Here is a 72,089-nt window from a genome sequence, read left to right as displayed (position 1 = left end):
AGATAATTGAGTTTATATGAGACCTTCCAGGGGAGTCTCCAGCTCTGGACGATGTATGGTCTGAGCCTCCTATTTCCCCTGTTGTGTGGCTTAATTTCCAGACTCATAAATTGGGCAAGTGGGCAAGTTGTTTTAAACTAACATGGACTTCTTCACCTCAGGCTGCCCTGCCTTCTACTTTCTTGCTCAAATATACACTGATATACGCCTGGTGAGACAGAGCGGTAAAGTTTTGACTTTTAGGGGAAAACTTCAGTGAGTGGATGGCTGCTGGGCAAATCAGATTTGGGACTCTTTTACAAAAAGTGCTGTGCGACTCCAATGAAGCAGTTATCTCTGGTGGCTATTGATGGAAAAGTGCTGGAAAAAATGCTGGCGGGGGCGCCTCTAATGTCCACCACTACCCTCTGTTGCCCCAGTGTCCCCAGTGTCCCCAGTGTCGAGAGCCACGGGGTCAGGAGCCGTGCACAATGGGGTGCCGCAGCTGTACCCAGCTTGGCCGCTTTTCCGTAGTGCTCCATGGTGCTGCTGGGCTCCTGAGCACAACACTCCCCGGGCTCTGATTATGCTCTGTTGCGCTCGCCCCCCATCTCCTCCTTAATCCTTACCACAAGCTGGCCGGTTGGTTGGCGCTGATGTCAGGGCTCGAAGTTCCGCGTTTGAGTGCCCCTACAGTCTGGGAGCACAACTTGCGGCCATTAGGAAACCAGCAGCGGGAAAGTCCGGGACTAAGTAGCTGGGCTGGGTGCTGGGGCTGGGGCAATTCAGGCGGTTCAACCGCTCCGAGCGTTTTCGTTTTTCAGAGCAGAGCGGAGCGGTTTTCCTCGGTGCTCCCGCACTGCTGCTGCTGTTTCTGCTTCGATTCGTCTGGCTCGTACAAAACTGAGTTTGAGTGGAAACCCCATGCAACCATGCTGGCTATCCCTGAATTGGTGTGTTTGCAAACAAGAGCACAGAGAAAAACGAAGGGTTAACAATTAGGTGTAGAGCCTGAAAGTACGGCCCAACCAACCAAGCGAAAAACCAAGAAGACTGGGGAACCAGCTTCTACACAGTAAACCTCTCAGGACCCCTCTCCTCAGGGAGAGGACTTAGAAACCGTAGAGGGAACAGAGCCCATGGAGCTTGAGCCTTACCAGGTTGAACTCTTGGGCACAGGGGGACCCACTAAGGAAAAGCTGTGCCAGAGTCAGCAAGACTGTCCCACTCTTAAAAGCCTGAGGCAGCATGCTGTTTCAGAAGCATAGGGAGATGTCAGTGGTACCCATAGAGCTTAGTGCGAAGAGGGATTACTGTATGTTGAGGCAGGAAACCCCACTCCTGGAGCCACCAGGAAAGTGGGAGTGCAGCAGAAGTAAGGGGAGTTCCTCCTAACTTTGGCTCATGACATCCCCCTAGCTGGACATCTGGGGCAAACAAAAAGTTGGGAAAGGCTAGTTAGTCACTTCTACTGGCCCCAGATGCACCAAAGGATGAAGGAGTGTGTTAGCTCCTGTGTTACCTGTCAGGTCAGTGGCAAGATAGATGGCCACCCAAAGGCCCCCCTGATTCCACTGCCAGTGGTGGGGGTACCCTTTGAAAGGGTAGGTGTGGACATTATGGGTCCACTTGAACCTCCCACAGCCCCAAGGACCAAATTCATTCTAGTAGTAGTGGATCTTGCTACTCTGTACCCTGAAGTAATTCCACGTAGGTCTACTAGAACTCCTGCAGTAGCCAAGGCCCTCCTGGGTGTTTTCACCAGGGTAAGGTTTCCTAGGGAGGTGGTTTCAGACAGAGGTTTTAACTTCATGTCTGAATACCTAAAGCACATTTGGAAGGAGTGTGGAGTGCAGTACAAGTTCACTACCCCATACCATTCACAAAAGGTTCAACAAGACTTTGAAAGGCGTGATCATGGGACTCCCTGAAAAACTCTAAAGGAGATGGGATGTCCTGTTGCAATGCCTGCTTTTCGCTTATAGGGAAGTGCCACAGAAGGGAGTAGGGTTTTCCCCCTTTAACCTTCTGCTTGGTCATCCTGTAAGGGGACCACTTTGCCGTGTGAAAGAGGGTTGGGAGAGGCCTCTCCAAGAACCCAAACAAGATATTGTGGACTATATACTTGGCCTACGGTCCAGAAAGGCTGAGTCCATGGAAAATGCATCTAAGAATCTTGAGGCCAGCTAGGAGCTTCAAAAGCACTGGTATGACCAAAAAGCTGCACTGGTGTGGGTTTTGAAGCCAGTGGCACCAAGGGCTCTCCAAGATAGATGGAGTGGCCCTTACCCTTTCCGAGAAAAGAAGAGTGAGGTCACTTACTTAGTTGACCTGGGCACAAGCAGGACACCCAAAAAGGTTATCCATGTGAACTGCCTAACGCTCTACAATGACAGTGCTGCAATCACTATGCTGATGGTGACTGATGAGGAACAAGAAGCAGAGAGTGAACCTCTCCCTGACCTCCTCTCAAACAGCCTAAAAGATGGGTCAGTACATGGGGTTGTCTTTTCAGACACCCTGATTGCCCAACAGCAGACAGACTGCAAGCAAGTCTTGCAACAGTATACTAGTCTCTTTTCCTTGACCCCTGGTCTGATAAACTGGTGTACCCATGATGTGGACACTGGTGACAGCTCACCTGTCAAGAACAAAATCTATCAACAATCAGACCAAGTCAAGGAAAGCATTAAATCTGAAGTCAGCAAGATGCTGGAGTTAGGGATTATTAAACCCTCTGAGAGCCCCTGGGCTAGCCCAGTGGTTCTGGTCCCCAAACCTCATCAACAGGGTAGAAAGAGAGAGATGAGGTTCAGTGTGGACTATAGAGGGTTCAACTCTGTCACCAAGACAAAAGCTCACCCTATTCCAAGAGCAGATGAACTGATAGACAATTTAGGGGCAGCCAAATTCCTCAGTGCCTTTGACTTAAATGAAGGGTACTGGCAGATTGGCATGGCCCCTGGAACAAAAGAGAAAACAGCATTCTCCACACCTGATGGGCACTATACGTTTTCTGTAATGCCTTTTGGGTTCAAGAATACCCCTTGTCTATGTAATTTTGTGATGTTTTTTCTTTTTAAATGAAATGTATAATGTATCGTACTTTTATGGATTGCAATATATCCGAAATAAAGTCTTTTGAATTGAATTGAATACCCCTTGTCTTTCAAAGAATTGAGGTCCTCATGCAAAATTTTAAAAAAATAACATTGGGCCTGCATCCAAACAAACAAGGGCTCCAGGAGCTCCTGCCTGAGTATGCTAAAGGCCACCCCTCTGAACATGGTGATGACCAGTCAGAAGGGGAAGAGGTGATAGAGGAGGAGGATAAATTCCCCCCTCCGATCATCTCTAGGGAGGAGGGGACCTGCCAAACCTCTGGGGACTGTGGACTCTGTGAACACTGTACCTTACTTTGGTCCATTATATACAGAGCTAATTTATTGCATACATGGCTTGGGGACAATGAAAGAGTCAGATGTTTGCAAAACGGTCTCCCACCTTACATGTTATGAATAAGAGAAAGTGCTTGAATGCTCTGTTGGCACATTTCAGCTCCTTCATACTCATGACATACCTATTTACAGTGAATAACAGATCAAAACATAAAGCCATGTTCAGGTACTCCTGAAATTCCGAATATAACACTAATATTTACTGCATGACATGTGAGCAAAATCCAAGGATTCCTCATCAACCCTTCAGTGTTGAAGGTGTACAAAAGATGATGCAACCACTGGCGTTTTGGCCTGACCATCACTTCCATCATGTTCACACATCCATGGCAGGCAGTCGTCCACTTCAACAAGAAGGCAGACTTGTATGTGGTATTGCAGCTCCTATACCTATGACACTCTATACCAGATCTGACATTCTAATAAAACACAGTGTCCTCTTACGCAGGATTGGGTACATACACCTACTACAGAAGAGACATAAAAAAGATATCTGAGATGTTTGTTGACCATCTGCATTAAGGAACTGCAACTCACATTTTGAAGATGCCGCTCACGCTTGTGCCAATCACATTGTTTCCATGGGCCTTGTGTTAAGATTTGTCCCCAAATATAAGTCTTCTTATGCAATGTGACCTAATGGTGTAATCTTTGTAAAATGTAATAACGGAAGTAATATGTGTACTTAAAATTTCCCATGGGCCAGATGCCATGTGCAAAGATGAAAGGCACACCACAGATAAGGAGCAGCTGATAATTAATGTCACATGTGAAGAATAGATGCATAGGCCCAGATCTACGAAAAATTCTTCAGTTTCTCCCCCCGGCAGCTAAGATTAAAGCAGTGCGTAGTATCATCCTCAGTAGGTTAGACTACTGTAACGCACTGCTTCTAGGGTCTCCTAACATCTTGATCCTGAAGCTGCAGCGGGTTAAGAACATGGCGGCTAAGCTCGCCCTCTCCCGCCCACGCACTGCCTCTTCATCTCTTGCACTTTTTGATCTTCATTGGTTGCCGGTGCAGCAACGGATCTGTTTTAAAACGTCCTGCCTTGCTTTTAGAGCTTTGCACGGTCAAGGGCCAGTGATGTTGCAGGATCTATTTTTTTGTTACTCCAATTCCAGAGCTCTTAGGTCTTCGTCGGCCTTCCTGGCGACTGTTCCAAGGTTTAAAAGGGTGAGGATGGGTGGCCGCTCGTTCAGCTTTGCGGCTGCCAAACTTTGGAATTCCTTACCGCTACCGTTAAGGAGTAGGCAAAATCTGTTGTCCTTTAAAAAGGACCTTAAAAGTAATCTTTTCCCAAGGGGGGCGTAGGGTGGATACATACTGGTAGTGTTGTTTTGGGTCACAGCGCCAGGATACCCTTTGGGTGACAGCCGTGCTTAATAAATATGCCAATACATTCATACATACATTTACAAAGGGTTTGCTTTGCACTTGCATCTCATTTCTAAACCACCCTCTTCTCTTCCACTATGACAGCTGTGTTTGTCTATTTTTAATAATGAGAAATTTTTGGTGATCAGCTGAAAAAGAAGAAGCACAGTGCAGGAGTCGGTTTTTTATACAACAAGGATGTTTACTCCCTGCATCAGCAACAATTAAATTATTTCTCTGCCTGGACTATGATGACTCACGTGGTGGTCTCTTGAGCTCCTTAACAATTACACTGACATTTTATGTTTTTTTTTGCCATGTGCATTTTGGCTTTTTTCTGTGAGAAATGGGTATCTCTAGTTGACAGTGCCTTGCATCCTGTCCAAGTAGGGTCACTTCATTCTACTCAGAGTAAGCAGATTACACAACCAAGATAGCACCCCTGCTCACCCCCTTGGTAGTTTGACAAAAGCAGTCAGACATATCTCAGAGACAGTGTGTAAAGCATTTGTACAAATCACACACAGTAACACAGTTAAACACTACAAATGTACATCCCACTAGTTTAGAAGAACAAAGTATTTTTATGTAAACCAAATAAGACCAAATGACAAAAATCCAACATATGTTTATCAAAATATCACTTTTTACAGGTAAATACAGTTCAGTCAAGGCAAAAGAACGTATGGGTCACTTTTTATACAAAGTGATATTTGTGATATTTGTGATATTTGTGGGGTATTTCTAGAGCGCGACGTTCGGTCCGGAGGGAGCATCTTGGCGCTGAGGATCCTAAATGAACCAGTCCAAGAGGATTAGATGGAAGCTTTGGAGTAATCGTCCGAGAGATTAAAGATCCATGTCTTTAGAAGCTTTCTAAAGGGTTTTTCCTGGGTTTGTTGTCTGAGGGTTTTGGCAGTTTGTTCCAAGCTTTAGTTGCAAGGAAACTGAGGGTCTTCTCGCCCTTCGTTTTCAGTTTGTATTTAGGGGGAAGGATGAGGTTGTCGTGGGTCAAACGAAGGTGACGCTGGGCACGTAGGGGGTAAAGCGCTTGGTGAGGTATTTAGGGCCTGTTTTGTTGTAGGCACGAAAGGCTATAATCAGGATTTTGAAGAGAATCCTTTGGTGAAGGGGGAGCCAGTGAAGTGAACGAAGCGCTGCAGAGATAGAGGATCTGCGGGGTAGGCCCAGGACAAGACGGGCAGCTGTGTGTAGTACGCTCTGCAGTTTAAGGATGGTGCTCTTTTTGGCTCCTGCGAGCAAACCGTTGCAGTAGTCCAGTCACGAGATTATGAGTGCAACTGTCACTGTTTTCCTGGCATCGATGGGGAGAAAGTCAAAGAACTTTCTCAGGGATCTGATCGTTCCGAAGCATTTGCCTGCGACGGTTCTGGCATGCTGAGCAAAGGAGAGTTCGGAGTCAAAGATTACGCCGAGATTCCTGGCCGACGACACTGTCTGGGGGGGGCTACAGAATTATCCGGCCACCAAAGTGCTGGACAGAAGGAGATATTTGTGCCGATCGGGAGGATCAACGTTTTACTCGAATTGCATTTCAAGTGGTTATTGTCCATCCATCGAAATACTTCGGTCAGGCAGTGTTTCAGGTTAAGTTCAGCTTTGGTGGAAAGTTTGTCCAGTGGTACAATAAGTTGTGTGTCATCGGCATACGAAGTACCTGGTACGAATCAAAATCTCTAAGTGAAAACAGGTGCAGGTGATGTGAGGCACCGGAAAGCACAGCGATGCATCGGTTCCTTACAAGAAGGGAAGGTGATGGGTCGGTTCCTTGCTGAGGTGATGCATTGGTTTCCTTTTGTGTGGGAAAATGATGTGTTGATTCTCCAGGCAAATGGCTTTGGTTCCTTACTGAAGCCCAATGCTGATCAAAACTTGGTACACATGTGCATTGTGTAAAAAATCCAGCTGCGGGGGCTTGGTGTGACCGTGAAACAGGTGCTGGATCAATTCCCACAGCTGCAGACACCTGTTGCCTAGATTCCTTTATTTGCACAGCCGGGCCTGCGTTGAAGTCAGGGCAGGGGTCTCGGACCTCTGAGACATGGCGCGTGCAAAGCTCTTCTGAACGGCGGTGCTGCCTCCGAAAAACAGGGCTGGAAGGACATGGACTTTCAGCAGTAGAAGCAGCAAACCATCAGACCAGCCCAGAACCAGCAAACCACGGCGGCAAAGATGGTGCTAAACAGACAACGCAGATCCTCCACAATGCTGGCTTTACGAGACCTTCATTGGTTGCCCATCAAGGGAAGGGTACACTTCAAATCATTTGTATTGTATTCAAAGCTGCGCACAACCTAGGTCCTGTCCCTCTACAGGAGAAATTTACCTGGTATAATCCCAAAAGGCAGCTCCGATCCTCTAGCACAGGCCTGCTAGCGACCACCAGATTTAGGCATTCTAGGATGGTGGGGAAGGCCTTTAGTGTGGCAGCCACCCAATTATGGAATGGGCTGCCGCAGAACATCAGGCAAGCTAACTCCTTGATTGAGTTTAGAAAGAGCTTTAAAACCTGGCTCTTCCCCAGGACTGACCTCAAAGCCTGCCCCTACTGCAGATCTGGTCTGTGTTTAGGTCGACCTTTTTAGGTCTGAGCGCCAGGATACCAGTAGGGTGGCAGATGCTCTATATAAAAGCTTAATTCAATTCAATTCAACCAACCTCCAAGAACTCGAATTAGCGCAACAGGTAGGTCCGAACTCCCACCAGTGGAGTTCAGGAATGCTGCCAAATGAAGCCTTTGATACCCCTTAGACTTCTTCAAAGGAAGCAAACACACAGACGCCCTTAGGGAAATTTTACAAGCAGGATACACAGCAAAGTCCAGTCCTTTTCCTCTCAAAAGCAGAAGCAGTAACATCAGGTCAACTCAGCAAAGAGCAGTATTCCTACTCACAATTCTCTATCTCTTCTCCTTGGCTCGGATTCCTCTTGATCCAGAAGTGTTCTATGAGCCTTAGGTTTTAGGTCCAATATCCCTTTTGGCCTTAGAAGTAGGTATATTTTGAAACACAAGTAATTGTAGTTTAGACGTGTGTGCCTTCCCTAGCTTGGGCTTGGCTCCATACACACTCCGGAGAAGTGGAGACAGCATTGTGAGGGTTCTGTCACAGCCCTATTCAGGTGTCAGTGACAACTCATCCCACCACTTTAGCTCAGGAATACCCATCAGCATGGTGATGGCCCATCGGGATATGCAGGACACACCTCAGCTCCTTTGTGTGACATAGTGAATGCACAAACAGCCCCCATCAGTCTAAATCAGACATTGATTCCACAGGCAGGCAGGGAACGAGAATGGTAAAGCAACAAAATGTCCCATTTCTAATTGTGACATTTTCGAACACACAATATAAACACAGATATTTCTTAAAGTTGTGAGTTCAGGGAGTCTAAACATCCAACTCTCTAGCTCTTCCCCGTTTAAAGTTACAATTGTAAAATGTCACAAGGCAACTCCAATGCTAACGTATTGAAGAGGTATGCTTTCAATAGTGAAAACAAAATTGACAGTACTTCACAATCAGGACATGTAAAACACACCAGCACATGTCCTACCTTTCACAAACACTGCACACTGCCCATGGGGCTAACTTGGACTTACCTTAATGGTGCCTTACATGTAGAAAAAGTAAAGGTTTAGGGTTGGCAAGTGGGTTTATTGACAGGTGGGCATGGCAGTTTAAAACTCTACTGAAGACACTGCTGTGCCAGGCCTGAGACAGGTTTACAAGGATACTCATGTGGGTGGCTCAACGAGTGCTGCAAGCCTACTAGTATCATTTGATTTACAGGCCCTGGGCACATACAGTGCCCTTTACTAGGGACTTACTAGTAAATCAAATATGTCAATCATGGATAACCAATGAGAATCACAATTTACCATGGGAATACTTGCACTTTAGCACTGATCAGCAGTGGTGAAATGTCCAGAGTACATAAACCAGAAAGTTCAGCACTCAATCAAATAATACAGGAGCTCAGAATCAGCAAAGACAGTGGAGCCACGCCAAGGCAGGCAGGTCTAACATTTTCCATATATGATTTTAAGGTCTCTCCAGGGAGTCGAAGTCCCATTTTTGTTGCATTCCGTCTCCATTTTCACTGGATTCTAATTCTCATCACCTAAATCTTCATAATCTAGGATGTATGACGTTACAACGCATACCATTACAACTACCTACCATTACAACGCGACCATTACAACGCATACCATTACAACGCATAGCGCTTAGAGGTGCTGGATAGTGGTAAGTATAATTTACTATTCTAACTCCAGTCCCCGTGGACCGTAGGGAAGGTGTTGGATAGTAAATTATACTTATTCCCTATCCTAGAGCGCCCCCCAGCGCAATGCGTTGTAATGGTATGCGTTGTAAAAGTCGCGTTGTAATGGTAGTGCGGAGTAAAAGATGCGTTGTAACGGGTGTATACCCATAATCTAGGCCCTAGATGTAAGTTTTAAATGAGTGACACTCAGTTCATGTCTTTCGACACCGCCCCCACACATGGTGTCTAACACCATTAAGGGCAAGGTATTTATTTCTCGTTTGTGCCAGTGTTCCAGACTATGGGAAGTACAACTGATATGGCTGCTTGTCTTCTTACTATGTTTTCATTAGATTCCCTTGATTGCTTAATTCAGGACATCATTGGGACACGCCCCATGCCTAGCAATGTCTGCAGAGATCAGCCCTCTTGGGAGATCAGCTCTATACATTGATGTGCTTCTTTTGCACAAAGAAAAGACGCACAACAAAGTCAACATAAGGCTAATAAAAACGTGTCTGTTGTGAATTTGAGCTGGAGAAGATCGTGTTCCAGATTTAAATATAAAACACACACCGATGCGCAGCAAGTAAAGTTCCTGTGCCGCATTACATGAAGAGGGAGGAGCAAAACAGCACCTTATCGAGGAAGATGTGGAACTACTCTGCTCTCTCCCAGGCGCTAGTGCTTGTTGTGCTCTCATGCACAACAACAACACTTTTGTATCGCGGTGCAAGTTTGTCTGTGTTTAGGTCCAAAGCATTATTGTGCAGGAATGGCACATTTCCAGCGCAAAAACTAGGCTAAACAGACACATTTAAAAGGAAACTTAGCACTCAAAATACATTAAACAAATCAGTCCCAAACTCTTGTCAAATGGCACATGTAGTGAGTGTGAAGATCATTCTCTCCAAGCTGAACAGACCACAAGAAGATCCAATGAAGAGTTAAGAGCAATTATTTTTCATAATCCATATAAAGGAACATTGGCTTGAGAAGTTAGTTATGTTATGTTGTATTTTGTTGTGTTATGCTATGTTATGGTATGTTATGTAATGTTATGTTTTGTTATGTTATATTAGTTATGTTATGCTATGAAATGTTATGTTATGTTATGCTGTTACGTAATGTTATGTTATGATATGTTATGTTATGCTGTGCTGTGCGATGATACACTATCTTATGCTATGATATGTTATGTTATGCTATGCTATATAATGTTCTGTTATGTTGGTGTGTTATGATTAAGTTAAGTATTGTTATGTTTTATTGTGTTAGAATATGTTATGTAATGTTATGTTATGCTCTGGTATATAGTGCTTTGTTATGCTATGCTCTGTTATGCTATGTTATATTATGGTATGCTATGCTACATAATGTTCTGTTATGTTATTATTATGTTATTTATTTATTTTTTTATCTTCATCCGCCTCTGACCCCAGCTAACTGGTGATCTGCAAGTCGCCACTGTTACTCACTTGGAGTGGTAGGTTTACTTTGTTTTGATTTGGGGTAATGCCCAGCACTCTTTCGCCCGCCTACCAGTGGCTCACATGCTTCCTACCTGTTGCTGACCTCTCATTGTTAAGGACAGGGTAGTCATGCTCTTCCCAAGTTCAAAGGGACAAAAGATAGTAGACGGCCGCCCGCCTTAGCTCACCGTGATATAGTACAACTGTGACATCAGCGGGGACTCGCACCATCTGAGTCCCAGGAGGCTTAATCATAGGACATAAAAATGAAAGAATGGATGACAAAATGTGATACAAAAGCATGAACATAATATCTATCTAAACTGACTCCCAATTTACCAGGCAATCCCAAAAGGCTCTCTTTTTGCTGCTTTTTAATCTGGCCAAATCCATCTTAAACATGGAGGAAAGCCATTAAGAGTGTGTGGAGGGCAAGGCCTCAACCCATCACTTACATTTTTTTTGCCTGGCCAGCACTATAGCAAAAAAAAAAAGCCTCAATTAGGACCAGTTATTTCTTCTTGGATGCCAAAAATTATTAGGCTAAGTGTGATGCATAGTGGGTAACCTAGGATGGATTTTATAGTAGCCCGCACTTTTTCTCAGTATTCTGAAACTGCAGGGCAAGTTCAAAACATATGTGTGTCCGGGGCTCGTTCCATGTTGCATTTGTTACACTTGGCCGATGGGCCACTAGACATCTTAAAAAGTCTTGCCGGGGATACATAGGCCCTTTGAGTAGTGAAATAGTGATTTCTTCTCAGCCATACAGGTTTCACCTTTGAAAACAGAGTCCCATAGGAACTTTGCCTGAGCTCAGCCCAATCTACCTCTGGGATTGATTCCTCCCATAATTCTCATGCCAGTCAAAAATCCCCATCTATGGCCTCCTCAATTGCCAACTAAAAAGATGACACCTCCTTTTTTCCTGCTAGCTTTTTTACCAGATGTTTTTCTAGGGCATTTCCCTGCCCTATTGATGTTTTTAATTCTGGGACCAGCTCTTTATTTGTAAATATTGCCTTGATCCAATTTCTCGTTAAGAGTTGCCCAAGATAGAAGAGAGCCATCTCCAGTTAAGTCGCCCCATGTTAAGATCCCTGCTGTTTTTAAGGGTACATCCAATGCATCCTTAAGGCAGCCTGGTGTCCCCGGGCTGTCCCACAATGGAGCTAATCTTGAATAATATTCAGTGCCCGTTACTACTCTGAGTCTAGCCCATAATTTCACAGCACCCCCGAAAACCTCCATCCTTACTTTTTTAAAGAATTTTTTGTCCTCATATTTAAAAAGGAAACCTTCATGCGGAAGCCCAGCCTGATCTAACATGGGTTTGAACATCTTCCCTCTGACTGATGAATCTGGAGATTTCAGCAACATTCTCAAGTGGGTCAGTTGAAACGCCCATGCATAATACCGAATGTCTAGCAGTGCGAGACCACACGTTTCCTTTCTGTGTCTTAGTTTTTTCCAGGAAATCCTTGTTGCTTTATATGCCCAGACAATGAATTGATTGATTGCTGAAATCTGTAAATTAATGATTTATCAAAATATAGTGCTATGGTATTAAAAAGAAATGTTGCTTCAGGGAGAATTGTCATTGTAATCAAATTGGCTCTACCTAAGTTAAGGGAATGTGAGCCCAAGATCTCTTAAATTGTTTACTTTTTTTTAGCGTGTTGAGGAGATTTACCTCAGCTATTTTAACTATATTAGGTACAATTTTGACTCCCAGGCACCTCATCTCATCTTTAGTGTGTTTTTTTTCCATTTGGCAGGTTCCAGGTCATGGTCTCGGTTTTATCTGCTTTAATCTCATAACCTGAGACTCGACCAAATTCTTCGGCTAACCTGATTACTTGAGAGAAATATGACACTATATCTGATGAAAAGATAAGAATATCGCCTGCATGAAGGGCTACCTTCCTCTCCCATATGTCACTCCTAAATGGTAGAATAGCTATCTCCTCCCTGAAGCACCGAGCAAACGGCTCGATGTACACATCAAAGAGGAGAGGAGAGAGGGGGCAGCCCTGTCTAGTACCTCTGTTAATGTTGAAGGATTTAGTCAATTTGCCATTAACCACTAAGCTTGCCGAGGGGTCACTATATATGAGGTTTATAGATTGACAGAATTTTTGGCCAAAATTCAGTTTCTCTAATATGGCGGCAAGGTAATTCCAATTAATCCTGTCGAAGGCTTTTGTTGCATCTAATGTCATTACTGCCTGCATAAGAGAAAACTTTGAGGCAAAATCTATTGCACCTATTAAATCGTGTATAGGATCAAAAAGTTTTCTGCCTTTTATAAAACCTTTCTGGTCAGTATGCAATAGATCTCCTGCAACTGCACCCAGCCTATCAGCCAAAATCCTGGTAAAACCTTATAATCGGAATTGAGAAGTGAAATAGGTCTATACGACCCACATTTCGTATCTGGTTTACCAGGTTTTAAAATCAGAGTGATATTTACCTCTTCTCACGAGGACGGTGGTTTAACCCCTTCTATCAAGAATTTATTAAAAACCATTGTCACGAAAGGTATTATCTCCTTGCTGGGGATTTATACACTTCGTCCGGAAGGCCATCTGGCCCTGTCTCCTTATCTGCTTTACCGGCTAAAAGAGCCTTCTTAACTGCCTGATGAGAAATGTCCTCCTCTAGTTTCTCTTGTTTAATTAAATCCAAACCTGGCAAGTGGATCGTTTTTAACCAGTCCATTGCTGATGTGATCTCTACACCATTATCCTCATCATATAATTCCTTAAAAAAGGTATGGAAAGCATCACTGATCTCTTATTTATTATTTGCTTTAGTATTTACGTCATCTATTTGTTTAATTAAATTACGCACTCTGTCTGATTTGGCCTTCCAGGCTATGAATCTGCCTGCCCCCGCGCCATACTCAAAATTATCAAGTTTGCTTATCTCCCACCTACTAGATACTCTATCTTGAACTATACTATCTAGATTGGCTTTCAGAGAGTCCAACTGTGTTATTAATGGCTTAATTCTATCTTGATCGGTTTCTTTAATGATCTTATTTTCCACCTCCTTCATTTGTCTTTCAATAGATGAAATTTCCCCCTTATACTGCCTGTTTTTATACAACATCCAATTTGTGGCTATACCCCTCAAAAATGCTTTAACAGTGTCCCAGTCCACCATAGAATCCACTGAGCCGATATTATTATTTTGGAAAAATGGAATCTCCTGAGATAAATAGCCAGTTTCAGGCTCATCCAGACCCTTTGCTGAACCTTACCTGCTAGTTTCAAATCCATCCAGATTGCCACATGATCTGATAAATGAGGGGTTAAATAGCCTATATCTTGGATATTATCTCTGAGATCATTACTTATTAGGATGTAGTCGATCCTGGATTTGTGTCTATATTTCTTATTATAAAAAGACACCCCCACTTGGGTGCCCAACCTTTTCCTCCAGATGTCGACCAGCGCAGTTTGCCTCATCATAGTTTTTAAATAAGCTCTAGACTTAGATGGGAAATTTTCCCTACTGCTTGGGGATTTATCAAGTGCAGGGTCCAGAACTACATTAAAGACCCCTGAAAAAATGTACGTATCAGGTAACCCCAACAAATTACCGAAAATAATTTTCAAAGTTGAGGGGTCATCTTGATTTGGGCCATAGTAACCAACTATTGTGATGGGCATACTTTCTGCGGAAATATTGGCTATAACCCATCTACCACTAGCATCAGTTATAACATTCAAAAGGCTAACATCCGCTTGTTTTTTAAGTGAAATAGCAAATCCCTAATGTTCGCCGTTTGATCAGAGCAAAAACAGTGCTCTACCCACCTAAGTTTCTCACACATTTTCATAATTTCATCTCTAATGAGGTGAGTCTCTTGCAGGATAATTATATGTGCAGGTGAGTCCTTCAAATATTAGAAGAAGTTTTCTCTCCTGTTCTTAACTAGGAGGCCATTTACATTCCATGACATGCAGTTTAACATTCTCATGGAGGGTTAAAGGGACTGCACTTATACTTTGCCTCAACCCGTTAGGTATCAACACCACACCAAAGACAGCATAAAATAAAACATCCTTAGGTTAAAAGTCGAACTCCCCTTGCAACCCCCCCTGGAGAACCCTACCTCTATTTGCCTGGATGAGACCAGGCTCTGCCTGCCAGGAAGCCCTACTCTACCCCATTTTTACTTAATGTTGGTGCTATTCTCCACTAAATAGATAAGCATATATCTTTGAAGATTTAATAACTCAGCTTCTACTAATGTGCCAAACAAGGTGAGTTTACTGATATGGTTTCTTAACCCTAATACCTTCTAGCTTTCTAAATTCCTACCTAAACTCTAACTGATATATTACAGTGCCCCCTTTTTATAAGCTTGTACTTCCAAAGATAAATTAAGTTTTTAAGTTTGCAAGAACATCATCTGCCTCCTGTACTGTTCGCACATTATGCATCTTACTATTATGCATAATTTTCAATTTGGCCGGGAATTTGAGTTGAACAGTTACTCCCAATCTCTTAAATTCTTCCATTCTTTTCCCCAGCTCCCACTGACGATCTAGAGTAACTCGCAAGAGGTCCAACCCGATCTTGAAGGTGAAGTCTGTCACTTTCAAAGACTTCAATTTGAGAGCAGCAGTCAGTATCATCTCCTTCAATTCGAGGTAAGGAAGTTAATTAAGATTTGTCTCGGCATTGTTCTCTTTGGATGTCTCCTAAAGGGTTCTCTATGAATCCTATGTATATCGCGCCTTAGGTCTTCCTCTGACTCCTCAACCCCCACTGCTTTTTTGATGACTGACTATAAAAGATTTAAGGTCATCGCCCTCTTTTTCTTTCCGGTACATTGGAATGATTTCCCTACGTCTCCACTTGTTCTCAGATTGAAGCCTCTTCCTTCTTTCGTATTGAGATATCTGCTTTAAGTGCTCCCAGTTCTGTTTTGAGTTCTTCAACAGAGTTTTCTAAAACAACTGTCCTGGAGCTTAGAGCTTGGAGCTTAGAATATCAAACTTCACCCTGATTTGACTCTGAAACTGCTAATTCGTTTTTGATATCAGATGCGATGGTAAGAAATAGAGATTCCAGAGAACTCCCTGAGGAAGGTTTATCCTCCATATCTCCAGACGGGACTCTCATTGATATGGCACCGTCAAGGATAGCTGAGTCAACGGCATCAGCACTCATTAATGCACCGTCTAGACTCTCAACCCTATTACCTTTTGTTAAATCTGGGAAACCAGAGATATTTATATGAGTAGACTGTGCAACCAATTGCTCATCGGACACCACTGATAAATTTGTTGATTTTAACAATGAGCCAGCTGAAGTAGTGGGCCATCAACAGTAGGCAGTGGGACCAGACTGTCATTAGACAGGGTCAAGAGCGGGGAACTCTCTGTTGTAATACTTGCTGAAAGGAATAGCGGCTTTTCCAAGCCAGACTGTCCTCAACTTACCCTGAGAGACTCCCCTGTCTCATCACATCCAGGACTTGAGAAGAACTTTGAAATAAGACCTCAAGGATGGTGTTACCATCACTTTAGGATCTGTCAGAAAGACTTTCTTCCTTATGTTTTTTGTGCCCTTCCCCTTGCAGACCCGATAGGGAGAGGAACTATTTTTGATGTTTCCTACAGACTTCCTTGCTTTGCGAGGGTACTTTATAGGTATCTTTGCTCTCTTTGTGAGCTCAGCTCGCCCTAAGCTCCTGTTCCACCTGTGCCTCCTGTATCTCAGGCACATGCGCTCCCCCGCCTGTCTCACTCTTTTTACTAGACCTCCCTTTTGGGATTTTTTTAGGGGACTTTGTTATTTTGCCCGTATTCTCTACTTCACCCTTTTTAACCTCCAGTGGAATATTACCTTCCCAGAGAGCTGGAAACACGCTGAGATCAACGCCTTACTGAAAAAACCAAGGCGGACCCTAGAGACCTAGAGAACTTCCTCCCATCCCTCTGCTTACCTTCCCGGCCAAGGTCATCGAGAAAATTGTCAACCGACAGCTAACCCGATACCTCAAAGAAAACAGAATCCTGGACCCTTCCCAGTCTGGGTCCCGCAGCAACCACAGCACTGAGACCGCCCTCATCGCCGCTGCCAACGACATTGCAGCACTAATCCTCCTAGACCTCTCCGCCACCTTCGATACCGTCTGTCACCGCACACTGTGCACACGCCTCCACGCTGAAGGGATCCAAGACAAGGCGCTGAAATGGACCATCTCCTTCCTCTCCGGCAGAACCCAGAGTGACTGCCTCCCCCATTCCAGTCCAATGCTTCCGAGATCATCTGAGGCGTACCCAAGGATCCTCCCTCAGCCTGACACTGTTCAACATTTACATGGCCCCGCTCACAGACGTCGCCCGACAGCACGACCTCAACATAATTTCCTATGCCAACGACACTCAACTGATCCTCTCCATCACCAAGGACCCCATCACCATCAAAGCCAACCGCCACGAAGGAATGAAGGTCCTCGCCGACTGGATGAAGACCAGCCATCTGAAACTAAACTCTGACAGCACTGAGGTCCTCATCCTCAGCTCCAACCCTTCAGCCTGGGACGACTCCTAGTGGCTGCCGGCTCTGGGAGCAGCCCTGACACCCACCGATCATGCACAAAACCTAGCAATCATCCTTGACTCAACGCTCTCAATGACCAAGCAGGTCAACACCTTCTCCTCCTCTTGCTTCAACACCCTCTGCATGCTCCGCAAGATCTACAGATGGATCCCAGCAGATACAAGAAAGACAGTCACCCAGGCCCTCGTCAGCAGCAGACTTGACTACGGAAATGCCCTCTACCTGAAAGCCCCGAACAAGCTCATCAAACAACTACAACGCATCCAAAACGCCTTTCACTACTAATCCTCGACATACCAAGCCACGGCCACATCACCCCCCACCTGTGGAAACTGCACTGGCTCCCCGTCAGCAAGAGGATATCCTTCAAGCTCCTCATCCACGCACACAAGGCACTCCACAAGACCGGCCCAGCCTTCCTCAACAGACGGCTCTCCTTCTACATCCCCAAACACCAGCTACAATCCGCCCACCGCTCACTCGTCACTCTTCCGCGCATCCGAAAAACAACCACTGCTGGGAGATCCTTCACCCACCTCACCACCAAAACAAGGAACACCCTCCGACTGAGCCGACGACAGACCCAAGACCTGCTGACCTACAGGAGGATACTCAAGACCTGGCAGTTTGATCAGTAGCGTCCCCCCGTGCCTTGAGACCCTCGCAGGTATGTAGTGCGCTTTAGAAATGAATTATTGATTGATTGATTGATTATGTTCTGTAATGTTATGTTATGCTATGGTATATATTGTTATGTTATGCTATTTTCTGTTATGTTATGTTTTGTTATGTTATGCTATGTTGTGTTATGCTAAGTCATGTTATGTTAGATTATGTTATGTAATGTTATGTTATGCTATATTATAGATTGTTATGGTATGCTATGCTCTGTTATACTATATTGTGTTATGTTATGCTATATTATGTTATGCTATGATCTGCTATGTTATGTTATGTTCGATTATGTTATGTAATGCTATGTTAGGCTATGCTTTGTCGTGTTATGTTATGCAGATTTCTAGAGCACACTAGCACTTGGGATAGTATTCAGGCATTCAGCAGGTGTGTGTCTAGGCACATCCAGGGCATACTGGAGTTACTCAAAAAAAGCAGGCCTGCTGATTTCTGCAGAACTCAAGAAGTGAGGAGGAGGCATTGCTGTGTAGTGGCGGTACATTCCACACTTTAGGAGGGATGGAGGAGAAGGCTGGACTCCGGGTTCTGTTTATCAATATGTTTATCATATGTTTTTTCTGTCTGGTCCATCACGTGGTACTACCTCACTCTTTCCACCAAGCATTCTCTCAGAGATCCTCACCTGGTTGCCTGCTGTGTTCCACATCATGGCATTGTCATCTATCCTGATCTTCTTCCCTTCAGGGGCGCTGGAGTCATAGGTCCCCATCTTCAACAGCCTCATGGAGCCTTCAGGGGAGATTTGGATGTTTATAAAATCAAACACCGCCGGCACATCACCATTTTCATCAAAGAAAATTTCCTCTCCAGAGCTGGTGTTAAAGCGCACACGCCTCACGTAGTGCAGCATCTGCAATTATTAACAAGAGGAGTAATAATAAACACATTCACTTGTTTCATCTTCTTGATCAATATGATTTGTGTATGTAGCAGGGAATAGTTGGCTGGAGGTTGTGAAGAAACATTAATTAGCAAATGAAATCCAAACATACACAGAACACTAATTCTTGCACCTCGTGGTGAGGAAACCATTGGTCCACACACTTGATGTGTTACCCTCATATGCTCCTAACGCGGACAGGTGTGAAATTGTATCTGCCTCCCTGCCTAGTTACTGATTTGGTTTCACAATGATTAACACTATCCATAGTAACTCTAGTCATCCAACTTCAATGACCTCCATCCACCTGACAGACCAGAGGTTTAATCCGAGTCTGTCATCTCGATGGCAAGAATGCGGGTGCAGAAAAGGGGATACATCAGTTCTGATCCGTGCAGCAGCGGTGATGCATTAAGATGCTTCATGTATAACACGTCAGTATCATCCTATACTGGGTTATCAACCATATGACAGGATAAGTGGTTCTCACAATTTAAGAATCCACAGAAGGGGAACATGTGTTTTTGTGTTTCTAGTATTTATTTTACCTGCCACATCACAACCTGGATCTACCAAGTAGGTATCCGTTGGATGTATAACAAAGTTCACCCCTCTATTTGTGGACCACCTCTTTCACTCTGGTAGTGGTGCCCCATCATTATAGGCACTATGATCACTGTGGTAAAGAAACACCATTTGGTGCCACACTGATTCCGTGCACCCCCTCAGGATATGTTGTCACATTGACTAGCTTGCTCACAGTTCCCCCATGAGTACCCCTAAATCTATAAAGGAAACAAATAGTTTGGGCAACCTCAGAACATGACAACCCTGATCCCCCAGTAGTCGCTGCAACGGAACACTTTCATTCCATCACTCATGCTCAATGGGAGAAATATACAAGAAATACACAAAGGGGCATTTTGATTTTTGTATAAAATACATGAGCTGCAATGATCAATTGACAGGTGCGGATAAAACTGAATGGTAATATAAGGATGGTGTAGCGAATGAACAATTCCATCATCATCCTAAAGCAGTGCACATGCGCTGGCATCTAAGTAACGGTTATAGTGTTCTCCTACTATGTGTTTCCTAACCTCATTGTCCAGGATTTGTGTGCTCAGCCAAGAATCCGTTATTGGTAGTTCTAACTCCCCATTACCTGAAGGCAAGGTATGGAAGTCCCAGCCCTGGTCACAGGTTGGACATCCCCCCTCGCAGAAGGATCAACAGGAAGCAGAAAAATCTGAAATGCCATCATGACAGCCTGGCAGTGACCAGAGCGTGCTCCTTTAATTTGAGCACAGAAGTACGTGTGTAGTTATAACAATGGGATCCATTCTTCCGTGCTGAGCTGACATTGTTTATTGTCTCTTTGATAGCAACGTAGACTCATGGATGAAATAACAAAAAGCAACATTTGCAGAGTGTGTGTTGCGGCCTTGAATGAAATGTTCAAGGTGTCGTGATAGTGTATTTACCAAGTGATTTTGTAAGCAATATGATTTCACAGACACTAACCATGTACTGTAACGCAAGCAAACGTCTGTCAAAAGTTATTGTGTGATAGAGAAGGTAACTTAAGAAACATGTACGTGTTAAAATGGTAGTGTTTCTTCCCAAGCCTAACTGAACCATGTGACACTAACATACAGTGAGGTACTTAAGCACCCCCAAGGCTTTCAAGCAATATCACATACACCCTCCCCAATGATTTGGTCCATTTGCTCTTTGTGTAGAATGTATCTGTGTGTGTGGGGTTGCCACCATGCAGGGCTGACACTAGAATATTCAACACCCAGTGTAACAACACTGTTTATGATCAAATATTTGTGTTAGACAATATCTTAGAATACAATATTTTGACATTCTACTCCTGTGGGGTGATTGATGTGGATTAGTAGGTTAATGTGGTGAGGGACGAGGAGCGTTTAAAAATAGTTATTATCTTACTAGAATAGGTAGGTAATCTGCTGTGCAGAATATGGAGTTTGGATTTGCTCATAAGCTCTATCATGGACACCGTTTGGAGATAGTCAGGAGTAGCATCTGTGACTTATATCTTGTTCTCTGCTACTCCTGGCTCTTCCTCTGTGAACCCTGGCCTCAGAGGGGGCACAACTTTGAGGCCAGGAGTCGCAAAGTAAGTGCCTTGAGAAGCAAGGAGCAAGCTAGAAGTCACCGCTGGGAACCTCACATGATGCCCACGGGCTCTATTTGGGGAAACAGCCTTTACCACACAGATTTTACCATGCAATAGACTTTACTATACAGCCTTTACCACATACGTGTCTTTACCAGCATTGTCTTTACCAGCCATGGTCCGTGCAGGTAACAGCAGTGGGGCTTGGTGGGGGAGGATTCCGCGGGATGATGCGGATAGATAATTAAATAAATAATACATTTTCCCTCTGCATCGTCCCTCAAAATCCTCACTCACATGACCCCACCGCTGTTACCTGCACGGACCCTGGCTGGTCTTTACCAGGCAGGCCTGCCTCCACTACACATAATAGAAAGTATAGGTAAGCATTTTAAGTAAGTATGATTTATTTATTTATTTATTTTGTTGAGCGCGACAGCTGCCCCAGCAACGGGGCGTCCTGGCACTAAGAACCATAGCACAACCTACTGGGGGGGGGGTAGGGAGAGTAGAGGCTACAAAAGTGGGAAGAGGTTAGTTTTTATTGCTTTGCAAAAAGCGGACAGGTTGTCGAGGCGGTGGATGTGGAGGGGCAGGGAGTTCCATAGTTTTTCTCCCAATAGTCTGAAGGAGCGATCCCCGATACGGCAGAGCTTCGTGCGAGGGACCACTACTAAGTGTTGACCCATGGAACGAAGATTGCGTTGGGGGGTGTAAGGTGTTAGCAGCGATCGGAGGAGCTCGGGTCCATCAGTTTTAAGGATTTAGAAAGCAGTGGTAAAGGCCTTAAATTGAATGCGGGCTTCCACAGGAAGCCAGTGGAGTCTATGTTTGGTGGCTCTAGCAGAGCACCTCTGGGAAGGCCGACAATTGCCCTGGCCGCTGAGTTCTGAATTCGCTGAAACCTGGTTGTCTCGGCTTTGTTAGCGCCTAATAATAGGACGCTCGCATAATCCAACCGGGCAAGGATGGTGGATTGGACAGTGAGCTGCCGTGTTTTGGGGTCAAAGAAGCCTAGAATGGGGTTGAGGCTTCTCAGCAGCCCAATGCATGTAGCTGCTACATTTTTGGTGTGAGTTTGGTAGTTCAGCGGGGAATCCAGCCATATTTCTAAGTTTTTAACCAGAGATTTGGGAGGGGGGGTGGGGCCCAGCAAGGGGGGCCACCAGTGGTCATTCCAGCAACTGGGGTTCTTGCCCAGGAGTAACACCTCGGTTTTCCCTGCATTCAGTTGTAGGCAGTTTGCAGTCATCCAGTTGGCGACTGCGGCCAACTCATCCCTAAATCTTGTGGCAGAGTTAGAGGGCACGTCAGTGAGGGTGATTACCAGCTGTGTGTCGTCGGCGTACGACACCAGCATGAGATCCCATTCTTTGCATATACAAATTAAAAAGGGATGGACTGAGGGCAGAGCCCTGCGGGACTCCTTGGCCTATAGCATGTGATTGGGAGATGAATGGGGGGGCTGACAAGCGAAAGGATCTGCTCGTGAGGAACGATCGGAACCATTCAAGTGCCAGATCATTGATCCCAATGCTTTCCAGGCGGCTCAGTAGGATATTATGGGAGACCGTGTCAAAGGCTGCACTGAGATAGAGCAGTATCAGCGCAGCACTCTGACCGGTGTCCATAATCCTCCGGAGGTGTTCAGTGGTGGAAAGAAGGGCAGACTCCGTACTATGTCCAGGTCTAAACCCATGTTGGGAGGGGTCCAAGATGTTATTTTTGGCCATATGGTCAGTGAGTACGGTGTTCGCATGGGCTTCTGCTAATTTGGACACCCAGGGGAGCAGTGAGACGGGCCTGTAGTTCTCCGGCTTTGTGGGGTCTAGGGTGTTTTTTTAATGATGGGAGTGACCCAGGCCTGTTTCCAACATATGGGTACTGTGGCTGATGAAAAGGAGAGATTAAGGAGCCTGGCCAAAGAGGGAAGAAAGAAGTCCAGAGCTCCTAGAAAATGGGCTGGTCTCAAGGGATCTGAGGGGGCACTGGATTTCACCTTTCTGCAAAATTTAGCTAATTTTAGTTAAACAAACCTAAAAAATTATGGGGCTGATTATGATGGCATGTAGACTTATGTCCGCCCACCACCCTATTGGAAATCGGGACCGCCTGACAGACTGTCAGCAGTCTCAACATAGACATTATGATGCGACTGCCCCCACGGTGGTCGCAATGCCTATCTTTTGTATTGCGTTTGTATTATGACGATGAATAGCCCAAAAAGTACACGTTCAAACCCTTTATTAAATGGTAAACCCCTCGAAAGAGTTTCTTCTTTCATTTATCTCGGCATCACCGTTACAGATACCATGGATTGGGGGACTCACATTATCAAATCATCCTTAAAACTAGCTCAATCGTCAGGTGGCATCATGAAGGTTTTCTGCAAGTCTAGTCAAAAACCTGTCAGCCCAGCAATCGAAATCTATAAGGCTCAAGCCCGAGGAGGCGCGCTATATGGCGCAGAACTATGGGGTCACGCCAAACTTGAGTACTTATCACAGGTAGAGAACCACTATCTTAGACAGCTGTTAAAACTCCCACGGAGCACTCCGCTAATTCTGCTCTGATTAGACTTGGGGCTAATGGCGATTGCTGAAGTATCAAACCTTAAACCCCTAATGTACTGGTGCCGCCTGTGGACCACCCCTGAACTTTTATCATATACGGAGTGTGAGAAGTTAGCCTGGCATATGATGTCCACTATTCTAGTGGGCACCTTGGATCAGTCTAAACGACCCTTATTGATGGTGGTTGTAAAGTCAACCTTATAGACAAGCTATCCTAGTGGATAAGTTGCATAAATACAGTTCTGCCCGAGGGGCCTCACAAACCATACACTAAGTAAGTGGTATAAGAACCACTTTAGGAATAGGGAATAGGCCTAGGGCCTAGGGAATCACTGGGGCTACACTAGAAAACCAAAGGTTAGGAAGTAGGAGACCCACGCGAGACGCGTGCAGTGTCTAAACACAGTCATGAGTTGCCATGGACTTATAATGGGAATATAAAAGTTACAAAGTAGTTGATTCAGGACACTTCCGGATGGACTATGGTAAAACCCTTTTAAGCTAGGACACTTGGATAGTCAACACCAATGGGAGCACCGGAATATTTGAGTTACCTCACCCAGGGAATCTGGGTGCATAGGTGTCTTTTTGTGTCGGGTTTCGTCGCGGTTTCCTATGGAGAGCTGCAAAGAAGTGGTGCAGGCGACCAGAAGGAAAGAGTCCGGGTGGATCCAAGGGTGGGATGGAGATGTGAAGAACCTGAAAGCAAAGGGGACAGAGTCTGGGCTACTAGTCAGTGTCCATGAAGGAACCAGGCGATGTTGAGTGATTTCAGGTGAAGAGTTGAAGCTTGTTTCTGCAGCCACGAGGACCAGGAGGTGTTGACGAGCTGTTCCACAAAGGATCTTGTTGACTGCAGTGTTGGTAGCCGGATTGGACCCAACAAGCCTTGGCAAATGCAATTGACGCTGAAAGTGAAGATTGGCTTCGAGTCAGACCAGCAAGGTCTGGGGAGCTTTTCCTTTGCAGGGACCCTGGGGCAAGCCTGCGGCCACCAAGCCAGTGTTGTAAATTCAGAATTTCTTCTTCAGGGGGCTAACTAGCCAGTGGGCTACCAACCAGGAAGATGCATCAAGCTGAAATGCAGGAGCAGGCCCCACAAGGCACTCGCGTAGTGTGGAGGGCTGAGCTTTAATGCAAATGGTGCTCAGGTCTAGGGCTTCTCAAATCCCTCGGTGCAACTTCGAGGGTGCCTCAGGAGTTGCACGGTAAGCAAAATGCAGGATGTTCAGGGTGTCCAGTCCCACGTCTCTCGTGTATGCCACGGGTCTAAACTTTGCTGTGGGTGTGGGTCGGAGTCAAAAAAGTCTGGAAGTCCAGGTCTGAGTAGCTGAGTCTTCAGGTTCCGGCAGGAGCATCAGCAAAGCAAACTGGCGAGTTACTGGTTCTGGTAGAGAGAGAACAGCTGGGCTGTTGGTCTGATTAGCAGGCCCACAGCCACACTAAATTCGAAAAACCAGAAAATTACTGCAAAAAGTGGGGGTGACCATAGGAAGCAGACCTTAATCTCCTACAGGGAGGAACTGCTAGAAGTAATGAACCTGTGGGGGGCTTCCAAATTGATGTGGTTAGCGCATTTCAAACATATGCTAACCAGTATGGGGTTGGGGGAATGATGGGCTGATCCTGAGTCTGCCTGTTCTTTTATAACAAGGAAAGAATTGAAGGTCCATTATTAGGAGTATAGAATGGCTCCGCTTCATAGCTGCCCTCAAACATGCAAACTAACCTCCGCTTTTTTAGAAATAAAAGATAGATTTTGCTTTGAGCTGGCTCTAGATGACATCAAGGTCTAACTACAGTCCAGGCATGGGGTTCTCCCGCTCCGCTGTTTTACATTTAAATGGAAGAGTTTGCAAGTTTTGAACTGCCCGGCATGGGATTGCCCCGAAGAATCAGTACTCCGCGTGTTCTTTAGCTGCCCTGGCTATCATCAAACAAGAAAAAGTTGGCTGGTGCAGATTTGTAGGAACCTTGGAACTAGACGCTCTTCTGAGGCGTTCAGGATACTGAAGTATGACACAGAACCCCGATCGTTTAGTTGAGGTTTCCTATTTTCCATGTGGTCCACCCATAGGATTCTTATGAAAACAACCTAAGACGCACTAGGACGTTCTTAGGCCTGAAAAAAAACATTAACTTTATTTTTGAATAGCCGGGAATAACACCCTTCCGTGGTTGTCTCTGATATTTTAAATTAGATCTTGGCATTGTGATTGGACCAGAGTGAATTTATTCACTGGCAGCGAATGTCAGGCTACAGGGAAGTGGTTATTTGTTACCTTACATCCACAATCTTCGTAAAAACTTCTGTTTAGAAGTAACCTGTTGTTTTGGGGAAGTCAGTGTCAGGTCCAAATCATTTGACATATAGGAATTATGCTGGTCATCCCTTTTATGACTCTTTTTGTATCTAATTTATTTATTTGCACTATGCACTTTCTGAAGGTGAACCCTTTTCTCCAGCCTAAAATTACTCTCCGAGTATTTTGTTTTAAATGATGTATGGAATCCTCCTATCATTCATGTACGCCAACAACGTTTATACTGATTTTCTTATTTCTTTTAATGACATGTAATTGTCTCCTGATGCAATCTTTTAAATGTATTTGTATGTAATGTGATTGTACTTTTGAGGTCATATCGACCGAACTAAAGTTTATTTAACTTGTATTGCAGTGGGTGTTGCTAGTTGCAGCACATACCTCAATACAAAAAGGGTCACATGACATAAGACTGCACTATGTGGGAGGCACATCATGCAGGGACATGTGGTGCCCCCCAGTGCCTACTTCGGAGGGCCAGGGGTGAAGGGGGGCCCTCTACCGGCCCCCACTGTCCCTTTCCACCAGCCTTTCCATGGTGGGTGAACTGCCATGTGTAGGCTGGTGGGAAAGGACATCAGAATCCCTAAGGTGGTGCTTCGTAGGCACAGCCACCATTGCAGGTATTGTGAGCGCCTTGCAGCATCTGCTGGTTTAAAGGAGGCCGTCAGATGCTTGGCGGTCGGTGTTTCTGACTGCCATCACACCGTCTGCCATCCTAATGTGGCAGGAGGTGGAGGTGGTTCCGATAGCGGTGAGACCCCCACCAACAGCCTGTCAGGTGGCGATCTCACCACCATCGTAATCAGCCCAAATGTTAATATATAGTGTAACAGTGGTGCCTGTTGTCTGAGTTGAGCACAACTCCCATCATGGATTTGTGCTCAAAATAACAGTACCAAGTATCAGCCACCTTGCTTGTCCATTCACTATTCACTGTCAGTTAGCCATAGGCCATGATGAAGTGGTTATGCTGTGTTGAGGGAGGTGTGGTTGCCATTACTCCAACGTCCATCAGGCATAGCCATACTGACACTCATCCCACTCAACCCAAACAGCACCCCTGTGATTCTGTTTTCCTGAGAGTGAGTGGAAATGTTAAGGCAAAATGACTGACACTGTTGCATGGTGGTATACCTGGCCCTAACATCCATCAAGGCATTGTGCTACAAACACCTGTGCCCAATGTCAGCCATCTTGTATGTAGGTTTCTCCTCACTGTCAGGAAAGTAGAGTTACAGCTATGCTGGTTGGACTTAGTAGGAGGAGGAGTGTTTGCAATAACTCCATCGCCCATCAGGGCCAATCCTACACACACCTTCTCACCCAGCCCAGCCTGACTACCTGGAACTCTTCTTTCCTGACCGCGAGTGGAAATGCACTATCAATAAGGCTGACACTGGGCACTGGTGTTTATAGCACAAAGCCTGACGGGAGTTGGGGACAGCTGAAACAACAGTCACCATTGTCAGCTGTTCTGCAAGTACATTTTGACCACTGTGAGGTAAGCATCATTCCTGATGGGCTGGTTGGGCTGGGTGGAAAGACTGTGTGTAGGTCAGGGCTTGTTTAGAGTTGCGGCCAAACGAAACACCAGTCCATAGTGTACTTCCAAAAAATGCTTGTCTCAATATGGTTCAGGAAAACTCATTCCAGTGCAAGAGCTTTCTACTATTTGGCCCGTTGCTATTGGAATAAACTTCCTATTCAGATATGGAAGTGCACAGATCACCTTATTTTCAGAACATTTCTCAAATATGATCTATTCCAATAGTAATGCTACCTAGCTCAATTGTCACTGCTGTGCTGAGTTCCCCCTCTTGGGGGAAATAATGTGCATTATAAGTTAAATTAACATAACATGTATTCTCTGTCTGTGTCACCTGCTTTGTCACCAAGTACTCCCAGTGCTCACTTCATGCTCTAGGAAAACCCTAGTACAAGCTCTGATCATGAGTCACACATTGTGACATCGACCCAACAATGACCAGCGCCGATGACCCTGATCCTCCAACCACCCACTGGTACGACTCAGCTGTCCTCAAGTACTCAGCCCTGGAAGGAACTGCCAGTGGTGTATGTTGAACACCACACATAGCCAGTTCTCCTGCCGACACTGCCCACAATCCTTCCCCATCTTAGTGACCTGCACTCAAGCCAGACACCAGCACCCTGATGCCCTGAGGTGCATCCCCCTCAATGTGCGCTCCCTGCACAGACATGCTGTAGAGATCTGGGACCTTCTCTACACCATCTTGACGGACGTCACCTTCTTTATGGAAACCTGGACCAACTCCTCCTCCGAGCCGACTTTGTCACCACTATCCCAAAAGACACAAGATCCTGAGGAAGGACCACCCCACCCACCCAGGAGGAGTCCTCACCATCGCACACAAGAATTCCCTCTGACTCACCACCCCCAGCAAAAAGGACTCCCCATCCACCACAGAACACCTAATTTTCCAGATCCAGACCAGCCCCAGAATGACCCTACACTGCATCCTTGCCTACAGACCCCCCGGTCCTCAATCGACGTTCACCACTACCATTGCCGACCTAATCGCACACTCCGCCATCACCTCCATGGACTACATACTCAACCGAGTCCTCAACTTCCACTTCAACAACCTCAGTGACCCAAACTCAGCCAACCTCATGGACAACCTCACCATCCTTGGACTGAAACAGCTTGTCACAATCCCCACCGAGTGTCAGGACACGCCCTCGACCCCATCTTTGCAGGAGGTAACAACATCTACTGCAGAAACACCATGGAACCACCCTGGATGGACTACCACTGCGTACAGTTCTCTTTTGACAAAGCCACTTCCCCCAAACCTGCACCACGCCTTCTGTGAAGGGACAGGAGAAAGGTCACTGAGGATCACATGAACTCTACCATCATCCATGATCCCAACACACCTTGACCAACGCCAACTCTGCAGACAAAGAACTTCACAGATGGATCAATCAATCAATCAAATAGTGAACTTGTAAAGCGCACTACTTACCTGTGTGGGTCTCAAGGCTCTGGGGGGAGGGGGTGCCACTACTGTTCGAAGAGCCAGGTCTTGAGGAGCTTTCTGAAGGTGAGCAGGTCTTGGGTCTGCCGCCGATGGGTGGGGAGGGTGTTCCAGGTCTTGGCAGCAAGGAAGGAGAAGGATCTGCCACCGGAGGTTGTTAGTTGGATGCGCAGGACGGCGGCGAGGGCGAGGCTGGTGGAGCAGAGCTGGCGGGCATGTTGAAGTTGAGTCTGTTGTTCAGGTAGGCTGGTCCGGTGTTGTGGAGTGATTTGTGTGCTTGGGTGAGGAGTTTGAAGGTGATCCTCTTGTTGACGGGGAGCCAGTGCAGGTCTCTTAGGTGGGAGGTGATGTGGCTGGGTAGTCGTCGCAGGTGTTTGGCCGGGATTCCTGCATAAAGTACGTTGCAGTAGTCCAGCCTGTTGCTGATGAGGGCTTGGGTCACTGTCCATCTGGTTTCGTTCCGTATCCACTTGTAGATCCTGCGAAGCATGCGGAGGGTGTTGTAGCAGGAGGAGGAGATGGCTTTGACCTGCTTCGACATGGAGAGGGAGGAGTCGAGGATGAACCCTAGGTTGCGTGCGTGGTCCGTGGGTGTTGGAGCTGCTCCCAGTGTGGTCGGCCACCAGGAGTCGTCCCAGGCAGATGCGGTGGGGCCGAGGATGAGGACTTCCGTTTTGTCCGAGTTCAACTTCAGGCGGCTGCTCCTAATCCACTCGGTGACGGCCTTCATTCCCTTGTGGAGGTTGGTTTTGGCGGTGTGTGGGTCCTTGGTGAGGGAGAGGATGAGCTGGGTGTCGTCGGCGTAGGAGATGATGTTCAGGTTGTGCTGGTGGGCCACTTGTGCGAGGGGGGCGATGTAGACGTTGAACGAGGTCAGGCTGAGGGATGAGCCCTGGGGTACACCGCAGATGATGTCAGTTGCTTCGGATCGCAAGGGTGGGAGGTGGACTCTCTGGGCTCTGCCGGAGAGGAAGGATGTGGTCTAGTCCAGGGCCTTCTTCTGGATTCCGGCTTCTTGAAGGCGTGTTCTTAGTGTTATGTTATGTTATGTTATAAAGTCTTATAAATCGCTCAGCTGCCCCAGCGAAGGGGCATCCCGGTGCTGAATCCAGTAGAAAGAAACAAAGACTGGGAACAGCAAGGTAGGCATACAAACAAGAAGTTATTTCAGAGGAAATAAATATGTTTTAATGGCTTTCCTGAAATCAAACAGACCTTCCAGCTCTCAAAAGTGGACTGGTAAAGTGTTCCATAGTTTTGCTGCTAGAAAGCAGAATGAGCGTCCGCCCGCTCTGCTTCGTTTAAACCGGGGTACTTCGACCAGATTTTGACCAGCCGAGCGTAGAGCCCGCGTAGGAACATACAAATTTAGCAGCGTACCAAGCATTTTGGGGGTATCAAGCCTTAAGATTTTAAACGAAATGCATAAGGTCTGAAACTGTATCCGCTGAACTACGGGAAGCCAATGAAGCTTTCGGATAGTGGCAGAGATAGGGCTAAGTTGGGGCAGGCCTACTAAGGCCCTGGCAGCTTCATTTTGAATGCGTTGCATTCGGGCAATTTCCGCCTGGTTAGCACCTAACAGTAGTGAACATGCAAAGTCCAGTCTGGACAACACCGTAGACTGGACAATCAACTGCCTAGTAGCTGGATCAAAAAATGTCAGGATCGGTTTAAACTGCGTAGTATGCCAAAACATGTGGCGGTGACTTTTTTCGTTTCAGTACAGAAGCTTAAGGCTGAGTCTAACCAGACTCCCAGGTTTTTACTTCCGTCTTAGGTATAGGAGCTTTCCCCAACGTAGATGGCCACCAATGATCTCCCCATAAATAGGTGTTCCTTCCGACCAATAACACCTCTGTCTTGGATGCATTTAACTGTAGACAGTTATCTGTCATCCATTCTGCCACAGCGGCCAGACCGGCTTTGAATCTGGCATGATCCATGATGGTACCTTCCGTAAGGGCAACCACTAGCTGCGTATCGTCAGCATATGAGACTATGTTAAGGTCCCACACTTTGGCCACCACAGCAAGTGGTTGAACCTAGAGATTGAACAGGGTGGGGCTCACTGCTGAACCCTGAGAAACACCCTGTTTAATGGCATGAGCCCTAGAAAGGAAGGGGGAGTAGAAACACGGAATGATCCCTCAGTCAAAAAGGATCTAAACCAGGCAAGCGCCATATCCGTGATCCCTGCCTCTTCGAGCCGGCGAGGATCTGATGGGAGACAGTGTCAAAGGCGGCACTCAGATCCAATAGGACCAGTGCCGCCTTTTGACCATGATCAACGGTGGAACGAAGGTGCTCCGTCATAGCCAGGAGAGCCGTCTCTGTACTATGACCGTCGCGAAACCCATGCTGAGTTTCATCCAGTGTGTTATTGGCATTCAATACGTTGGTAAGGATTGAATTAACATGGGACTCAGCAATCTTCACATCCCAGGGAAGCAGGGAAATATGTATGAAGTTTCCAGGCTTCAGAGGGTCTAAAGTGGGTTTTTTAAATACAGGAGAGACCCAAGCCTGCTTCCATTAACCTGGAACGATAGCAGATGAAAAAGAGGCATTAATAAGATTGTATAGCGGGGTCAGACAGCACAGAGAAGAATCTCTAAACTGGGCAGGCTTGAGGGGATCAACCGGAGAGCCTGATTTAATATGCGTAGTTAGTTTGCCAAACTCCTCCCAAGAGATTTCAGGAATGACCGACAATTGGGAGGCAAGGCTACGTCTCGTGGAGAGGAAGGAGCCAGACTCATTCACAGGGGCGAACGATTGATATATGCCCCAGATTTTCTCCACAAAGAAGGAGGCCAATTCTTCACATTGGGCAGCTGATATAGGGATATTTTTAGCAGATTTGTTGGTACTCAGCTCTTTAATAATCTTAAATATGACTTTAGCAGGATTAGAGCTCACTGTTATTTTGGAGGCGTAATACTCCACCCGTGTCCTGCAAATTGCTCTATGATATACCTTAAGCACTTTCAAATAGCAGACTTTTTTTCTCAGAGGAGTAGTCTTTCCTCCACTCACGTTCATGCCTTTTACAGGTCTTCTTCAAGGCCACCAAGATGTCATTGTACCAAGGGTTGGCGTCCTGAGTACGCTCTTTAACCCAAGTGGCTGGTATAAGTATATCAAGTGCCCTGGTGATCCATGCGCAGAAGGATTCATATCCTGTCTCAACATCATGAAGAGGACCCAAAGGGTCGGATCCCAGTAGTGCATGGAAGTCCTCTAATCGGAGCTTACGCCATGGTCTTTTAAGCGTAGCTCTTTGGATTTTACAAGAAGTAGAGCTAGGGATACAAAAAGTCATATCCACTAAAAAATGGTCCGACCAAGCTATGGGTATGGGAGTGGTAGTGCAGGACATCTCGATGTTCGTAAAGATCGGATCCAACTCATGACCTCCTATATGAGTGGGACTTTTTACTATTTGAAGGAGCTGAAAGGCAGCTAAATCAGCAGTCAGGGTGTGGATAATCGGATCATGCTCCAACTCAAAGTGGAGATTAATATCGCCCAGGACACTGAAGTTTGCAGACCCTACAGCGAACACTTCTACAATCTCCAAGAGAGTAGTGTTAAATCCGCACACAGATCCAGGGGGCCTGTATATTAATAGCCCTGAGAAGGTGAAATGAGTATGCACTGTGCAGTGGCAGACTGTGTCGAAGTCGGCTGACAGGTCCAGGAGGATGAGGGCTGATGTTTCGCCGTTGTCTAGTTGGCACCTGATGTCGTCTGTGGCTGTGATGAGGGCTGTCTCAGTGCTGTGGTTTTGTCTGAATCCGGAATGGGATGGGTCTAGGATGTTGCTGTCCTTGAGGTGGCAGGTCAGCTGCATGTTTCAATTTTCTCGATGACCTTCGCCGGGAAGGGGAGCAGGGAGATGGGCCGGATGTTCTTGAGGTCTTTGGGGTCTGCCTTGGGCTTCTTGAGGAGGGCGTTGATTTTGACTTTCTTCCAGCTTTCCGGGAAAGTCGCTGGGTTGAAGGAGACTTTGATGACCTTCCGTAGTTGGGGTGCAATGGTTGCGTCAGCTTTGTTGAAGACGTGGTGTGGGCAGGGGTCTATGGGGGATCCTGAGTGGATGGAGTTCATGACCTTACGAGTTTCGTCGTCATTGACATAGGACCAGGAGACCAGCTGGTTGGTGCAGGTGGCATTCGTGGTAGGGTCTGTTGCGGTCAGGGTGGATGAGGTGTTGAAGCTGTCATGGTTGTCAGTGATCTTGCGATTGAAGAAGGTGTCCAGTGAGTCGCACAGATCTTGCGAGGGCGGGATGTCATTGGTGTTGGCGCTGGGGTTGGAGAGTTCCTTCACTATGTTGAAAAGTTCTTTGCTGTTGTGTGCGTTGTTGTCCAGGTGGTCTTGAAGGAAGATCTCTTGGCTGTTCTGATGAGGTGGTGATGTCTGCGGATGGCGTCCTTATGGGCTGTGTGGCTGTCTGATGTGTGGTCGTAGAGCAATTTCTTCTCCAGCTTCCAGCATGTACGTTTGGAGGTCTGGAGTTCTTCGTTGAACCAGGTGGCTTTCTTGCTGGGGTGGTTGATGGAGGGTTTCTTGAGCGGGGCCAGAGTGTTGGTGCAGTCGTCGATCCACTGTCTGAAGTTACTGGCGGCGGCGTCTGTTTCGGTAGGGTCGGTGGGCGGGTTCTGGACAAGGGTGGAGGTCAGCTGGTCTTTGGTGACTTTGCTCCCGCAGCGGCGGGGCAGCTGTTGAGTGCGGTGGTGCGTGGTTGGTTTCTTGAAGGTGAAGTGGATGCAACGGCGGTCGGTCCAGTGGAGTTCAGTGGTGTGGTTGAAGGCAATGTGGCCACTTGTGGAGAAGACGGGGTCGAGCGTGTGACCGGCGGCGTGGGTGGGTTTGGTGATGAGTTGTCGGAGGCCGAGGTTGGCGAGGTTGTCGATCAGGGTGGCGGTGTTGGCATTGCTGTTGTTTTCGAGATGGAAGTTCAGGTCCCCGAGGAGGATGTAGTCTGTGGAGGCGTGGGTGCTGGCGAGGTCGGAGATGGAGTCGCTGAAGAGGGCCCGGGGTCCAAAAGGTCTGTAGACAAGTGTTCCTCTGAGGGTGGTGTTGGGGTCAGTTTGGATCCGGAAGTGAAGGTGTTTGGCGAAGCTGAGGGAGTCGTCTGCGAGAGTGTGGACCTGGAGGATGGACTTGTGGATGATGGCTATTCCTCCTCCAATTCCGTTGGTACGGTCTCTGCGGGAGATCTTGTAGCGGTCCGGGATGGCTATGGCGATGTCAGGCGCTGAGGAGTCTTTCCACCAGGTCTCGGTCAGGAAGGCCACGTCTGGGGCGGAGGTGTCGAGTAGGTCCCAGAGCTCGATGGCGTGTTTGCGTGCGGAGCGGGTGTTGAGGAGTATGCAGTGGAGGTGGTTGGGACCGGTCCATGGAGGTTTGGTGGTTCTGTCGCAGGTGAAGTTGCAGGTGTGGCAGGAGAAGGGTCAGTGGGTGCGTTTCGGGGCAGCCTGGAAGCAGCGGAGGTCTCTGCCAGTGTCGAGAGCGTGGAGGGTGTGGGCATCATATCGAAGTCTGGCGTTGTGGCGGGTGCGGGGTCCAGGGGTTCTGGCGCTGTCGAGGTGTGGACGGGCGGAGACGGGCTTGTCTCTGGTGCGCCTCACTAAACTTCCTCCATAAGGGTGGCAGAGGAAGGGAGGAGCAGCTGGGAGGCAGGAGCGACGTGGCACATGGGAATGCAGGGGGGTGTGGTAGCAAGGGCGCAGCGGCGGGAAAGGACGGCGAGAATGGTGGGAGAGATGACAAGGGGCAGCCGGTGGACACCTGGGAAGAGAACCTAGGAGGAAGAACAAATAGGCAGGCAGAAGGGCAGGACAAGGCAGCAGGAGACACAGCACAAGACACGAGTCGCGGAGCAGCTAGCAGGCGAGTGGTGGCATGGGGGCGACCTGCCTGCGAGCAGGGCAAGAGATCACCAACTGCATAGACAAGCTTGTCCCCCTCCGTGACCCCAACAAACAGTGCCTCAGGAAGGACGCGTGGTTCACAGCTGACCTCAAAGAATACAAACAAACCTGCAGATGTCTCAAAAGCTATAGAGGGCCATGCGTCATTTTGCGATGACCAACTCTAAACTGGATGGAACGAATCCGGGCATGTTTGGTATCAAACATGTTGGGATCATACTCTAACACAGTATGAAGTATTAGAGGTATGAATCCATTGATAGTAGGGCCCCTCCAGGGAGCCCTCCAAGCTCCAGGGACCAATCTTACAGAGCCTCACAGCAGCCTAGGGCTGCTGCCGACCAAAGGCAAGGTTCTCCCCTCCTGCTGCTGAGTCAAGCCACGCAGAGCTGCTGACTCGGTGCAACAGTGCTGGATTATCCCCATCACCATTTTACCTGCATCCTTGAACTTGAGAGGCCTTCGTCTTACATGCCTCATGGTCACCACTGAGTGAGATAGACGCTGTCCCCTCTGCTTTCAGGTACTCTTTGACTCAAACTCATGTGTGAGTACCAATCAACTCTTTTAAACCTCTGGTGGTAAAACTGCAATGCAACTTACTGAATGAGTGTGTACTCAATACTACTCAATTGGTACGTTACATTGCAGATCCTCTTCAATCACGACCATCGTGGGGCTCCTAGACTCTTAACAGGGATGGTTCCTTGGGTCCCCAACTCATCTACATCTCTTGGGTCCTGTTGCGATGTTGGTCAATCAATCAATCAATCAATCAGGAGTTTGTTAAAGCGCGACTACTCACCTGTGAGGGTCTCAAGGCGCTAGGGGTGGGGGGGGGGGGTTGCAGGTTCCATTCCATCAAGGAGGGGGTCCGTCGAAGAGCCAGGTTTTGAGGTTTCTTGCAAAGATGGGGAGCGATGTTGTCTGTCTGAGGTGGAGCGGAAGGGCGTTCCATGCTTTGGCTACGAGGAAGGAGAAGGAACAGCCTCCCGATCTGGTCTTTCTGGTGCGAGGGACCACAGCGTAGGAAAGCTGGGCTGATTGTAGGATCCTTTGGGGTGCGTGGAATTTGAGTCGGCTGTTCAGGTATGCTGGTCCGGTGCCGTGGAGGGCCTTGTGTGCGTGGTTGAGCATTTTAACCCCTTCCATGCTCATGACGAACCCCAGCCGTCATGCACTACGGTGCTCGTGTGCTGATGACGGCTGGGGTTCGTCACGGCCCGCCCCTGTTCGTGCTGTTTACAGCACACCAGGGGAATCGCGGCCGCATCAAAGGGGTTAAAGGTGATTCTCGCCTCGACGGGGAGCCGATGGAGTGTGTGCAGGTGCTGGGAGATGTGGCAGTGTTTTGGCAGGTTGAGGACCAGTCTTACGGCGGCGTTCTGGATGTTCTATAGCTTGCGGATGAGGTTTTTGTTTATTCCGGCTTAGAGTGCGTTGCCGTAGTCGAGTCTGCTGGTGACCACGGCGTGAGTGACTGTCTTTCAGTGTTCGAGGGGGATCCATTTGAAGGTCTTACGAAGGAGGCGGAGGGTGTGGAAGCTGGAATATGAGACAGAGTTGATCTGGCGGTCCATTTTGAGCTTGGAGTCCAGGATGATTCCCAGGCTGCGTGCGTGGTCTGTGGGGGTTGGCGGGTTTCCGAGGGCGGTGGGCCACCAGGTGTCGCTCCAGGCATCGGAGTTTGGGCCCATGATGAGTACTTCTGTTTTGTTGGTGTTTAGTTGTAGGTAGCTGTTTTTCATCCATTTGGCAACGGCTTCCATGCCTTCTCGAAAGTTGCGTCTGGCGGTGTTGGGCTCGTTGGATAAGGAGAGGATGAGCTGGGTGTCGTCTGCGTATGACATGATGTTGAGTCCTTAGGTTCTGACGATGGGGGCAAGTGGAGCCATGTAGACGTTGAAGAGCGTCGGGCTGAGGGAGGAGCCCTGGGGACTCCGCAGGTGGTAGGTGTGGGGTCCGAGAGGAAAGGGGGGAGTCTGACCCGCTGCGTCCTGCCGGAGAGGAAGGAGCAGATCCAGTCGAGGGCCTTGTCCTGAATTCCTGCATAGTAGAGTCTGCGTATTAGGGTGATGTGGGAGACTGTGTCGAACGCCGCTGATAGGTCGAGGAGGATGAGGGCTACTGTTTCTCCTTTGTCCAGTAAGGTGCGGATGTCGGCTGTTGCAGCGAGGAGGGCGGTTTCCATACTGTGTTTTTTTCTGAAGCCGGATTGGGAGGAGTTGAGGATGTTGTGTTCTTCAATGAATGTGGCGAGTTGGCTGTTGATGGCTTTCTCGATGACTTTCGCTGGGACGGGAGCAGGGAGATGGGTCTGTAGTTTTTGAGGTCGGTGGGATCCGCTGAGGGTTTCTTCAGGAGGGGGTTGACCTCAGTGTGTTTCCAGTCGTCGGGGAATGAGGTGGTCGCCAGGGAGCAGTTGATGGTGTGGCAGAGCATGGGTGCGATGGTGTTGGTGGCTCTGTTGAAGATGTGGTGGGGGCAGGGGTCCATGGGGGCCCCTGAGTGGATTGACTTCATTGTCTTCAGTGTGTCTTCGATGGTAAGGGCATTCCAGTCATCAATCGCTGGTTTCCGGGTGTCAGGGGTGGTTGGTTAGGGTTCAGTGTGTTGGTTGTCTTCGTCGAAGTTGTCGTAGATGCTCTTGATTTTGTGGTGGAAAAAGATGCTGAGTTTGTCGCAGAGGTCTTGTGAGGGAGGGATGTCGGTAGACTCGCTGGTGGGTTGGGCAAACTCCTTGATGATGCTGAAGAGTTCCTTGCTGTTGTGTGCGTGGGTGGAGATTCTGTCTTCAATCGCTTTTTTCCTCATTTCTCTGATGAGTTGATGGTGGGCGTTGGTGGCGGCTCTGAAGTTGTTGTGGGCTTCTGTGGATTTGGTGTTTCTCCAGGTCTTTTCGAGGCGGCGGCATGTGCGCCTGGACTCTCGAAGTTCGGTGGTAAACCATCTGGCTTTCTTGGCACAGGTATTGCTGTTTTTCTTGAGGGGGCCTATGGTGTTGGTGCTGTCCGAGATCCATCTATGCAGGGTTCGGGCTGCGGTGTTGGGGTCGTCGTTTTCCGCGATGGTTGGGGTGGAGTTGTTGAGTGAGGAGGTGAGCTGGTCATCGGTGATTTTGGTCCAGTTTCTTTGTGGAAGCAAGTGCTGGTGTCTGTGGATGGTGGGTGTTCTAAAGGTGAAGTAGACGCAACGATGGTCGGTCCATGGGAGTTCAGTGGTGTGGCTGAAGGTGATGGAGTTTCCTGTAGTGAAGAGGGGGTCGAGGGTGCGTCCTGCTGAGTGCGTGGGCTCGGTCACGATCTGGCGGAGTCCAATGTTGTGGAGGTTATCAAGGAGGCATGTGGTGTTGGGGTCCAGTTGATTGTCGAGGTGGAAGTTGAGGTCTCCCAGCAGAGTGTAGTTGGTGGATGCGATGGCCTGCAGGGAGATAATGTCCATGATGGAGTTGGCGAAGGGTCCGCGGGGTCCAGGGGGTTGGTAGATGAGGGTTCCTAGGAGGGTGGCGGTGGGGCTGGCCAGTATCTTGAAGTGAAGGTGTTCTATCAGTTTTCTGGACTCGTCAGGGAGTGTGCTCAGGCGGCGGCTGGATTTGTGGACGATGGCGATTCCTCCTCCTGGGTGTGTGGGGCGGTCCTTCCTGGAGATCTTGTATCCTTGGGGGATGGCGATGGCGATGTCCGGTCCCGAGGTGGTGTTGGTCCAGGTTTCGGTGAAGAATGCTGCATCTGGGGTGGTGCTGTCGAGGAGGTCCCAGATTTCTGTGGCGTGTTTGTGGAGGGATCGGACGTTAAGGAGGATGCATTGCAGAGTCTTCGGTTCGGTTGTGTTCTTGTGGACGGGTTGTGCTGGATCCGTGCTCTTGGCGGTGCTGCAGGTGTGCCGGCAGCGGTGACAGCTGAAGGGTCCATGGGTGTCGGCTGGTGATGCTAGCTTGCAGTTGTTGTTGCAGCCTGGGTTGAGTGTGTGGAGTGCTGCTGGGTCGTAGTGCTGGCGGGGCAGAGGTCCAGGGTTCCTGGTGCTGGCCGCGGACAGTTCGCAGACGGGCGCAGATGTGCTTGCCTTTGACGCGCCTTCGGTGTACCAGCGCCGCCATTAAGTAGGGGTCGGGGAGGGCTGGACAGCTGGGAGGCGGGAGCGGGGAGGGGAGCTGGATTGGGCCGGTCGCGCTGAGGGGGAGGGGCCGCAGGGGCAGCAGCGGCGGGGAAAGGTAAAGGGAGGAAAGAAGGGATTAAGAAAAAAGGGAAAATAAGCAGAAATAAGGCACAAAAGAGCAGAGATGCAAAAAAGAGCAGAAAGGTAAAAGATAGAAAGGGTAGAAAAACGAGTGAAAACGAGTGAAGGAGCAGAGGGAGAGAATGGGAAAATGGGCAGAAATAATGCGCAAAAGAGCAGAGGTGCAGAAAGGTAAAAGATTGAAAGGGGAGAAAAACGAGTGAAGGAGCAGAAAGAAAGAATGGAGACAGAGGTCCACTGGACCACCAGGGATGAGGCGCAGGGAAACCTGCGGGTGGAGGAGGGCCTCGATCACCAACACTCAATAGTGCAGGGGCAGGGGCACCTCACTTAATGGTGGAGCTGCGAGGGTGGGAGAGCAATTTCACTGACAATGAGTCAGTGGTCTTGCTCGCCTATCCCCGCAGTGGCCGCCATTAAGTAGGGGTCGGGGAGGGCTGGACAGCTGGGAGGCGGGAGCGGGGAGGGGAGCTGCATTGGGCCGGTCTCGCTGGGGGGGAGGGGCCACGGGGGCAGCAGCGGCGGGGAAAGGTAAACGGAGGAAAGAAGGGATAAAGAAAAAAGGGAAAATAAGCAGAAATAAGGCACAAAAGAGCAGAGATGCAGAAAAGAGCAGAAAGGTGAAAGATAGAAAGGGTAGAAAAACAAGTGAAAACGAGTGAAGGAGCAGAGGGAGAGAAAGGGAAAATGGGCAGGAAAGAGGCGCAAAAGAGCAGAGGTGCAGAAAGGTGAAAGATAGAAAGGGGAGAAAAACGAGTGAGGGAGCAGAAAGAAAGAAAGGAGACAGAGGTCCACTGGACCACCAGGGATGAGGCACAGGGAAACCTGCGGGTGGAAGAGGGCCTCCATCACCAACATTCAAGAGTGCAGGGGCAGGGGCACCTCACTTAATGGTGGAGCTGCGAGGGTGGGAGAGCAATTTCACTGACAATGAGTCAGTGGTCTTGCTGACTCATGGTTGGCGTGCCACTCTTTTGATATATCCTCTGGTCTCCTCCCGGGGACCACTTTGTATTGGTGCTAGTTGCTATTCTATGTCTGAAGTATTGTATGCATTGTGATTATATCATCAGGTAAGAGATATCGTAATGTGGTAGTGAGTGATTGTAATAAATATCTATTTTTATAAGTACACTATGTGGTTCTTTTTCATTTAGCCTACACTGATAGATTAGATACTGAAAAATCAAGCTGCTTTGCACTCCATCTAGATAAAGCCTGAAGGTTGCTCTCCACAGCTACTACTTTGAGAGCTTTCTATGGTTATTTAAACCCCAAAAATCACCAAAATGGTCGGCCGGGTTAGTGTAGGGTGTTACACTTACATAAGTGAACACCATATACTGACCCGCCTTCTCATAGTGGTAACCGGCAAAAAGATTGTTACTAAGCATGGGCGAATTTTGCGGATCTCGCGTTCGCGAATTTTGCGGATTTGCGGATTTGCAATCCGCAAAATCCGCGAATTCCCGCGAATTTGCGGATTTTTTTTTTTGTGTTCGCCCGTGTTTCTGCCAGTTCGCGAGGGTTTTTACAATTTCGCAATTTGCGAACTTACCTGTCGGGTCGCAAGTTTTGCGAACTTGTTGTTTCTACGTGTCCAGCCTGTTTGGGACACTCTTCTTCATCACTGCCACTCTCTGTCACCACTGCCACTCTCTGACTACTCATGCCACCCTCTGGCCCACCCATGCCACCCTCTGTTTCATCACCACACCCTCTGGTTGTCCAGTGTACATTATTTTCGGCAAAGCAAAGCACACCTTCCCTGCCTCAAGTGACCTGAATTAATTTGGGGCTGATTAATGTGTCACAGAATATTTTTTTAGCTGGCACCTGCTTCCTTAGTGCGCCCTGATTAGTGATCTTTTGCACTTGCTAAGTGCTTTCATTGTTGCAAAATTAGTTACAACACCTGCCCTGCCCCAACTGACAATAATGAATTAGGGGCTGATTAATGGATTTTAACTTCCAGCCTGGCTCCTGCTTGTCTCCCTTGGCTGTAATTCAGGACCTTTGTGGCATATGTGTAACTATTCTGAGGTTCAGAGCAGGGTCACATAATAGTTTCAACTGGCAACTGAACTCTGGAGGGGCCCCTCAGGAAGCACTACAGGAAATGGCTACTAATGATGAGCCTGAACTTTTGAACCTGGTAAGTAGTTACTTTCAGTTTTGCTAAGATCGTATTTCTGCAATTTTGCACTTATTCGCGGGGCGTGAACTCACGCGAACAGTGCGAGCAGTGCGAGCAAAATCCGCTGCTCGCGGATTTGCGGATTTTGCGGGAGATTCGCGAATCTCGCGGATTGCGAATTTCCCGAAAATCCGCAAAATCTGCGAGCGGAACGGATTTTCCGCCCATGCTTAATTGTTACCTAACAGTAAATTATGCCATTGAATAGTTCTTACTGCATATATTATTGATGTTTGAGATGTCTGGAGTCTTGTTAATAGTCACTTATAAGGCCATTTGATTCCAGGTGTGCAGAAAGTTGACAGATAATCGTTTCAAGTGCATTTGCTATATGTCTGAGATATGTCAGTAGCTTCAAAGATTGCATACTTCCACTGAAGGCTTTTTTTAATGGAGGTGAATATGATGTGTTTGATATCTTGGTCATGTAGATAGATGATCTCATGAGGACTTTCACTTTTCTTTATGGTAGGCCACCCTGTTCATTGCTTTATTTGATTTATACATATTGATATACACATGACACTCATCATTTGTGACACTAACATTTAGATTACATACAGCATTCTTTCCTTTGTTCTTTTGATGTTTTTATATTATGATTTTTTCTCTTACAACCTGTAATTGGGAGCTTGCCAATGTGTAACTCGATCTGTCCCTCACAGTGACCAAAGTGATTAAATTAAAAAACAAATTAATAACAAATTGCAAGATGTGGGGTGAGGTTGGGGTTTGTTAGACTTGGCATTTTCAGCATGCTTAAACCTAGACCTTTACCTTTTTGGCCTCCTGTTATTGTTGGTTTTAGAACTCTGGGCACTTCACCACTGCTATTCAGTGTGAAAGTGCATATGCTCTCTCTGTAAATTATGTTTATGGATTTGTGTTTCCATGTGCTGCTTATTTCATTTACTTTTAAGTCCCTAGTATAGTGCACTGTGTGTACCCAGGGCCTGTAAATCAAATGCTGCTAGCTGGCCTACAACAAGGAAAATACCTGTACTGATAATTGTTTGTGAATCAACTGATACAGGTGCCCATAAATCAAATACCAACAACTAGCAGATTCAATCTACAAGATTTAATTTCAAGCTCTTTTAGAGTTTTTTTTCAAAAAATTGAATTTCTTTTTACATTTTGTATTTTATCAAACATTTATACACATTGTCTACAAAAACATAATTTATATTGTGGTGGAGTTGTTGAGTATTTATAATAGCGATACAGCACATATTGAATGACCATGGCGAAATACATAAATGGTGCAAAAGACAAACCACTGAAAAACACAACATAAAAGAAACAACTTGTGACATAGTGGTCTTATGAATCTTCTAGTTGTCAGTATTTGATTTATGGACACCTTTGCGAGTTGATTCACAAACAATTATCAGTACAGGTATTTTCCTTGTTCCTGATTTCATTATGGCTCAGCCTTGCTGATTAGAGCCAAACTCTGTGTTGTTAGATAGCACTAGTGGGCCTGCAGCACTAGTTGTGCCACCCACACAAGCAGCACTTCAAAAGGCTCTCAGACCTGCCACTGCAGTGTTTGCACACAGTAGTGACTGCCTTGTCGACCTTGCAAGTGCACCCAATTGTCAGGCCCTAACCTTCCCTTTTGTTACATCTAAGTCACCCCTAAGAACACCCAAGGTACGGCTGAGGGAAGGGTGCAGTGTAGGTAAAAGGTAGGGCATGTCCTGGTGCATGTGACATGTCCTGATAGTGAACTACAGTGTAATAAATGTTTCACTGTTGGAAAGCTATCTGTCCCATAGGATAGAATGAGGAATACTCAGTAACATTTTACCAGCATTTCTTCCCATTTGGACAAGATAGAGAATGGAGTTTACTATGCCTGAGCTCATAATATAAAAACACATCTTTTAGTAAAAATGATTTTTATGTTCTGTGTTTGAAAATACCACTTATAAAGTTGGTATTTTTGTCCATATCCATACTGTGTGTCTCTGCTGGGTTGTGGTTTGATTGACAGGCTTTGGAGTGACAGGCGCTGGGGATGTGCTTTTACTGTAGACAGCCACTGGGGTGATCAAGGTGTGTCCTGCCTTTCCAGGGAGCCCTCCAAGCTCCAGGGACCAATCTTACAGAGCCTCACAGCAGCCTAGGGCTGCTGCCGACCAAAGGCAAGGTTCTCCCCTCCTGCTGCTGAGTCAAGCCAGGCAGAGCTGCTGACTCGGTGCAACAGTGCTGGATTATCCACATCACCATTTTACCTGCATCCTTGAACTTGAGAGGCCTTCGTCTTACATGCCTCATGGTCACCACTGAGTGAGACAGACGCTGTCCCCTCTGCTTTCAGGTACTCTTTGACTCAAACTCACGTGTGAGTACCAATCAACTCTTTTAAACCTCTGGTGGTAAAACTGCAATGCAACTTACTGAATGAGTGTGTACTCAATACTACTCAATTGGTACGTTACATTGCAGATCCTCTTCAATCACAACCATCGTGGGGCTCCTAGACTCTTAACAGGGATGGTTCCTTGGGTGCCCAACTCATCTACATCTCTTGGGTCCTTTCGCGATGTTGGTCAATCAATCAATCAATCAATCAGGAGTTTGTTAAAGCGCGACTACTCACCCGTGAGGGTCTCAAGGCGCTAGGGGCGAGAGGGGGGGGTTGCAGGTTCCATTCCATCAAGGAGGGGGTCCGTCAAAGAGCCAGGTTTTGAGGTTTCTTGCAAAGATGGGGAGCGATGTTGTCTGTCTGAGGTGGAGCGGAAGGGCGTTCCATGCTTTGGCTGCGAGGAAGGAGAAGGAACGGCCTCCCGATTTGGTCTTTCTGGTGCGAGGGACCACAGCGTAGGAAAGCTGGGCTGATTGTAGGATCCTTTGGGGTGCGTGGAATTTGAGTAGGCTGTTCATGTATGCTGGTCCGGTGCCGTGGAGGGCCTTGTGTGCGTGGTTGAGCATTTTAAAGGTGATTCTCACCTCGACGGGGAGCCGGTGGAGTGTGTGCAGGTGCTGGGAGATGTGGCAGTGTTTTGGCAGGTTGAGGACCAGTCTTACGGCGGCGTTCTGGATGTTCTATAGCTTGCGGATGAGGTTTTTGTTCATTCCAGCGTAGAGTGCGTTGCTGTAGTCAAGTCTGCTGGTGACCACGGCGTGAGTGACTGTCTTTCAGTGTTCGAGGGGGATCCATTTGAAGGTCTTACGAAGGAGGCGGAGGGTGCGGAAGCTAGAATATGAGACACAGTTGATCTGGCGGTCCATTATGAGCTTGGAGTCCAGGATGATTCCCAGGTTGCGTGCGTGGTCTGTGGGGGTTGGCGGGTTTCCGAGGGCAGTGGGCCACCAGGTGTCGCTCCAGGCATCGGGGTTTGGTCCCATGATGAGTACTTCTGTTTTGTTGGTGTTTAGTTGTAGGTAGCTGTTTTTCATCCATTTGGCAACGGCTTCCATGCCTTCTCGAAAGTTGCGTCTGGCGGTGTTGGGCTCGTTGGATAGGGAGAGGATGAGCTGGGTGTCGTCTGCGTATGACACAATGTTGAGTCCTTAGGTTCTGACGATGGGGGCAAGTGGAGCCATGTAGATGTTGAAGAGCGTCGGGCTGAGGGAGGAGCCCTGGGGGACTCCGCAGGTGATAGATGTGGGGTCCGAGAGGAAAGGGGGGAGTCTGACCCGCTGCGTCCTGCCGGAGAGGAAGGAGCAGATCCAGTCGAGGGCCTTGTCCTGGATTCCTGCATATTAGAGTCTGCGTATTAGGGTGATGTGGGAGACTGTGTCGAACGCCGCTGATAGGTCGAGGAGGATGAGGGCTACTGTTTCTCCTTTGTCCAGTAAGGTGCGGATGTCGGCTGTTGTAGCGAGGAGGGCGGTTTCCATACTGTGTTTTTTTCTGAAGCCGGATTGGGAGGAGTTGAGGATGTTGTGTTCTTCAATGAATGTGGCAAGTTGGCTGTTGATGGCTTTCTCGATGACTTTCGCTGGGACGGGAGCAGGGAGATGGGTCTGTAGTTTTTGAGGTCGGTGGGATCCGCTGAGGGTTTCTTCAGGAGGGGCTTGGCCTCAATGTGTTTCCAGTCGTCGGGGAATGAGGTGGTCGCCAGGGAGCAGTTGATGGTGTGGCAGAGCATGGGTGCGATGGTGTTGGTGGCTCTGTTGAAGATGTGGTGGGGGCAGGGGTCCGTGGGGGCCCCTGAGTGGATTGACTTCATTGTCTTCAGTGTGTCTTCGATGGTAAGGGCAGTCCAGTCATCAATCGCTGGTTTCCGGGTGTCGGGGGTGGTTGGTGAGGGTTCAGTGTGTTGGTTGTCTTCATCGAAGTTGTCGTAGATGCTCTTGATTTTGTGGTGGAAAAAGATGCTGAGTTTGTCGCAGAGGTCTTGCGAGGGAGGGATGTCAGTAGACCCGCTGGTGGGTTGGGCGAACTCCTTGATGATGCTGAAGAGTTCCTTGCTGTTGTGTGCGTGGGTGGAGATTCTGTCTTCAATCACTTTTTTCCTCATTTCTCTGATGAGTTGATGGTGGGCGTTGGTGGCGGCTCTGAAGTTGTTGTGGGCTTCTGTGGATTTGGTGTTTCTCCAGGTCTTTTCGAGGCGGCGGCATGTGCGCCTGGACTCTCGAAGTTCGGTGGTAAACAATCTGGCTTTCTTGGCACAGGTATTGCTGTTTTTCTTGAGGGGGGCTATGGTGTTGGTGCTGTCCGAGATCCATCTATGCAGGGTTCGGGCTGCGGTGTTGGGGTCGTCGTTTTCCGCGATGGTTGGGGTGGAGTGTTGAGTGAGGAGGTGAGCTGGTCATCGGTGATTTTGGTCCAGTTTCTTTGTGGAAGCAAGTGCTGGTGTCTGTGGATGGTGGGTGTTCTAAAGGTGAAGTAGACGCAACGATGGTCGGTCCATGGGAGTTCAGTGGTGTGGCTGAAGGTGATGGAGTTTCCTGTAGTGAAGAGGGGGTCGAGGGTGTGTCCTGCTGAGTGCGTGGGCTCGGTCACGATCTGGCGGAGTCCAATGTTGTGGAGGTTGTCAAGGAGGCATGTGGTGTTGGGGTCCAGTTGATTGTCGAGGTGGAAGTTGAGGTCTCCCAGCAGAGTGTAGTTGGTGGATGCCATGGCCTGCGGGGAGATAATGTCCGTGATGGAGTTGGCGAAGGGTCCGCGGGGTCCAGGGGGTTGGTAGATGAGGGTTCCTAGGAGGGTGGTGGTGGGGCTGGCCAGTATCTTGAAGTGAAGGTGTTCCATCAGTTTTCTGGACTCGTCAGGGAGTGTGCTCAGGCGGCGGCTGGATTTGTGGACGATGGCGATTCCTCCTCCTGGGTGGGTGGGGCGGTCCTTCGTGGAGATCTTGTATCCTTGGGGGATGGCGATGGCGATGTCCGGTCCCGAGGTGGTGTTGGTCCAGGTTTCGGTGAAGAATGCTGCATCTGGGGTGGTGCTGTCGCGTGTTTGTGGAGGGATCAGACGTTAAGGAGGATGCATTGCAGGGTCTTCGGTTCGGTTGCATTCTTGTGGACGGATTGTGCTGGATCCGTGTTCTTGGCGGTGCTGCAGGTGTGCCGGCAGCGGTGACAGCTGAAGGGTCCATGGGTGTCGGCTGGTGATGCTAGCTTACAGTTGTTGTTGCAGCCTGGGTTGAGTGCGTGGAGTGCTGCTGGGTCGTAGTGTTGGCGGGGCAGAGGTCCAGGGTTCCTGGTGCTGGTCACGGACGGTTCGCAGATGGGCGCAGACGTGCTTGCCTTTGACGCGCTTTCGGTGCACCAGCGCCGCCATTAAGTAGGGGTTGGGGAGGGCTGGACAGCTGGGAGGCGGGAGCGGGGAGGGGAGCTGGATTGGGCCGGTCGCGCTGAGGGGGAGGGGCCGCGGGGGCAGCAGCGGCGGGGAAAGGTAAAGGGAGGAAAGAAGGGATTAAGAAAAAAGGGAAAATAAGCAGAAATAAGGCACAAAAGAGCAGAGATGCAGAAAAGAGCAGAAAGGTAAAAGATAGAAAGGGTAGAAAAACGAGTGAAAACGAGTGAATGAGCAGAGGGAGAGAAAGGGAAAATGGGCAGAAATAATGCGCAAAAGAGCAGAGGTGCAGAAAGGTAAAAGATTGAAAGGGGAGAAAAACGAGTGAAAACGAGTGAAGGAGCAGAAAGAAAGAAAGGAGACAGAGGTCCACTGGACCACCAGGGATGAGGCGCAGGGAAACCTGCGGGTGGAGGAGGGCCTCGATCACCAACACTCAATAGTGCAGGGTCAGGGGCACCTCACTTAATGGTGGAGCTGCAAGGGTGGGAGAGCAATTTCACTGACAATGAGTCAGTGGTCTTGCTCGCCTATCCCCGCAGTGGACGCCATTAAGTAGGGTTTGGGGAGGGCTTGACAGCTGGGAGGCGGGAGCGGGGAGGGGAGCTGCATTGGGCTGGTCGCGTTGGGGGGAGGGGCCACGGGGGCAGCAGCGGCGGGGAAAGGTAAAGGGAGTAAAGAAGGGATAAAGAAAAAAGGGACCTGTTGTGATGTTGGTCATGGTTCGCATCCCACTCTTTTGATATATCCTCTGGTCTCCTCCCGGGGACCACTTTGTATTGATTCTAGTTGCTGTTCTATGTCTGAAGTATTGTATGCATTGTGATTATATCATCAGGTAGGAGATATCATAATGTGGTAGTGAGTGATTGTAATAAATATCTATTTTTATAAGTACACTGTGTGGTTCTTTTTCATTTAGCCTACACGGATAGATTAGATACTGAAAAATCAAGCTGCTTTGCACTCCAGCTAGATTAAGCCTGAAGGTTGCTCTCCACAGCTACTACTTTGAGAGCTTTCTATGGGTATCTAAACCCCAAAAATCACCAAAAGGGTTGCGGGGGTTAGTGTAGGGTGCTACACTTACATAAGTGAACACCATATACTGACCCGGCTTCTCATAGTGAGAACCGGCAAAAAGATTGTTACCTAACAGTAAATTATGCCATTGAATAGTTCTTACTGCATATATTATTGATGTTTGAGATGTCTGGAGTCTTGTTAATAGTCACTTATGAGGCCATTTGATTCCAGGTGTGCAGAAAGTTGACTGATAATCGTTTCAAGTGCATTTGCTATACGCCTGAGATATGTCAGTAGCTTCAAATATTGCATACTTCCACTGAAGGCTTTTTTTAATGGAGGTGAATATGATGTGTTTGATATCTTGGTCATGTACATAGATGATCTCATGAGGACTTTCACTTTTCTTTATGGTATGCCACCCTGTTCATTGCTTTATTTGATTTTTACATATTGATATACACATGACACTCATCATTTGTGACACTAACATTTAGATTACATACAACATTCTTCCCTTAGTTCTTTTGATGTTTTTATATTATGATTTTTTCTCTTACAACCTGTAATTGGGAGCTTGCCAATGTGTAACTCGATCTGTCACTCACAGTGACCAAAGTGATTAAATTAAAAAACAAATTAATAACAAATTGCCAGATGTGGGGTGAGGTTGGGGTTTGTTAGACTTGGCATTTTCAGCATGCTTAACCCTAGACCTTTTCCTTTTTGGCCTCCTGTTATTGTTGGTTTTAGAACTCTGGGCACTTTACCACTGCTATTTAGTGTGAAAGTGCATATGCTCTCTCTGTAAATTATGTTTATGGATTTGTGTTTCCATGTGCTGCTTATTTCATTTACTTTTAAGTCCCTAGTATAGTGCACTGTGTGTACCCAGGGCCTGTAAATCAAATGCTGCTAGCTGGCCTACAACAAGGAAAATACCTGTACTGATAATTGTTTGTGAATCAACTGATACAGGTGCCCATAAATCAAATACCAACAACTAGCAGATTCAATCTACAAGATTTAATTTCAAGCTCTTTTAGAGTTTTTTTACATTTTGTATTTTATCAAACATTTATACACATTGTCCACAAAAACATAATTTATATTGTGGTGGAGTTGTTGAGTATTTATAATAGCGATACAGCACATATTGAATGACCATGGCGAAATACATAAATGGTGCAAAAGACAAACCACTGAAAAACACAACATAAAAAAAAACAACTTGTGACATAGTGGTCTTATGAATCTTCTAGTTGTCAGTATTTGATTTATGGACACCTTTGCGAGTTGATTCACAAACAATTATCAGTACAGGTATTTTCCTTGTTCCTGATTTCATTATGGCTCAGCCGTGCTGATTAGAGCCAAACTCTGTGTTGTTAGATAGCACTAGTGGGCCTGCAGCACTAGTTGTGCCACCCTGTCAGAAGCTTCAAGTAACACTGGAGTCGACACTGATTCCTATGCCCAGTACCTCTGAAAAAGAACTCAAGAAACACTCTGGACAATTGCTGTGAATTAATAGTGAAATAACTGACGAAGTCTCTTACCCTCAGTATAATCTGTACAAGCCCCAGGAGGTGATTGATGACAGGCAATGTTCTGTTTAATCCTCACAAGTAGTCTAGGGAAGGAATAAATGGAGAATGGTCTGACAACACTCTTGTGGTATTGAAAATGGAGTAAGTCCCGACTCTAGGAATGAACTTTGAAGTAGACACTGAATGACTTAAAACCTAGCTATGAGTAAACTAATATAGTCCTATAGAACTGACTGAACTGTGAAGGAGTTCTGACCCCAATTCTGATACCTGAGATAACTAACTAGAATTTCGTGAAGTGGCACCAACTAAATACATACTCTGAATTCTTCAATTAAAGTCACTTGCCAGAATCCCACGTTGCGCATGCGATAAGAACAACCAAAACAGAAGCGCTGACAGGAATTCCCTCAGAACAAGAACTTCACTCAGAGCCGCGCTGTGACTCCGGTGAAGAGGTCAGTTGAAGTGCGCAGATTCCAGAGCGGCTGTGCGCTTCATCTCCACAGCTGTTCGCGCGCTCTCAAAGACTAGAGCGCTCACCCCTTGCTGTTTGTAATCCCCTTCGGCGGCCATGTTGGGATACTCGCTTCTTCAGGTTCTGTACACAGCGCCGCAGGAACAACATGGTGACTCTATGCTGCCTTCTCCAACGTGGATATTTGGAGCCCTGCTTTAATGACCGTTGAGTTTTTGCTGGCACTGATCTAATGCTGGCTATGGTTCTGGAAGTCTTGACAGTACCCCCTTTCAAGAATGGTCCTTCCACAGCGGGCTTGTTGGGGTGTGCCTGATGAAAGGCTTCAACTAGTCGTGGGGCATTTACATGGACTGCTGGTTCCCACGACCGCTCCTCTGGTCCGTACCCCTTCCACTCTATCAAGTAATACAGTTTATTCCTCGCTACCTTGGAATCTAAGATTCTGCTGACTTCGTATTCTTCGCTCGATTCTACCACTATGGCGGGTGGAGAGGTTTTTAACCTGACCTTGTCTGGACTTTTCTTCAGAAGGGAAACATGGAAGGTCGGATGAATTTTCAATGACTTTGGTAATTGTAACTTCGCCACTACAGGATTTATGATCTTCTGAATTTTAAATGGCCCTATGAATCTAGGCTGAAACTTCCGATTACCCTTTAATCTCAAATGTCTTGTGGATAGCCACACCTGGTCACCTTTTTTAAACTGTGGGCCTTGTCTTCTCTTTTTGTCTGCCTGCTTTTTATAGGATTGTTTGGCCTTGTTTAAGTTGCTCAAAGCTCTTTTGTAAGAGCTCTGTAGCTCTTCCATTACTCTAGCCACGGCAGGGACCTCCCCAATCTGTTTCCCCAGTGTGATAGATGGATGTCTGCCTGTGTTCAAGTAAAATGGAGTAAACCCTGTGGAATCATGAGTTGCGTTATTGTATGCGAATTCTGCAGTCCACAGTAATTCGGACCATTCAACATCCTGCTCTAACAGATAGAGGCATAAATATTGTTCTAGCTCCTGGTTCAACCTCTCGGTCTGACCGTCTGTCTCGGGGTGATAACTGGTTGAATAACGTGCATCTATGCCTAAGTTGTGCATGAAGGTCTTCCAAAATTTCGACATGAACTGTGACCCCCTATCTGAAATGATTACTTGTGGAATTCCGTGTGCCCGAATGATGTGTTGGTTGAATGTCTGCACTAATTGCGAAGCTGTGGGTACAGTCTTGAAAGGAATGAAATGTCCCATTTTGGAAAATGAGTCCACCACCACCAAAATCACTGTGTTACCTTGACTAGAGGGCAGATCCACTATTAAATCTAATGTCACGGTGTGCCAGGGGTAGGGTGCGTTAGGTAAGGGTTGCAATAACCCTTGCGGGGCCTGACGACTGGGCTTCCCCTTGATGCAGATTTCACAGGTCGAAACATATTGTCTTACTTGGGCTGCCAGATCTGGCCACCAAAAGTGTCGCCGGACCAGTTCTTCGGTCTTCTTGACCCCCTTGTGGCCTGCCATCCGATCATCGTGACAACCTCTCAAAGCCTCTTCTTGGAGTTTTCTGGTTGGAAGATATAGCTTGCCTTCATGATATGGGAGTCCTTCGACAAGGTTTCTTTTACCATCTGCCTCGGCCCACTTCCGAAGATCCTCTTCTGAGCAGACTTGCTGAATTTGTTCATCGAATTCTTTCATTTGCATGGCTCCGATTATTTGCTTCAATGGAACTATGGGTTCTTCGACTGAAGGTTTCTCTTCGGCTGTTGGGTTCATGCGTGAAAGAGCATTGGCCTTCCCGTTTTTCGCTCCTGGTTTGTACGTGATCACGAAGTCAAATTCTGAGAAGTACAAGGACCATCTCAATTGGCGTGGCGAAAGTGTTTTAGCAGACTTAAGGAATTGGAGGTTGCGATGGTCTGTAAACACAGTGACAGTATATTGGAGTTCTGGACTTTTTGGTTCCGTCCAGAGGTGTCAGGGAACAACACCCAAAGACCCCGGAGTTCCACCTGCCTTGGTGCACAAATGAACAGAAACACGGGCTTCTCGATGGTGGCGTCAAAGACCAAAGGTTTATTACTGCAGGGACACAGAAGTCACAGATACTACACACGGGCAGAATGTAGGAGCCTGTTCAAATTGTACAAAGCGGGTTGCTCCTTATATACTAGTTTTTGGCCTTCAGGCGAATTCTTCACATGTTGGTACATTCCCAAAACCTTTGTGTCATAAACAATAAATATTTGGCGTGCACAGGAATCGTTGATAAAATCTGATACGAAACATCTACGAAGAGGGGTTCCCACTAGTTCATCACAATTCCCTGTCAATATTGCATTCAGGACCCGGACCGCCTCATCGTAAAGTTCGTTACCTCCCCCTAATAAAGTTTCAGAAAGAAAGGAACGGAGCCAGGTGTGGAAGATAGGAAAGCGGGATAAGAGATGCTTGTGGGTTGTAAATGGGCAAGGCTACCGGCTTCGGCCGCCTAATCATGATCAGGACAATGGACACGAAGACCAGTTTGGCAGGACTGGCCTCGGGCAGAGGAGGCAGTCTTTGTCGAGTCATGCAGCTACAGCGTGATCTTGTTTAAGGTGCACGTATCATGAAAGAGGTGAATCTCCGGCTAAGGCTACGTGTCCTTAATCGAAATGAAGTGATCAGAGGTTATTGCGTATGTGAGGGCAAGAAACACAAAATGGCTGCCATGATCTAAGATGGATGCCGTGGGTAGATTAGAAATGTGTTAATAAAAGGAGTGCTCTTGCTTGTAGCGTAGCGAAAACACCAGGGTATGCTAAATGGATCATTTGCGGTTCACTGATACCAATATTATGTATTTCTGACAAACTTGAAAACACGGGTTCAAATCGTCACGGAACCGTCACGGAACCTCAGACCCTCCTTTTGCCCTTACATAGGCAATTACTCAGTCTATGTCAGAATCTAGTTCTATGCTCATCAGGTCAGTGACATGCTGTTGTATCATCATCCTTTCTCGTGCCTTTTCTCCAAACGCAGGTGGTTTTCTGAGACAAGTTGCAGCACAAAGACTACACAGAGCAGGACCACACTGGATAATCAGGCAGCATGAGAATAGGAATACTAAGATGACACCAATGACCATTAGAACCTTCCATCCCCACGCTGATATCAGAGTCCAAAACCACTCCATGAAGGACCAGTTTCCCTTGTCTACATGTATAGAGTCGGAAATCTTGTGTAGCTTAGAGATCGCCTCATAGACTGTTGGAGCATTATTAGGAATAAAGACACAGCAGCTCGATTGGATCATTCTGCATACCCCACCTCGATCTGCAAGTATAACGTCTAGAACCATACGGTTCTGCAACGTCATGAGTCTATCCGCCTGAAGCTCAGCTGTCAAGTTGCTAAGGGCACCAGCAGTTTCGGTAATAGTAGATTCAACTACCCGTGTTAGCTGACGTATGTTTCTACTATTGGCCATAGGCCCCCAGAACGGAAGGAAGCCTTTGAAGAAGTCTCCAGCTTCCTGACCAGCGGTATCTTCCTTGCTGAAGACACCTCTCGCTACTCTGGTTCTGTGGTAATCAGATGAAGCAGTGTATGTCGGAGGCAACAATCGAGCAATATAACATGATCCTGAAAAGTCGGCAGGCAACCATGTATAAGCTCTGTCTCGACAAATGGAGTAGGTACCCCTAGCAGTGAGAAAGGCAGGGGAAGAGTTAGCCGGAAACACATAAGTCTCTACGCACTCACTCCTCCCTAGCTGAGCTCTCGGATTTCTCCCATTACCTTGCAAACAGACCTGACCTCGGTGAGGTACGACCCAGATTGGAGTTGAGCTTTTACGCTTGCTTTCTCCTAAACTAAGGCGATACTCTGAAGTATTCCAACTTAAATATACTCGCAATTCGTCTCTAGGGTAAGATGGAGTATTATTGACGTCCTTGACCATGTCAATAATTCCCTGGACTAAGGCTTTGTTGGCAGAGTTATATTTAGTGGAACGCGGTGGACGTGGAGGATAGGTTTCAAGGGCATAAGAAAAGATGGTTTGGAAGGCCTGAAATGATCCATTGTAGCTGTAAGGCAAAACCAGATAGGGAATACCTTTATCCATAGTGTGGGGTATCAAGCCACACACCCAGCAGTCTGTAGTGTTAACTACCAGTTGGTGTTGGTGCAAGAGCTGTACAAAAGTGTTGTTGGTGAATTCTGAGCGTCGGGCTTGCTCATGTTCCGGGAACGAGTGAAAAGAGTGTATAGAAGAAACAGTAGAAATGGCAGGATCAAGGGGAGGTACTGTAGTAACTGGCACAAAAATCAAATTTATACTAAAGACGATTCCACCCACCAATGTTGCTAAAATAATCAAGAATGTAATGGCACATTGCATCAAAAAGCATTTGCTATGAAGAATTCTATGAAGTCTGTTTCTGCGAACATAAATCACATTTTCTCGTTGCAGCGCAGGAAGCTCCATCTTCTACAATCCGCTCGCGACCACTGATGATGTGTACGTAGATGAAAATGCCTCTATCAGCCCTGGGAGTTCCCAGAACCAACAGAAAGATCGACCTTGTGTCAGACCCCTGCAGATTCAACTAGGCACACAGCCACGACCCTACGGCTACCCAGACGGCAAGGCAATTTTAAAAACAATAAACAATAGCAAACTTCCTGGCTGAAGGCAAAAGTTCAATATATCAAAATCACAATATGCAGTTGCCTGCTTTATTTGTCCATTTTACGGCTTCTTAAGTTATATCTCTGTTTCGCTGGTACTGTCTGATCGGCAAATAGTGTATCACTAGCAGCTGTTGCAGTGTTTAAGTTCGCAGATGGCAAAGTTTCTTCTGATGCTGGAGACAAATGTTCAGTGTTCAAAGGAGTCTTTTCAGGAGGAGAGTCAGGTTTCAGAGTGTCAGTAATCAATTCGGCATCGCTGAAAGAGATGAACTTCGGTGTGCTTTCAGATTCGGAGGCACCAATTCCCTTCTTCACCCAGTCGTCGTAAGGGAGCGGCAAAGGGACACGCTTAACATGGGATGCGTGTACCCAGTGCTTGCGGCCAGCTACACGAACTGCTGTCCTCGTTGCAAGTAGGATTTGGAAGGGCCCCACAAATCTCGGCTGAAGATTCTTCGTCCTCGCGAAGTTTTTGATGACGACGAAGTCTCCCGGTTTCAGCTGATGCCCTGGACTCTCCGGAGGTTTTGGCAAAGCATCGAAAACCTGTTGATGAATAAGACTCAATTTAGCAGTCAAGTCGTAAAGGTAGTCTATCAACATAGGATATTCTATGGAACAAAATTCTTTAGGCCTTGGCACACCCCAGATATTTGCCGGGCGACCAAAGACTATTTCATAAGGGCTAAGCCCTATTCTAGAATGTACCGTTGCTCTCGTTGATAACAAGGCCAAAGGAAGTGCGTCTGGCCAGGCTAAACCTGTGGATGCTTGTATTTTAGCTATTTTCAGCTTTTGGGTGCCATTGTAACCCTCCACTAAACCAGCAGACTGGGGATGGTTTGCACTGTGGAATTTCTGTTTCAGCCCTAGGCCGGCACACACACTCTGCATAACTTTCCCTATAAACTCACTTCCGTTATCTGACCATACAATCCGTGGCATTCCGTATCTAGGGAAATATTCTTTGAGAAGAATTTTGGCAGTTGATAGGGCAGTGTTGTCCTTTAGTGGGTATGCTTCTATCCACCTGGAAAAAGCACAGACCACCACTAGGACATATTTTAAATTATTACAGCGGTCCATGTGAATAAAATCTAACTGAATCACTTCAAAAGGGCAGGAAGGAGGAGCGAAATGACCAGCTGGAGTTGGAGTTCCCTTGCCAGGATTATGCATCAAGCACACCATGCAATTTTTCACCACTCTCTCTGCACACTTACTGATTCCCTCATTCTTCCAGACCGGAGCCAACATCTTACAGATCCCTTTAGAACTTATATGCGCTACTCCATGCGCCATCGTCACTACTGCAAGCACATACGCATCGGGCAACATCCAACGCTGCTGTTCTGTCAAATCAATCCAACATCCATTCGAGTCCAACTTGCCCGTACTTTCTCTCCATACACGTTTCTCTTCCTCAGTTGCTTCTTTCTGAATCTCTTTCACACTTTCCATAGTATCCTCGCACATTCCAGACTCAGCAATCCATCTTGCAGACGTAGCAACATACATTCTGCTCATCGTGTCTCTAGCTGTCTGTTTAGCAATTTCATCAGCAAAAGCATTCCCACGACCAACATCATCCGTGATTGCTTTATGAGCACTGCACTTCACAATCGCAACTTCAGTCGGCAAGGTTAGAGATTCCAACAAGTCATTAACTAGCTGACCATGTTGGATCTTAGTCCCATGGGACGTAATGAAACCTCTTTCTCTCCACAACCGGCCAAAACTATGGGCCACGCCAAATGCGTACTGACTATCTGTAAATACATTCACTCTCTTTCCCTCAGCTAAAACACACGCTCTCGTTAGAGCTATTAATTCTGCAGCTTGGGCAGAATTCTGACTCACTCTTGCAGTCTCCACAATCGTCTTCAAAGTCGTTACTGCGTAAGCAGCAGTCACATCACCATTCTCCAATTTAAAACATGACCCGTCCACATACAGCGTACCATCCGGATCGGATAACGGAGTATCCTTCAAATCAATGCGTCCTTTTGTCTCTTCCTCCGTTTTAAAACAGCAATCATGTGGCTCGGAATCACTCGACTCTTGATCAGTCGGCAACAGTGTTGCTGGATTCAATACATTACATCTTTTGATCTGAATATGACTCGCTAGTAATGTCAGCTCGTAACCAGATAATCTCGCACTAGTAAGGTGTTGTGTCTTCGTTCGGTTCATGAGTGTATCCACTGCATGAGGAACAATGACCACTAGCATGTTGTTCATCACCAAACCAGCAGATTGTCGAATGGAAGCCGCAGCTGCCGCTGTAGCTCTCAAACAACTAGGTAACGCTCTGGCTACCGGATCTAATGTTGATGAGAAATACGCACAAGGGCGTTGTTTATCACCAAACTTCTGTGTCAGAACACTCAACGCGCAACCTTCTCTCTCGTGAACGTAGAGCGTGAACGGCTTACTGTAATCAGGTGTACCCAATACAGGAGCTGAACACAATGCTTTTCGTAATTCAGTAAAACTCTCTTGACATTCATCAGACCATGGCACTGGACTCGGAACATTTTTCCCAGTCAAGGCTACCAATGGTTTCGCTAAAAGAGAAAAATTTGGGATCCACTGCCTACAGTAAGAGGTAATACCTAGAAAGGCACGTACTTCTCTCTGTGTGCGTGGAACACTCATCTGTGTAATTGCTTTTATTCTTTCTGGGGTCAACTTCCTTCCCTCCTTTGACAAGAGATGACCTAGGTAGGTCACTTCTTGGCAGCAGTATTGCATTTTGGAAGGAGACACCTTGTGATTCAAATTAGACAAATGATGCAATAAGGAAATTGTAGCTGCTTTGCAAGTTTCCTTGTCATCGGCAGCCACTAGAAGATCGTCTACGTACTGTACTAGAGCAGAACCTGGAGGAAGGACAAAAGAATCTAACTGGCTTTTTAATGCTTGACTATAAATAGATGGACTTTCACAATAGCCTTGTGGAGCTCGTTTAAATCTGAAGCTTCGTCCTCCTAAACAGAAGCCGAAAATATCTCTACTTTCTTCGGCTATCGGAATGCTGAAAAAGGCATTCTTTAAGTCAATAACTGAGAACCATGTGGCTGTAGCAGGAATCAATGTTAGCAAGGCAGTAATATCCGGAACCACAGGAAACTGCGGAACCACAATCTTATTAACTTCTCTAAGGTCTATGACAAACCTGTACACTGGAGGTTTTGTAGGATCAGTTCGTTTCAAAATCGGTAGTACAGGGCAATTACAGACATTTCCCCTAGTTTCTTCAATCACATCTTTCTTAATTAAATCTTGCACAATCAATAAAAGTGCACGCTCTCCTTCACTAGATATTTTATATTGGGGAATTCTTGGAAATTTTACATTTGTTTTCAAGGTTACCACATACGGTGGAATTTCTAAGAGACCTACATCATTAGGACCAGTCGCCCAAAGAGAATCAGGGAGTGAGCGTAGCTCTGGCGGGAGTGCGTCCATTGACAAGTACATCGGAGAGGTGATATTTTTACCTAACGTGAGTTGTACTCCTTCCGGAGAACAGTACAATGTCGCATATAGTCGTTTTAACAAATCTAAACCAAGCAGATTTTCATTACAACCTGTCGTCAAAATCAGGGGTGCTTTCAATTGGCACGGTCCAACAGAAATAGACAAAGGACCAGATACCGGGTTGTAAACAGGGGCGCCTGAAAAACCTACGGAAACATTTGTTGAGCCGGACAAAGGTGCGCCAGGGAGTTTCGCATGAATGATAGAACTTTTTGCGGCACCAGTATCCAACAGAAACGGTTCGACTACACCTGATGTTGCTACTGCGACATAAGGCCCACTCTGATCCACTGGAACTGATACTACTCCCTCTCTCTGTCCATGGCTGTCCTAGTACCCATTTTGCTGAAAACCCTCATCTACTTCACAATAGTCCTCAACAAGATATTGTTGAGATCTATTTTGCTGAGTAGATTGTCCATTTCGTTGATCAAAGTGATTGGAAGGACGATCATTCGTTTGTTGAGGCATAGCACCTCGTCCTCGACCTCTAGAATTCTGCACAAAACCACCACGACCTCTCTGAGCTGCTGCTGCATTATTTTGCACTAAGATCGGACATTCATTTTTATAGTGACCCTCTTTCTTACAGTACGCACACTGATTCCACTGATATTGAGGTCTTGATGAACTATAATCTGTCCTTTGGTACGAACCTTGCTGCGTATTAGATTGATTCATGCGAGGCGGATACGCCTGCTGCAAAAGAACTTTAGTTTTTAAATCTTTCGTTTTCTTTTCTGATTTCTCCTTTTCCTCTTTATCCCTATTTTCGTAGTACTGTGCAGTCGCAAGTATTTGCGCTGTTGTGGATACAGCCCACGCACTTTCTGAGTCTTTTAATTTATTGCATAATTCAGGTAACAAATTATGCACAAATTTATCGACAAACAGTCTTTGTCCTCCTTCTGTACTCATGTCCTGACCACTATGATCTACAAAAGTCTCTTCAAACCTTGTGACGAAGTCGGAGACACTTTCGTCTTTCTTCTGCCTGCATGCTGACAGCTTGTCCCAATTTACACGCAATGCTGGCATCAGAGTCTTCATTAGATCAATTATTCTACCTGGTAGATTAGCAATTAGGGGTTCGGGTTTCGCACCACCTATTTGCTGACCATCTGCTGCAGTGATAGCTGCCCAATCACCACCTAAGGCAGCTTGATGATCCTCTCTACGAATTTTAGCCCATACTGGTTGCGGAACTACATTGCCAAATAACATATCGATGTCTGCTAAGTTCATTATACAAGCCTCAACTGTCTGTGTTAATTCCTTGTAATATCCAGCAGGATTCTTACGTGGATCTGGCAAGGCCTGCTTCACCGCTAGCACTTCAGCTCGCTTCCATGGAATGTGTATCCACACTCTTTGGAACTGCGCTGGAGCAGCTGCAATACCAGCATTATCATCACGTGCCACTGCTTCGCGCCAGATTGGAGGAACTTCCCTCATAGGATATTGGCGACTTAGCTTCATTTTTCCTCTTTCTAAATCTCTCGGCGAACGAAGAGATGGATCATTCCTAAAACTTAAAATAAGTTCCATCGCTTCTTTTATATTATCACCCACTATCATTCCAGCAGCAAACTCTTTCTGAACTTTAATTAATTCTTCCAAATCTGATTCAACATCATCTTCTTCTATTTCTTCACGTAACAACGAGCACATCTCATCAAAGACATACCGTTGTGTTGGTTCCCTCCACTGCATAAATGTGTCTAGCACATCTCTCGTACTATATCTTCTACTCTTCGAAATCCATCTGAGAGCCGTGGAATCTAAAATTCCCCGTTCCTCAGTACTTGGAAGCTGACTACGTCTCTGAACTGAGTCAGGAGTAGGAGTCTTAATTAAAGTTTTATATAAAGGAGACAGCATATTAGTAACAGAATCAGTGATTCTTCGACGAACAGAAAGTGGAGTTAGCACACTCGCAGACGTAGAGAACGCAGTAGAGGTAGGAATAGATAACGGAACAGTAGGAGTATCGAGAAAAATAGTTTGTGGAATAGTAGGTACAGAAGCTGGCAGTTGAGGAAGAGAAGGAGCTGTAGGAACATTCACATTCATCACAGGAGGTACGGGAACTTGATTCTGAGGGACAGGAGCAGGAACACCAGGTTGTCCAGCAACCGGCAATTGAACATTCGGGACAAGTGGAGCCGTAGCACCTTGTGCATACGGTGGAGGTGACCGTAACAGATAAGATAACAGAGGATCGTTTTCGGAATCCTCCAGTATCTTAGCCATTTTCGATGGCAAGGCAGGATAGCACTTGTCAATCGCTAAGTTATGCTCTCTAATGGCTACATCTATGGCCTTCTCACACTCGTTAGCCTGCAACTGCTTAGCCGCTTGCTCTAGAGTCAACTCTTCTTGTTCTTTCTGTTCTTTCTTCAACCTTTTCATTTCTCTCTGTTTGGATTCTTTCCGCCAATAACGGAAAGAATCAAACATTGCCGGCCGGGCTTTCTTCCTAAACAATTTCGCTTCTAAGTTGTCGAGAATCTCGGGTTCAAAACTACCATGCAGTGGCCAACTAAGGACACCATCCTTCGCAGTGTAACGGACCCATACCTCATTATAAGATATAGGACCCACACCATGTTTACAATATAAATCATATAGGGGAGTCCCAATCGGAGGAACCAGACAAGAGTCCTCCAATCGTGAGTCACGGTTGCAACCAAAGCAAGACAACATTTTCCGACTTACCATTTTTTCAGTCCGGAACACAAAACAAACAAAACACAAAACAGATATGTGCACTTGAACCAAGAATTTAGGCCTACCAAAACGAACTGTTGTATCGATACCCAAACTAAACCAAATAGATTATCTTAACCAGAACAACCTGTGATAATCCTACCAAGAACCAAACCAAACCAAGAACCAATCAAGGATTTTAACAATCCTCACAAAGTAACCAGCTAGCTATCACTAAATACTTAACTGAGTCACTGAAGACGTCACCAAGGAGAAACCCGTCACGTTTCGCCGTACTAAGGACTGCACCTCGGGTCCAAGACAGGGCGACGGTCAAGGCAACGGCCCACTGCAGCCGTCCGGAACGGGAAACCCTCGTGGAAGAGAACTTCGGGCCACTTTTGCGATATGCCGGGATCGATGAAGTGGGGCGCCTCCCTCAGGAATCTTCACACGAAGCCTCTCGAACTCTTCAGGCTTTTGGACCGGTACCGAATGACGTCGCCCCACGTTGGGCGCCAATTGGAGTTCTGGACTTTTTGGTTCCGTCCAGAGGTGTCAGGGAACAACACCCAAAGACCCCGGAGTTCCACCTGCCTTGGTGCACAAATGAACAGAAACACGGGCTTCTCGATGGTGGTGTCAAAGACCAAAGGTTTATTACTGCAGGGACACAGAAGTCACAGATACTACACACGGGCAGAATCTAGGAGCCTGTTCAAATTGTACAAAGCGGGTTGCTCCTTATATACTAGTTTTTGGCCTTCAGGCGAATTCTTCACATGTTGGTACATTCCCAAAACCTTTGTGTCATAAACAATAAATATTTGGCGTGCACAGGAATCGTTGATAAAATCTGATACGAAACATCTACGAAGAGGGGTTCCCACTAGTTCATCACAATTCCCTGTCAATATTGCATTCAGGACCCGGACCGCCTCATCGTAAAGTTCGTTACCTCCCCCTAATAAAGTTTCAGAAAGAAAGGAACGGAGCCAGGTGTGGAAGATAGGAAAGCGGGATAAGAGATGCTTGTGGGTTGTAAATGGGCAAGGCTACCGGCTTTGGCTGCCTAATCATGATCAGGACAATGGACACGAAGACCAGTTTGGCAGGACTGGCCTCGGGCAGAGGAGGCAGTCTTTGTCGAGTCATGCAGCTACAGCGTGATCTGGTTTAAGGTGCACGTATCATGAAAGAGGTGAATCTCCGGCTAAGGCTACGTGTCCTTAATCGAAATGAAGTGATCAGAGGTTATTGCGTATGTGAGGGCAAGAAACACAAAATGGCTGCCATGATCTAAGATGGATGCCGTGGGTAGATTAGAAATGTGTTAATAAAAGGAGTGCTCTTGCTTGTAGCGTAGCGAAAACACCAGGGTATGCTAAATGGATCATTTGCGGTTCACTGATACCAATATTATGTATTTCTGACAAACTTGAAAACACGGGTTCAAATCGTCACGGAACCGTCACGGAACCTCAATGCTTGGCCCCCAGTAAGTAGTGTCGCCAATCTTGGAATGCTTCTCGAACAGCCAGTAATTCCTTGTCGGCGATGGAGTAATTGCGCTCCGTGTCCGACAGCTTCCTGGACCGGTAGGCCACCGGATGCAGTTGCCCCGTCGTTTTGTTCCTCTGTGACAAAATTCCTCCGGTTGCGAAGTCTGATGCATCAGTTTCAACGAAAAAGGCTTGTTCCGGATCAGGGTGCATTAGAATGGGGGCGCTAATGAAGGCCGTCTTCAAGTCCTGGAAGGCTTGTTCTGCAGTTGCAGTCCACACAAATTTTTGTCCCTTCTTTAGCAGGTGAGTGATGGGAGTGACCTTAGACGAGAAATTAGGAATGAACCTCCGGTAAAAATTGGCAAAACCAATAAAACTTTGGATTTCCTTCACACTTCCAGGTGATGACCACTCCTGAATGGTACGGACCTTTGAATTATCCATCTCGACCCCAGCTGCGGACAACATGAATCCCAAGAACTCCACCTTCTTGGCATGAAAAGAACACTTCTCCAATTTCACGTACAAGTGGTTATCCAAAAGCTTCTGGAGTATAGCTCGCACATGTTTAACATGATCTTCCATGTTGTCGGAAAAAATCAGTATGTCATCAATATAGACGACAGCCACTCGGTCCAAGAATTCTCTCAGAACATCATTAACGAAGTTTTGAAATGCTGCTGGGGCATTGCTCAACCCATAAGGCATCACTTGATACTCAAACAACCCATACTTGGTCCGAAAGGCTGTTTTCCATTCATCACCCTCGGCCACTCTCACCAAATGGTAAGCTCCACGCAGGTCAAGCTTGGTGTAAATCTTTGCTCCTTTGACTTGATCCAATAGTTGATTGATTAGTGGCAATGGGTACCGATTTTTCACTGTAACTTGGTTCAAGGCTCTGTAATCGATACACGTGCGGAGAGTCCCATCCTTCTTTGGCCGGAAGAAAAGCGGAGACGAAACTGGAGACTGTGATGGCCTTATGAATCCCATCCTGGTATACTCTTCCAAATACTCTTTGAGGTAGATGTTCTCCTTTTCAGTGAGTGCGTAAACTCGACTGCAGGGCAGGTTGGCACCGGCTTCCAATTCGATCTTGCAATCATAGCTTCTGTGTGGTGGTAATTTTTCGGCATTCCTTTTGTCGAACACACTCGCCAAATCTTGGTATTCTTTTGGTATTTCCACTGCGCTAACAGTGCAGATGTGGAGCGACAACTTGGCCAACTCCGTAGCCGGCGATCCCTCGCACTCTTCTGAGTTCTTAGTAAAACAATTCCTCTGACAAAATTCCGAGTTCATCTTGACCGTTCTCCTCTCCCAATCAATAATCGGGTTATGCGTGCTCAACCATGGCAACCCTAAAATCAGCTGGAACTGGGGTGCGTCTATGAGGTTAAATCTAATAAATTCTCGATGACCCTGCAACCCTTCCAATTCTAAGGTCTCTGTTTCTTCTACTATGGGTCCTGAAGTCAAATTGGAGCCGTCGACTGCCTTTACGACTTCCAGATTCTTCTTCTTGATCGCCTTTATGCCCATTTCTTGCGCATATTTCTGGTCACAGAAGTTCCCAGTGGCCCCCGAATCAATCATGACTGAGACTTCTTCCAATTTCTGGGTTCCGAATTTGACTGTAAAAAATACTGTAAGATGAGGGGCCGCTGACTGCAATGTGTTAATCAGTTGCTGAGGTTCATGAGTTGACTGTTCGAAACATCCCACCAGGGCAACTCCTGTTACTGGTGGGATCGATCTTTTAACCCCTGGTTACTCTTATTTCTCTTCGGACACTCCCTCACAAAATGTCCCGAGGTACCACAATACAAACACAACTGGTTTGCTCGCCTTTTGTCTTTTTCTTCTTGAGAGAGAGGGCCCCTGATGGAACCTATTTGCATTGGTTCCTCTCCGGTACCCGTATCAAGTTTTGAGGGTTCGGGTCTCATACGGTCTAGGCGTGGCACAAACGACTTGTAGTCTCGCTTCTTTTCTGACCTTCTTTCAAACAATCGATGCTCGATCTGAAGAACTAAATCAATAAGTTCTGAGATTTCCTGAGGACGTTTCGGGATCTGCGCCAATGCATCTTTTATTTCATCTTTGAGACCACGATAGATTATCGCCGCACGTTTACTGTCGGGCCAATCTGTCTCGACGATTAGTTTGTTGAACTGAGCTATATATGCTACCAATTCTCGATTGCCTTGCTTAAGGTCTAGGAGTTCGTTGTCGGTGGCTTGGTTGGCCGTTCTTCTGTCGAATATTCGTAGAAATTCTTTCTTGAAACGATTGAAATCGTACAAAGCTGCGTCGTTTCGAGAGACCAACGGCATAGACCAGGCTGCGGCGTCGCCGCTCAAGTAAGACAACATGAATGCGACCTTGGCTTGATCCTCTTTGAACACTACTGATCTGCACAACAAATGTAGAGAACATTGGGTCAGGAAAATCTGGGCCTTATGGGGGTCCCCACTAAAGCGTTCCGGGTTGGCTAAGGGGACAATAGGTGCCACTGAATGAATTACTTGCGTGGCCACTTCTGCACCAGAGTTCTGAGAGGAGTTGAAGCTAGGTAAAGGAGTTGTTCCCGCTAAGAGTTCCTCTAACTTCTGTTGAACGTGACGAGTTTCTTGTTGGGACCTTTTTACCTCATCCCTCAGGACTCTATTCTCTTCTGTGGAACGTGTAAGTTGGGCCTGTAACCCTTCTAGGATTCCCGCCAAGGAGTTCATATCAAATCCCTCAGCCATGTCGACTCGAGTGAAAGGTTGGCACTTCAATCTGTCAGAAGCTTCAAGTAACACTGGAGTCGACACTGATTCCTATGCCCACTACCTCTGAAAAAGAACTCAAGAAACACTCTGGACAATTGCTGTGAATTAATAGTGAAATAACTGACAAAGTCTCTTACCCTCAGTATAATCTGTACAAGCCCCAGGAGGTGATTGATGACAGGCAATGTTCTGTTTAATCCTCACAAGTAGTCTAGCGAAGGAATAAATGGAGAATGGTCTGACAACACTCTTGTGGTATTGAAAATGGAGTAAGTCCCGACTCTAGGAATGAACTTTGAAGTAGACACTGAATGACTTAAAACCTAGCTATGAGTAAACTAATATAGTCCTATAGAACTGACTGAACTGTGAAGGAGTTCTGACCCCAATTCTGATACCTGAGATAACTAACTAGAATTTCGTGAAGTGGCACCAACTAAATACATACTCCGAATTCTTCAATTAAAGTCACTTGCCAGAATCCCACGTTGCGCATGCGATAAGAACAACCAAAACAGAAGCGCTGACAGGAATTCCCTCAGAACAAGAACTTCACTCAGAGCCGCGCTGTGACTCCGGTGAAGAGGTCAGTTGAAGTGCGCAGATTCCAGAGCGGCTGTGCGCTTCATCTCCACAGCTGTTCGCGCGCTCTCGAAGACTAGAGCGCTCACCCCTTGCTGTTTGTAATCCCCTTCGGCGGCCATGTTGGGATATTCGCTTCTTCAGGTTCTGTACACAGCTCCGCAGGAACAACATGGTGACTCTATGCTGCCTTCTCCAACGTGGATATTTGGAGCCCTGCTTTAATGACCGTTGAGTTTTTGCTGGCACTGATCTAATGCTGGCTATGGTTCTGGAAGTCTTGACACCCCCACACAAGCAGCACTTCAAAAGGCTCTCATACCTGCCACTGCAGTGTTTGCACACAGTAGTGACTGCCTTGTCGACCTCGCAAGTGCACCCAATTGCCAGGCCCTAACCTGCCCTTTTTTTACATCTAAGTCACCCCTAAGAACACCCAAGGTACCCCTGAGGGAAGGGTGCAGTGTAGGTAAAAGGTAGGGCATGTCCTGGTGCATGTGACATGTCCTGATAGTGAACTACAGTGTAATAAATGTTTCACTTTTGGAAAGCTATCTGTCCCATAGGATAGAATGAGGAATACTCAGTAACATTTTACCAGCATTTCTTCCCATTTGGACAAGATAGAGAATGGAGTTTACTATGCCTGAGCTCATAATATAAAAACACATCTTTTAGTAAAAATGATTTTTATGTTCTGTGTTTGAAAATACCACTTATAAAGTGGGTATTTTCGTCCATATCCATACTGTGTGTCTCTGCTGGGTTGCAGTTTGATTGACAGGCTTTGGAGTGACAGGCGCTGGGGATGTGCTTTTATTGTAGACAGCCACTGGGGTGATCAAGGTGTGTCCTGCCTTTCCTGGGTAAGTAAGGGCTGGGCTGAATAGACCTGGGCTGAATTCAGAGTAGTGGAAGGAGTTTTCGCTAGCACTTGAATAGGCTGGGTCTTCATTTAGAGTGGTGGGGTGACTTCCCTTGTACCTGAATAGGCCCTGTCTCCCCTGCACAATGCTCTCTCCAGCTCCTGCCGGGGAGATGGACCAGAGATGACAGAACTTAGACACTCTCTGCCCAAAAGAACAAAGAGAAACTGAGAATAAATATTTGGTCTGAGACGCCAGAACTTTATAATATTGCTGAACTAAGGAACCTTCCAGGAAGAAGAGCTGGAAAAACAGTGGGCAGGGACTGACACTTTGCTGCATGCTCAGCTGTGCTGGTCTGATGTTTGCTGCTTCGGTCTTGGGCAGGGAAAGGTCTGGATTGTACTTTCATCATCATACTGTTAGAGCTGTCTACAAGGGCTTGAAGAATAGCTTGCCTAATGTTGGAAGTCTCAGGGAGATACAATACTGAAGGGAACACGCTGGAATCAAGGAACCTGCCAAGGAACAGAGCTGGAAGAGCTGCCAGGATGAGTCCCTGCTGTGTTGTTGCTTTGTTGGAGTAACCTGCAGTTGCTGCTTCTGACTTGGGCAGTGAAAGGTCTGGACAACACTTTCTCTACTTGTGCTGAGTATCTCCAAGGGATTGAAGTAGATTTTACCTCCTGTTCTGAAGTTTCAGGGACCACAAACATTTCACTGACCTCTGGGTACTGCCTCTGGAACTATGGTTTCAGTTGCCACAGAGGGGGGACACCAACCGTCGCTGGCTCTCTGTCCTTTACTGCACCGTAGAGGGCACTGCCACATCTAGCACCGCAACCCTGGTTTCACCAATGAGGACGACCGCCGTTGCTGCCACCGAGTCGCTGCTTGTAAAGTGACTTGTGGGCACCACACTCTGCACTGCCTCACTTCACTTTGCCAACCTGGTCTTACCAATGTAATCGCTTCCTGCTGACCCCGACACCCGTGATCTCACCGTGGCTTGGGGCCACCTCTTGTAAATGCACCACCCCATCCCACACTGCAGTCTGGACCGACAGATGCCAGCTCCCCACAAACCAGCTCTGTCACCTCCACCATGATCCGTCAGCACCGTAACAAGCACTGCTTTCACTCCGCATCGCAGCCCTTGTTTTTCTGATGCCACTGGATGCCCCCACCGAGCCACTGCACGCACTGAGCTGTGAGCATGTCGCACCTCTATGCTTCATATCGCAGCAGCTGGAATGGTTGCTACGCCCAGCCTGCAGCAACATGTTGGCCACAACAAAAAGGTACTGTTTAAGAGTCTGCTGGCACCACAAGTGGCGCGTTTGAATGGAACTGTTGGATTCTTTTGTTTTTAGCACTACAATAGCCTCGGACAGAGCTACCAACTTCAAGGAACTGAATTTTAATGTTATTCTTACAAAGTATATGTTGGATTTTTATCGTTCTAGTCTTATTTAGAATATTAAAGTAGTGGATATTTTTGTGGTGTCCGACTGTGGCAATTTTACTGTGTTAGTGTTGGTAATATGCAAATGCTTTTTACACTGCCTCTGAGATATACCTGTCTGCTCGTGCCAAGCTATCAAAAGGGTGAGCAGGAGTTACTTTAGATCCGTATACCCCTTAGCCTGACTAGGAAGAAGAGTCCGTACTTGGACACAGTTGCAATCCATTGCCAACTTGAAACTGCCTTTTTTAAAAGAGTTTATCTGCTTCCTCCCTCCCTCAGTATCCCAGTCTGGGTCACTACATGCTGCCCTGTGTACCGAGGTGTATGACAGAAAGGAACTGGTAAATATAATGCAATAGATAAGGACACCACATAAAATGTATGCACACAGTAGACTACTAGCCTCAATGGCAGGTGTGGCTTTACCAAGCATGAGCCAGCCTGTAAACCAACACCTCAGGATGCTGCTAATGGCACACCAGTCCAAATGTGAGGAGTAAATTAGGAGAAACAAGGCACAACACAACAGAACAGACTAATAATAGGCCAGGGAATTGGAAGGCTGAGGGAACTAAACAGTAGGAAAACAACAAGGATGAGGCAAAAAATGATGTTTGTGAGAACAAGTGAAAAGCCAATGCACTTAATGACTCATTGCCATGCATAGGTTGTGTATAGGACCCTGTTACCAATGATACAAAACCTACCTCAGATCCCGGAAATGTGTAAAGCAGGGGTCTACATTTATTGATCTAATGTTCCAAGGTTCATATTTGTAAGATGCTTCCACTGCCATTGTGTTACATTTAGTGATGCAGCAGCAGTGCAAACCTTTCAATATTATATATGGGGATCCCAGTTTTATGATATTTATTTATTTGACATTTCCATCTGTATGTATCCATAATTATTTTGTGCACGTTTTTTCTGTATTCATCCATTTTTATTTTGTGAACTCTGTATAAATGAAGCTGCAATGGGTATTTTTCCACATTTATTTCACTGATAAAAGTATATTCGCTTTTGAATGTCCAAGAGGTTTCAGCAGTATACAGTGCACTAGCCTTATCTGAGCACTTTTGCTGTGTGGAATAGCATAAATACCTGTAGATCTGGACTTAATTAAGCTTAATTGGGAAATCTACTGTCTGTTTTCATCTCTCCTACCTCTATACACCTACTGACCTGGCACTCATGATTGACAGTAGTAAAAATATCCAAAGAAGGCCTATTTTCAGAATTGTTCTGTATTTAAAAATAAATATAGACAGGAAAATAAATGTTTTTTTGTCTGAATCTGTCTGTAAAAATCAGTAAAAATGTAAAACTGTGAGCCCTAATTATTTATGATGCCATGCAACGCCACATCATGTGCCTTTAAATGGCCTCCGATATATATAGTAATGCACGACAGCTCAAATTCCTGCGTTGCCTTAGTCTGTGCTAGGGAGGCGTTCCATGGGCGTTGCGGTCGGTGTTCCCACACAACACGCATGGATTTCGATGCATCCCCTGATTTACAAGAGTCTGTAAACCTGAGGAAGTACCAAAACATTATGCCTCCCAGTGGAGACTTAACAAGGGGAAATATATGTGGAGAAGTGTGGCTCAGGGGTTAGAGGCGGCAGACCCGGAAGCTGAGATCGGTCCTGGACCTGGGTTCGATTCCCCGCCTCGGCGGGTCTTGGGCTAAAAATTCCATGGACTCGATAATTCTCGCTCCGATGCCTTCTCGACTCACGGGTTCACACTCTGCGACTCTGGGCAATAGCTTGCTTAATCTCCACAACGGCCCCTCGCTGCGGGATGCCTGATTTTCACCTTGTGGATACCCGCTGGGGCTATCACACAGGGGAATATCAGGACGGGTTCCCTAAGCAAGCGCCGGGACACCCACTGCGGGTAGCTGTGCGCTATATAAGCTCAACTACATTTACATTTATATGTATTTCTCCTAATTTTTTCATCTTTCATTCTGCAGCACACATGGAAAGAAGAAAAAGCCTCCCTCCCTGCCAAAAACAATCCTTCCTACAATGCAGACAGTGTTGGAGTATGATGCAAGGATGCTCTGGACTGGCTCTAGGGATAGAAAGACAAAACCACATCAGCACAGCAGGAAAAGACAGGCATGAGCTGTGCGGGCCAGAGCAGTAAGGAGCCAAAAGCCCACACATCTGCACCCAAATCTTTAAAGTTTCAACAGGTCTATTTTCAATTAGCCCAGCCACTGCAGAGCAGAGTAAGTTGTGTTATTCCCCCAAGCCTCAATTCGGATGTGTGACCTCCTTTCTCTAGGTAATTCAAAGTGCCCTTATTCTTGGTAGGTCTTCCCTGGTTGTGTGATTGGATTCTTTGAGGCTGTAATTTGAGATTTTGCTGCCCCACACTTCTCTTGTCCACCTTTGCTTTCTGGGAGAATCAATCTTGTGAAAGAACACTCTGCCCTACAGAGAAATGGTGTAAGGGTTCAGGTCACAACAGACTTATGAATGTCATAGGCAGTGTAGCCAGCCCAAGTCCATGTATCATTCAGGAGAGAGGTTCTTCACTAGGTCATTTCTGGATGTTGAGCTCTAGCAGTTCTACCCTGCATTCTCTGCAATGCCCTCATTTCAAGGTGGATGCTCTTTAGGCAGTTACAGAGGCTTTTCATTGTTTCAAATGGAAATGGAGGGCTTATGTCTGTTTGGCCATAACACCACACTGAGAGAATTTGGTAATTCTGCACATTCAATAATCAAGTTCTTTTCAAATAAGGAAAGAATACCTTGAATGATGATGTTGTTATAGCAGTTTTCAGGCACTCTGAAGGAGCTATAGTAGTTTTACAATGAACAAAAAACAACAATCAATATCCCCCAGCTGCCATGGCTTTAGATGTTGTACGTCAAGACGTCTACGGTTCTGGAAGGGTCCCATCTCAGTAGAATTTGGTATTTATTCACAAAATAATATTTTTTGAATCACTATTAATCAAGGTCTTCTCACAAAAGGAAACAATACCCTGGATGTTTATAGATACGTCTTCAGGCATTCTAATGCGGCCTATAGTCGTTTCTCAATCAACAAAAAAGCACCAAAATATAAATCAATATCCTCCTACCTGCCACGGCTTTAGCAGTTGTACATTGACACAGCTGCTTTTCTGGAAGGGTCCCATCCCAGATGTGCATGAGATCAGGTCCTGCAGAGCGTGTGCCAGGGCATACACTGCCAGATGCATGTGATAAGTATAACCCATATCAGACAATGTAAAGATTGACTCCAGATCTTCAGCCATCTCTGTGCCGGTGCACTGCAGCTCCCCATCTTTGGCTTCCACTGGCCCTGATCCTGAAGAGCTGGCATTGTTTGGCCACTTACACCCAAAGGCTGCCTCCCAGAAGGAATGGAAGAAAATATCTCCAGGAAATCTGGTGTGATGAAGGCTCTCTAAGAATGGCTTAAATCCGGGCATGTCCGAGGAATGGAGCACCATTGCCAAGGAACCATTCATTATTCTCAAAGAGGACCATGGGAAATAATCTAGAGTTATTGTTAAACTAGTTGAGAAAATCCACATTCTATCAGTTATGTTCAGTTCATTCAGCTCCTGCAGAAGAGGTATAAGGTCCATCCCATAACAATCACAGATGATAACCCTGGCAGAGGAGCTCCGTATCCTCTCGGCGATGCTCCTTATCTTTTCCGTTGAGAAGTTGTCCTGGATTTTTTCCCAGAATGAGAAGCAGACTCCCATACTCTTCAGATCTTCCCCCAGATTCTTGCTCCACATGTAGTAGATGTCAACATCTTCAGATATAAGTCCTATCCAAGTCCAACCAAAGTGCTTCACTAATAGTGCTAATGCAGTAGCCTGAGGTCTCATGGGTGGAACGGTGCGTAGAAACGATGGGTACTGGGCTTTGTCACTCAGGGCATCGTGCACTGCTGCATAACTGACCTTAAAAAGAAGCACAGTGAACAGACCAATGATTTAC

This window comes from Lissotriton vulgaris, chromosome 4_1 (assembly GCF_964263255.1).
Source record: "Lissotriton vulgaris chromosome 4_1, aLisVul1.2, whole genome shotgun sequence".
Taxonomy (NCBI): domain Eukaryota; kingdom Metazoa; phylum Chordata; class Amphibia; order Caudata; family Salamandridae; genus Lissotriton; species Lissotriton vulgaris.
This window is presented reverse-complemented; position numbering follows the sequence as displayed.